The sequence below is a fragment of the Gobio gobio genome (genome assembly GCF_949357685.1).
Source record: "Gobio gobio genome assembly, chromosome: 22".
Taxonomy (NCBI): Eukaryota; Metazoa; Chordata; class Actinopteri; order Cypriniformes; family Gobionidae; genus Gobio; species Gobio gobio.
The window spans coordinates 17854969-17927057 of record NC_137118.1 but is presented as its reverse complement, the minus strand read 5'-3'; the positions used below and the strand labels follow the sequence as shown (position 1 = coordinate 17927057).

General features: G+C 41.5%; 2 protein-coding genes across 2 annotated transcripts in view; both read right to left on the bottom strand.

Moving 5' to 3' along the window:
* Positions 1-49688: 49688 nt before the first annotated feature.
* LOC307118277 (uncharacterized protein) lies at positions 49689-58961 on the bottom strand. Its single transcript, XM_079803853.1, has 11 exons — positions 58566-58961; positions 58043-58138; positions 56116-56226; positions 55751-55957; positions 55485-55580; positions 55074-55340; positions 54790-54884; positions 54579-54629; positions 53963-54347; positions 53681-53860; positions 49689-53038 (listed from the first exon to the last, which is right to left on the bottom strand). Exons 1-11 carry the CDS (start codon positions 58597-58599, stop codon positions 53004-53006), a joined length of 1557 nt encoding a protein of 518 aa, XP_079659979.1. The 5' UTR covers positions 58600-58961; the 3' UTR covers positions 49689-53003.
* Positions 58962-68436: 9475 nt separating this feature from the next.
* Positions 68437-72089, bottom strand: part of LOC307118573 (uncharacterized protein) — a 9273-nt gene continuing 5620 nt past the window's right edge. Inside the window, exon 11 of the mRNA XM_079804228.1 lies at positions 68437-71786. Coding sequence (XP_079660354.1) covers positions 71752-71786 — 35 coding nt within the window. The 3' untranslated portion in view covers positions 68437-71751. The remainder of the gene's footprint in view (positions 71787-72089) is intronic.

Below are 72089 nucleotides of genomic sequence, written 5' to 3'. Positions count from 1 at the left end.
TGTGCACGGCAGGCAATATGCATTTAAACAGGAGAATATTTTAGAATCGCTCGAATATGCCACATTTACCGCAGCAACTGGTGCCACTATCACCACAAGCCACACCCATGATGTAATTTAAATCTAGATTCATTTTAATGTCATAGGATAAAATAAATAAAAGTTATATTTTCCTGCTCAAAATTTTGTAAGTCCAGAAGGCCAGTATTTAATTCAAGGTGTTTGTAGTTCTTTTTTACTTATTCACACTAAAGTGATAGTTTTTTGTAATAGTCTATGATACGAAAGGGGTAAATTATCATTCCGAGAGAGAAAGGCACACACACAAACTCACAGGGTGAGAGAGACACACCCCCCCCCACACACACACACACACACACACACACACACCACACGTGCGCGCACACACTCAAACACACACACACACACACCCAGGGTGAGCCTGAGAGTGAGGGGGGAGGGGAAGGACTGAGAGAGAGGCAATCTGCACATTGAACAAGGTTCACAAGATTTTAACAACAAAAAGAAATAAAATCTAAATGGTGGGAGAAAGTTTTTTTTATTTCACTCTCTGAAAAAAATATGTTGAATATATTTGAAATCAATATGTGTGGTCCAATATAAAAAATAAATAGAAAGTCACACACACACACACACACACACACACACACACACACACACACACACACACACACACACACACACACACACACACACACACACACACACACACACACACACACACACACACACACACACACACACACACACACACAATGATAGAGGGAGAGTGAGGGGGGAGGGGAAGGACTGAGAGAAAGGCACACACACATACTCACAGGGTGAGAGAGAGACCCCCCCCCTCCACACACTCACACACACACACACACACACACACACACACACACACACACACACACACACACACACACACACACACACACACACACACACACACACACACACACACACACACACACACACACACACACACACACACACACACACACACACACACACAGAGAGAGAGTGATAGAGAGGGGGAAGGGGAAAGACAGGCAGAGGGCATTCCATAGACTTAATGGTTTATATACTGTACAAACTGTAAATTCTATCCCCCTACACTACCCCTAAGCCTACATATCGCACACACACACACACACACACACACACAGAGAGAGTGATAGAGAGGGGGAAGGGGAAAGACAGGCAGAGGGCATTCCATAGACTTAATGGTTTATATACTCTACAAACTGTAAATTCTATCCCCCTACACTACCCCTAAGCCTACATATCGCACACACACACACACACACACACACACACACACACACACACACACACACACACACACACACACACAACCCCTAAACCTACCATCACAGAAAATATTCTGCATTTTTACATTTTTATTAAAACATTGTTTAGTATGCTTTTAAAGCTATTTTGATTTACGGGGACACATGAAATGTCTTCATAAACCATGATTATGTTGTAATAAACACCCCTCCAACACACCCATTTCTGAGGCTTTGCCCATTTCCACTGACTGACATCTCTGATGTGTGTGTTGAGTTTCAAGCAATTTCAAGCATGCTAAGAGCCTCAAAAACAGCCAAAAGATGATTAAACTTTGACACACTGCCATGGCAACAGTATGTAAAATATCAGGAACCCTTTCGTATGTCTACATCTGCCATGTTTTGTCATTATACTGATGAAGTTTGAAGTAAATCGGGTGAAAACAAGACAGTGATTTAGCATTTTTGAAAATGACACACTTCCTGCTGCCAGTTGGTGGACACACAAACACACACACACACACACACACACACACACACGTTTGTTTTTGTGAAATGTGAGGACATTCCATAGGCGTAATGGTTTTTATACCGTACAAACCGTATTTTCTATCCCCTTACACTGCCCCTGCCCCTAAACCTACCCATCACACACACACACACACACACACACACACACACACACACACACACACACACACACACACACACACACACACACACACACACACACACACACACACACACACACACACACTGCCCCTGCCCCTGCCCCTAAACCTAGCCCTCACAGGAGACTGTGCAGTTCACTTTCAGTGAAAAAAAACCTTGTTCTGTGATTTATAAGCATTTTGAAAAGTGAGGACACGGGGAACGTCCTCATATTTCACCCTCTTTTTGTAATACCTATGTCATACCCATGTCATTATACACATTTGTGTCCTGATATTTAACAAAAACATGCCCACACACACACACACACACACACACACACACACACACACACACACACACACACACACACACACACACACACACACACACACACACACACACACACACACACACACACACACACACACACGGAGAGAGAGAGTTTCAAAAATAACAACACTGCTACCTTTTAGTGAGGGGAGGGCAGACAGAGAATAAATATTCAGAAGAAATATATTAAATAAAATAAATATATTGATCTGAAAAATAGTATGATTATTTTAAAGCTATTTGATTACATTTGAATAAAACATTGTTTTAGTATGTTTTTAAACACACACACATACACGTTGTAATACCAGTTTAATACCCATGTCATTATACAAATTTGTGTCCTCATAAATCACAAACGAGAGAGAGAGAGAGAGAGAGAGAAACAAGTTTTTTTTTTATCCTGCTTCAAAACTAATACAATGCTGCCATCTTGTGTTCATTGAGGGGAGAGCAGCAGACACAGAGAATTTCTGTTCCCCTTTTTTGTCCTTATTTAATTCCTTGCCATGGAAACACCGTTTGAGATATCCAATATCCGTTCACATTTTAGCATCTTCAGTATCTTTGTTTCATGTTGACCGAGTTTGGTGGAGATTGAATAAATCGCCTACGAGGAGAACGTAAAAACTCAGACCCCGATTTAATCAAAAATTCACCTTCAAACAAAAATATCTGACTTCCTGTTGGTCGGAGCTAATGACTGTAAATTAGAAAGTTGTCCGGCTCGATGAGGTCAATATATATACTGAGTTTGGTGATTGTAGATGAAACGAAGCCCTTCACTTTTGTCAAAAGGTGGCGCTAGAGAGCCCCTCATCCCCACCCGTTTCTGAGGCTTTGCCATTGTGTACTGACTGATATCTCTGATGTGTGTGTTGAGTTTCAAGCAGTTTCAAGCAATTTCAAGCATGCTAAGAGCCTCAGAACAGCCAAAAGATTATTAAACTTTGACACGTTGCCATGGCAACAGTATTTGAAATTTCAGGAATCCATTTCATAAGTCTCTATCTGTCATGTTTTCACATTATACTGATGAAGTTTGAAATAAATCGGGTCAAAATAAGATGGTGATTTAAAGCATTTTTGAAAGTGACACACTTCCTGCTGCCAGTTGGTGGCGCTATAACTTTGACTCACAAAAGTCATATCCATGTGATCGGCTTCTTACAACGAACACACAGCTGAAGTTTCATCCAAATCAGTCAATGTTTGCACAAGTTATAACACACTTCCTGTTTCCCTTTTCTCGCCATAAATTCGTTGCTTCGCCACGGCCAAACCATTTGAGATATCAAAAATCCGCTCGCAATTTAGCATCCTGAATATGTTCACTTGATGCTGACCGAGTTTGGCAATGATCGAAACAATGGCCTCGGAGGAGTATATTAAATTCCAGAGCATGCGTTTTCCGAACAACCCATTATAGCTCACTTCCTGTAGGGCTGACGCATAACTTAGAGCACGAAAGTTGTTTGGCCCAATGAGGTCTATATGTGTACCGAGTTTCATACATGTACGTGCAAGTGTGTTTGATATATGGACCAAGTTTTCAGACCCCACTTTAGGGGGCGCTGTCGAGCCCCCCTGCCACGCCCGGGTACCAGCTTCAGCCCGGCTCTGATGGCCGCGCATTCCGACGCCCGTGCGAAGTTTCAAGAGTTTTCGAGCATGTTAAGTGCCCCAAAAGTACCCGAGAAGTCGAAAAAAAAAATAAAAAAAAAAACAAAGAATAATCTGAGGAAGAACAATAGGGCTCTGCGCCCTTTGGGCTTGGGCCCTAATTAAAGCTGCGAGCAGCGATGACGGGCCCAAGCCGGTGGCACCGCCACGCCGGTGGCATCAGCTTAACTGTGCACAGCAGGCAATAGGCATTTAAAATTGGAAAAACTAAAAGGACTATGTCAAAGTCATCTGAATTCACCACATTAACTGCAGCAGTTGGTGCTGCTATGACCACAAACCACAACAGCCACATCTATGAGATCAATTAAATTTAAATTAATTTCATGTCAGATGATGTCAAAGGTCAAATTGGAATGAGTTCACAATACCATTCAAATGCTGATGTTGTATTATCCTAACATTTCTCTTCATGTGTTTTTGACCTACCTTAGCTACCGTTTGTGCACCAATCTTATGCACCATAAAGCGTGCTTTCATTTCAATATGGGTGGTCCAATAAATTTTTTTTTATAAAAAAATTTATAAATTGAGCCAAATCACAGTAAACTGCAAAGATGATTTTAATATCAGTGTCAGGTAAGAGTAAGATACGTGTCTACATTTTATGGAAGTTTATTATAAACAGCCACTTTTAGAAAACCATGTGAAATTTACTTTTAATACATTTAAATTATATCAGTAAATTATTCATTAAAAGACATCTGCATCATATGTGATCTTGGCAAACACAGCACATGACGTTTTTATTTCAAGTGATAGTTATTTGTGAAAGCCTAAGAGAGAGTGGCAGAAAGAAAGACATGGAATGTTTTTTTTATCCTGTTTCAAAACTAACACAATGCTGCCATCTTTTGTTCATTGAGAGAAGGGCAGCACACACAGGCACAATAGATTATTCAAAGAAATATTTATAATATATATATTAGTGCTGGGCATCGTTAACAAAAAAATTAACTAATTAATCACATTTTTTTCTGTAATTAATCGCGATTAATCGCAAGTTTTTAATATTTTAAGTTTTTAATATTTTGATATTGTAATAATTTCAGTTACTCTCCAAATTAATTTAGAAACAATTTAAAGACAGCATATTGTAAATATGTGTTGTGTTGTCATTTTTTATGAATGAAGGCCAGTATCACTGATACTAAAGTCTCTATGAAACATTAATGACGTTACATTACAGTATAACTGAAAGCTCCCAATTTCAACATTTATTAGGCTTTAAAAAACAACTTTTAATTTAAGTGAACTTAAAACAATCTTTACATAAACCCAAAATAATAAATGTTATATTTACCCATGGCCTTACCTGTTATACAGAAATGTAATAGTTATCAAACCTTCCTTAACTGCATAAATAATAAATCAAATATAGATGAATCATCATTAAAGCTACAATTTTCTCTGTTCCCGTTGTTCTTTGATGAACATTAATGACAGGCATCATCAGTGCTACTGTCACTTTAAGAACAGCCGCGGGTCTCACGCGCTGTCCCGCGCATCTCATTTCCTCACAACTCTTTAAGTTCATTTAAGACGTTATTTAACTAATTTAAGACTCTAATATGAGAATACTCAAAATCCTCTGTGTTATTGGTTGTTCAAGAGCAAAAGAGAACTCGATGTGAGCAGGAAACTAACGCGTGTCTATGCGTCGAGTGTGTGTGTGTGTGTGTGTGTGTGTCAGTGTCCCTTGATTAGCTGACATGAGACGCATCCACACAGACAGGACACTGACACACACACACACACACACACACACACACACACACACAGGACACTGACACACACACAGACAGGACACTGGCACACACACGCACACACACGCACACACACGCACACACACACACACACACACACACACACACACACACACACACACACACACACACACACACACACACACACACACACACACACACACACACACACACACACACACACACACACACACACACACACACACACACACACACACACACACACACACAGGACACTGACACACACACACACACACACACACACATACACAGACAGGACACTGACACACACACACACACACACACACACACACACACACACACACACACACACACACACACACACAGACAGGACACTGGCATACAGCGCGCTCTCTTGTGTCTTGTCGCGCTTGGAAGCATTTACATGAATAGGAGCGTGATCATGTAACGCTAAGCAAAAATGGATATAAAAACGGACGCTGCGTTATTTGCGTTAAATATTTTTAATGCGTTAAGCTTCCGTTTCACGTTGACCGAGTTTGGTGGAGATTGAATAAATCACCTACGAGGAGAACGTAAAAACTCAGACCCTGAATTATACAAATATTCACGTTCAAACAAAAACTTTCTGTGAAAAAAAGACACTTATAAACAGACACTTGTAGAAAATAATGTGAATTTTGTTTTAAAATAAATTTGAACTATGCCAGTAAATAATGAATTTAAAGACAAATGTGTCAAAAGTGATCTTTGCAAACACAGCACATGACCTTAAAGCACATGTATAGAAAACACACTCACACTCCTCTGTTTTAAAAAAGAGTTCTGTCTGAATGAGTACATGGAATCACGGCTGTCAGGTGATAAGATAATTAGTCCAGAGATGTTTTTTCATGAATTACTTTTTGTAATTGCAATTTTTTTTAACTATCCACTCACCTAATTTAATATATATTTTTGTTATAGCTTATGATTATATATTTTTATTTTATTGCTCAACAGTAGTTCTCATCGCCGATGAGGTCTTTAAATATTTTGAGAAGGTCTTAAAAAAGTCTTAAAAATGTATTAAAATTTACTTCAGGATTCCTGCATATACCCTGCATATGCATCATACGTGATCTTGGCAAACACAGCACATGACGTTTTTATTTAAAATTAGAAAGTTTTAAATTAGTTAAATTAGATTAGTTAAATTAGAAAGTTGTCCGGCTCGAAGAGAACAATATATGTACGGGGACACATGAAATGTCTACAAATGTATGTCCTCAGAAATCACAGAAGCACACACACACACACACACACACACACACACCTTATTTTTGTCCTTATTTAATCCCTCGGCATGGCAACACCGTTTGAGATATCCAAAATCCGTTCGCATTTTAGCATCTTCCGTATCTTTGTTTCATGTTGACCGAGTTTGGTGGAGATTGAATAAATCGCCTACGAGGAGAACGTAAAAACTCAGAGCCTGAATTATACCAATATTCACGTTCAAACCAAAATATCTGACTTCCTGTTGGTCGGAGCTAATGACTGTAAATTAGAAAGTTGACTGACTGACATCTCTGATGTGTGTGTTGAGTTTCAAGCAGTTTCAAGCAATTTCAAGCATGCTAAGAGCCTCAGAACAACACTGCTACCTTTTAGTGAGGGGAGGGCAGACAGAGAATAAATATTCAGAAGAAATATATTAAATAAAATAAATATATTGATCTGAAAAATAGTATGATTATTTTAAAGCTATTTGGTTACATTTTAATAAAACATTGTTTTAGTATGTTTTTAAACACACACACATACACGTTGTAATACCAGTGTAATACCCATGTCATTATACAAATTTGTGTCCTCATAAATCACAAACAAGAGAGAGAGAGAGAGAGAGAGAAACAAGTTTTTTTTTATCCTGCTTCAAAACTAATACAATGCTGCCATCTTGTGTTCATTGAGGGGAGAGCAGCAGACACAGAGAATTTCTGTTCCCCTTTTTTGTCCTTATTTAATCCCTTGCCATGGAAACACCGTTTGAGATATCCAATATCCGTTCACATTTTAGCATCTTCAGTATCTTTGTTTCATGTTGACCGAGTTTGGTGGAGATTGAATAAATCGCCTACAAGGAGAACGTAAAAACTCAGACCCCGATTTAACCAAAAATTTACCTTCAAACCAAAATATCTGACTTCCTGTTGGTCGGAGCTAATGACTGTAAATTAGAAAGTTGTCCGGCTCGATGAGGTCAATATATATACTGAGTTTGGTGATTGTAGATGAAACGAAGCCCTTCACTTTTGTCAAAAGGTGGCGCTAGAGAGGCTTCACTTTTGTCAAAAGGTGGCGCTATTTTCCGTGCACTCATCCGAGAGCGCGCACACGTCTCTCAGCGCGCAAATATTGAGTTCTCTTTCAAGTCTTGCTCTTGAATGGACAAACTCACGCAAAAAGTATGTCAACATATTGATGAGTATTCTAGCAGACATAGTCTGTATATGGCTTAAGTAAGCTTTATACAGTCCAGAAAAGACAACGCATATCCGAGGTCTTAAAGGGGCAGTAGCCTTTACTGCTGTCTGTTTAATGTCAAACAAAAGACAAGGGCATCACTCACTGCTCTTGATTGAATAACTTTTGTAAGTTTAATAGGATTAATCTTTAATTTATACAGTCATATATGCAATGTTATTTTACATTTGATCAATTTCTGTAGGCCTACCTGAAAACTAATGTTAGACGTACCTGAAAAACCTGAAAAGCATAGTTTATTTTATTAGTATCTTTGCTCAATAGTATTTATTTGTGCTGCTGCTTGTATTTAAATGATTTGTTCTTATTATTTTCTTTTGTTTTATTTGACAGTAGTCCTTTTTTCCCTGAACATAGCAAATACTGAACCGTACCGAAACGGTGAACCTTAAACCGTGATACAAACCGAACCGTGAGCAATCTGTACCGTTACACCCCTAGCGTAACGTATGATAAAATGACTGAAAAAAGGTTGGGAAACACTGGCTTAGGCTACTATCGAAGAAGAAGAAGACAGTTGCAGCCGCGCGGTTGGGAGGAAGAGGGAAAAAGTAGCGGGAAGTAAACTTCAAGGAGAGTATAGTAATAATAAATGATAATAAATGGAATAAATAAATAATAAATGAAAATAATAAATGTTATATTTACCCATGGCCTTCCCTGTTATACAGAAATGTAATAGTTATCAAACCTTCCTTAACTGTATAAATAATAAATGAAATATAGATGAATCATCATTAAAGCTACAATTTTCTCTGTTCCCGTTGTTCTTTGATGAACATTAATGACAGGCTGACTCCACAAAATGACTCTAATTTGCCTCTTTGAAAAATAATTCTCTAATTTAACCTTATTACTATACTAATTGTAATATAAATAATACAAATATTAGAAGAAAAATATTTTAAGTGGTCATTATTGACAATAAATATTGCACAAATAGTATTTAGTACCAAAAGATCTCCTCAAAATATTCAATAAATATTATTGAACTAAAATATAGAACATTTATTTAATTGAAAAATAGTTAAGGTGTATGGTCACATTTGACCATCAATTAGTATGAGTATGACCAATTAGTATGGAATACCTGAAGGCTAAGTACAATAAAAAACATTAACATTAATGTTAACATTGTTGCATTACTCTCCATTATAAAACGATCCTGTATGGTTGATGTAATAATCAATGCACACTATGCTGTACTGTTTACCAAAACTTGCTGCAAACCCCTGTAAAGTGGAGCTGTTGTGTATCAAGCCATTCAAATGTATTGACACAGCGCTAGAAGTATTGAGATTTCTGTGAAGCACGACTGCGCGCGCCGCCGGGAGATGATAGAGCATGTCGCAACTCCGAATGGTTTTTCAACACTCTGGCTTTAACTGTTATGCCATATTAGCGCCAAAACGCTATTTATTGTTTGAATTTCGCATTAAAACTTTAAAAAATGTAAAAGCTTAGACATTGTTTAATATCAAAAGCAGGTTTGGCAATTTGGCGTGAGATTAAGTTGGGCAGCGTGAGAGCGTGAGACAGAGCCTGAAAGCGTGAGTGTCACGCCAAATGCGTGAGAGTTGGCAACCCTAGGCAAAAGAGAACTCGATGTGAGCATGAAACTGACGCGAGTCTATCTATGCATCGAGTGTGTGTGTGTGTGTGTGTGTGTGTGTGTGTGTGTGTGTGTGTGTGTGTGTGTGTGTGTGTGTCAGTGTCCCTTGAATAGCTGACATGAGACGCATCCACACAGACAGGACACTGACACACACACATACACATACACACACACACAGACAGGACACACACACACACACACACACACACACACACACACACACACACACACACACACACACACAGACAGGACACTAACACACACACAGACAGGACACTGGCATACAGCGCGCTCTCTTGTGTCTTGTCGCGCTTGGAAGCATGTACATGAATAGGAGCGTGATCATGTAACGCTAAGCAAAAATGGATATAAAAACGGACGCTGTGTTATTTGCGTTAAATATTTTTAATGCGTTAAGCTTCCGTTTCACGTTGACCGAGTTTGGTGGAGATTGAATAAATCACCTACGAGGAGAACGTAAAAACTCAGACCCTGAATTATACAAATATTCACGTTCAAACAAAAACTTTCTGTGAAAAAAAGACACTTATAAACAGACACTTGTAGAAAATAATGTGAATTTTTTTTAAAAATAAATTTGAACTATGTCAGTAAATAATGAATTTAAAGACAAATGTGTCAAAAGTGATCTTTGCAAACACAGCACATGACCTTCTGTAAAGCACATGTATAGAAAACACACTCACACTCCTCTGTTTTAAAAAAAGAGTTCTGTCTGAATGAGTACATGAAATCACGGCTGTCAGATGATAAGAATTGTAACTCAAATGTGATTTAGAAAATGAGTCCTGTAGTGATATAGTGTCATAGTTCATGTCCACATTAACCACTACGTTGTAATACCAATACCCATGTCATCATACACATTTGTGTCCTCATAAATCACATAAGCAAGCACAGAGAGAGAGAGAGAGAGAAAGGGAGTTTCAAAAATAATACAACACTGCCCCCTTTTGGTGATAGAGGGGAGGGCACACAAACAGCCAAAAACATTATTAAACTTTGACATGTGGCCACGGCAACATTATTTGAAATATCAGGAATTCATTCATATGTCTCTATCTGTCATGTTTTCACATTATACTGATGAAGTTTGAAGTCAATCGTGTGAAAATAAGATGGTGATTCAAAGCATTTTTGAAAGTGACACACTTCCTGCTGCCAGTTGGTGGCGCTATAACTTTGACTCACAAAAGTCATATCCATGTGATCGGCCTCTTACAACGAACACACAGCTGAAGTTTCATCCAAACCAGTCAATGTTTGCACAAGTTATTACACACTTCCTGTTTACCTTTTCTCGCCATAAATTCGTTGCTTCGCCACGGCCAAACCGTTTAAGATATCAAAAATCCGTTCGCAATTTAGCATCCTCTGTGTCTTGACTTCATGCTGACCGAGTTTGGCACTGATTGAAACAATGGCCTCGGAGGAGTATATTAAATTCCAGAGCATGCGTTTTCCGAACAACCCATAATAGCTCACTTCCTGTAGGGCTGACGCATAACTTAGAGCACGAAAGTTGTTTGGCCCGATGAGGTCTATATGTGTACCGAGTTTCATACATGTACGTGCAAGTGTGTTTGATATATGGACCAAGTTTTCAGACCCCACTTTAGGGGGCGCTGTCGAGCCCCCCTGCCACGCCCGGGTACCAGCTTCAGCCCGGCTCTGATGGCCGCGCATTCCGACGCCTGTGCGAAGTTTCAAGAGTTTTCGAGCATGTTAAGTGCCCCAAAAGTACCCGAGAAGTCGAAAAAAAAAATAAAAAAAAAAACAAAGAATAATCCTTAGGGGAACAATAGGGCTCTGCGCCCTTTGGGCTTGGGCCCTAATAATAAGAAACAGAGGAAGAACAATAGGGCTCTGCGCCCTTTCAGGGCTTGGGCCCTAAATAATCTGAGGAAGAACAATAGGGCTCTGCGCCCTTTGGGCTTGGGCCCTAATAAAGATAACCTCTTATTCTATCTCTTGATAAAATTCAGAATTCAGCAGTCAGTATGGATTCTCCTCTTCTGAGATACAGGTACTAGAAACTTGCATCCAATGTTTCCGAATGATGTTGAGGGATCCTTTATATAGCCAAAATATGTTTGTTTTTTTGGGGGGGGGGGGGGGGGGGGATGTGTGTTGTAGATACAGGTAAATACGGGCTAGCTCTCTCTATCTCCATCAAACACACTTGTTTGATGTATTATTTTAGTGAGGAGGAAAGTCAGTAGAGACATTTTAACCAGTCTGACATCTCTCCCAAGACAAATAAGAAACCGCATGTTAAAAAAACCAAAACAAGCCCAGTATTATTGTACTTTTTTAAAACATTATTAATATTATTTATTATCAATAAATGAGCCTGCATAATATTAAACTGAAACCACTGAAAAGCAAAAAGTTATTTTACAAAAATCATCAAATTGCAACAAAGCGGAATGGCACGCACTATCACCTGTGAGCAGAATAGGTTTGGGGATGGAAAGGGAGAAAAAGTGTGACGCGAAGGCAAAGTATGTTAACATACTCTGGATTTCCAGTTCTCCCAACTCTCCTACGACAAATAAGCAACCGCATGTTAAAATAAAAGACCAAAACAAGCCCAATAATATTTTATTGTTTATTGCCATTAATATAATTTATTAACAATAAATGAGCCTGCAACATATTCAACTGAATCCACTAAAAAGCTAATAAAAATCATCAAATCACCTGTGAGCAGAATAGGTTTGGGGATGGAGTTTGATCTCTAAAAACAGATTAGCTTTTAACGCTAGTATATGAGGCATAGAATAAGTACAATTAAATCGCTAGTTAATACCACTAGTTAATATCGTCTGGATTACTAATGTAACCCCTGTTCCCTGAAGAAGGGAACAGAGACGTTACGCCGATACTGACGTAATGGGGTCTCACCTGGGAGCTCAATCACCTCCAAGTTGTAGCTAAATGAGCCAATGGACTTTGGCCAGTGAGATTTGCATGCCGAGTCACACCCACCCGGACATACTGGTACACATATGACCGGCATTAATCACTTCATTCATGTTTTGCTGATGAGCCGAAACAGGAGATGTGTCTAATTTCGAAAGGCTGCGTCCTCCAGAGGTCGCATTCGAAGGCTGCATGCGTCATCTAGGCTGTCTCATTTCAGAAAAGTAAGTAGGACATCATGTGCATGAGGTGTATCCTTCGCTGCTGCAGATAACCCACAATTCTTTGCGTCGCCATTAACAACCATCATGTTTTTTAAATATGATTTGGAAAAATGCAGACGCCGGCAGATATACATGTAAGCGAAGATGTGGTGTTTAAACTTAAGTAGTTTCAAGCTTGTTTTTGTTTTTAAGCTGTATTACCTCAAATAGATAGTTGTGGTAACCAGGATTACTAGTGTTTAGTGATTTTTAAACTTTTAGAACAGTACTTTGCTGTCAAGGCAAGAAATATTTCATTGTTATTTTCAAGTTATAAATAATCATTCATATAACTGGTGTGAGAGCGCAACAGCGCTGTGAACATGTTGGCATAGCAACGGGATACTTCCTGCCTGTGTGTCGTACGAAGGACGTCTCGTTTAATCCTGATTAAGGACACTCCGTATACCACAACCTTCACAGGATGTGTCCTCCGGAGGACGCAGCCTTCAAAATTAAATTAAATGAGACACAGCTAGGATCCCGGCCATTCAGCTGTAGTTCAGGGCTGTGGCAAGCTCCGTTCCCTCCTTCAGGGAACAGGGGTTTCATTGGTGGTAACCTAGACATTCCCATTCAGTCAGTCACTTTCAAGGGGCAGAGCAGAACTGCCCAGGCAAAGACACAGGTTTACCGACAGGGAAACCCTATCGTGGACAGTTACACATATGGAATTACAGAGGGGGAATCACAGCATATGGGCAGCTAACCCCGTACAAGGGCTGACTGACGGGCATGCACATGAGTACTGGGTTTGGCATCAGGCGCCTCTGCCGTGTCTGACTGCCAAAGGATGCTGGAGGAACTCGATTCAGGGTTCATCTGAAGAACAAATAGTTGCTCGTATCCAGAGCCGGATTAAATAAATGGACTACACTAGGCAGGCTGCATTTTTTGGGCCCCCCTCCATCGATGTTATTTATGAATTGAAATCTGAAACTTACCAAAGTTACTAATAAAAGTGAATTCACATTTTACATAGCCTAGTCTTTGGTTACAAATTGGTTGTGTTGTATATTAAACAGTCTATCAGACTATTTTTTGATATTCATTATTTATACGTCATTACATGGCTCTATTAAAAGCTATTAAATTATCCTCATCCATTGGGAGTGTCATTGTTAAGGCAGTAGTACCAGTAAATAACCAATAGGTATCAGTAAACTATGTAAACAGAGCAAATAAGTTTATCTTATTTGCTCTGTTTACATTTAATCAACACATTTAATTAAGATTTTCTGCAAAATGCAATAGCTTACAACATTTATAAATGTTGTAATTAAGATTTTCTGCAAAATACAATAGCTAACAACATTTATAAATGTTGTAATTAAGATTTTCTGCAAAATGCAATAGCTTACAACATTTATAAATGTTGTAATTAAGAACAAGAAGGCAAACATGACCCCTTCACATTCATCAAGAACATTTAGAAACTGTCTAACAATAAATAATAATAAATATAAGGATGGAGGATTTAAACTATGGAAAACTAAAGGTATTCAGACTATTAAAGACTTGTATATGGATGGTATACCTCTTACATTTCAAGAATTGTGTGATAAACACCAGATTCCCTCAAAACATTTTTTTTAAAAAATATTCACAGCTTAAAAGTTTTGTCTTCCAGGTCTACAGATATTATGTACATTCCCAAACTGTCATTAATTGAGGAAATAATTGAAAAAAGAGGTGAAAAGGGCCAATTGTCAAAATATTATAATTTAATAATGTCTAACTCTAAAGAGTCTGCTGTAGACAAATTAAACGTATGGAGGAAAGCCATTCAAGAATAAATAGAGGAATTTGAATGGACTGAAGCATGTTTAAAGGTGCAAAAACAAATCATAAACAGGCGGCTTAAATTATTACAGTATAAATGGTTGACAAGGGTTTATATAACACCTGAAAAACTCAATCATATGTCTAGCAATATTCCTGATATATGTACAAAATGCCAAAATTATAAAGGAACTCTAATTCACTGTCTATGGGAATGTTCTGATATACAGAAGTTCTGGAAGGATGTCATAAAATGTTTGTCAGAACGGTTTAATCTTAAAATACCACATTGTCCCAAACTTTGTGTAATGGGAATATATCCTACAGGTTTCTCACAAACAAAGAAACACACTAGACTATTGGACTTTGGATTGTTACATGCCAGAAGAGCCATTGCTATGAACTGGAAGAGCATGGAAGCACCTTCTATAAAACAATGGATAAAAGAACTTTCAGAGTGCATTGGACTGGAAAGGCTGACTTATATCCTCCAAGAGTAAAATAAAGGACTTTGTACAATTATGGGAGCCATACATGATTATTATATCATATATAAAGTAGGGCCATGCCATTATTCTTTTATTGATTTATTTCTTTTTTTACATTTGTTTTTATCTTTTATTATCATTTTGAATTTGTCACATGCCTGTCCTGTCTTGTGTGCACATGTGGGTTTTGTTAGTGTGGCCATGTGCCTCTGTCATTGTTTGATCCCTCCCCCTTGTTATCTGATTAGTGTTTGATTTCCTCCACCTGTCCCCTCCTGATTTCTTCCCCTTTATATAAGCTGTGTCCCAATTCGGGGGCTGCATCCTTCAAAGGCCGCATTTGAAGGCCGATTGCGTCACCGCAGTGCGACGAAGGCTGTCTCAATTCGAAGGGGCCTTCAAATGCAGCCTGCCGTCCGTGTTGCCAAGTCCCCGTTTTTTCAGCCGAATTAGGCTACTTTTAAGTTGTTGCCGCGGGTGAAAAATTATTTCCGCGGGTTTGTTTCTACCCCTTAAGTACGATTTCGCCGCTCCAACACCCCCAAACGTACAACTGCAGTGGAGAATTCGGCCGCTCGATGGAGAAAATCGCATTGGGAGTTTTGGACTACTTTTGTTGCAGAGACCTGGCAACCCAACCCATCCGTCTCCCCGGCCGCGAAGGATAGAACCAACCAGAACAAGTGGATCCTGTGCAGTGTATTCCTCTGCCCATCCCGCGGCCGAGGAACACTTATACATGTAAGTAGCCTAGTCTATTGTGTTTTAATTTACTAAAATAACCAACGAAACGTTTTAAAAGCCGGTGGTCTTTATTTCTGTGTTACCACGGGACAGCTTTATTCGTTAGGTGATCTGATGTAATATTTCGTTTTGTTTTATGGATCAATTTACTTTTAGCAGCTTTATTAAAATGAGGCAGCAAATGAGTATTTATTTACCAGGCTGGAAAAATCGAGAATATAGAATTTGAGTATCTATAAATATGATTTCTGGAGTATTTTGTATGTTTGTAGGCTACTGATGCATCATATTTTTAAATTTTCTTAAGATTGCACCCCTGCCTTGCAGGTAAAAAAATAAACTTATTACAACTTAAAAAATAAATAAAAAGTATGCAAGTTAATAGACACATCTTTACTGAAATGTATTGTGCTGTTGTGTTTGTTGTTGACAGACATGTTTATTTCTCTGCCTTAGGATTGAAAGTGTCCTGGGACAGGTGAGGGAGTGGGGAACTTGGCCATGGTTTGTCTTCATGATTGAGGTGTTGGGACAATCCCCCTGTCCTCATTGGCTCCATCATCCCTGAGGACACACCAGGGCCAAGTTCAGCAGTGGATGACCAAGATGAGGAGCAACTCCAGCCAAGAGGAGACGAGACCGAGAGGATGAGCTGATGGAGATACTGATGGAGGACAGGAAGAGAGAGAGACAGAGGAGACGAGACCGAGAGGATGAGCTGATGGAGAGACTGAGGGAGGACAGGAAGAGAGAGAGACAGAGGAGACGAGACCGAGAGGATGAGCTGATGGAGAGACTGAGGGAGGACAGGAAGTTTCAGCGAGAGACAGAGGAGAGCAGGGAGAGAATGGACTGATTGTTTTCTCTACTTGAGAGATTGTTGAGAACTAAAATTTTGGTTTTGTAAATTAAAATGTGTAAATTAAATATTACCGTTCTACACATTATTTTTGTTATGCAAGTTATAATTTGTAAATAAAATAAATAATTCTGTACATTTATTTTTGTCATGTCAATTAATTTGTAAATGAAAAAATAAATTGTTCTATACATTTTTATTGACAGTACTTTTTACAACTATTTACATAAGTTACGTTTAAGATTACAAAAACTAAATAAATTTTAAAATTAACAGTACATAAAACAGATGGAAGAAAATGTTTTTATGTAGTCTTTTATTGAGCTGGGCTTTATTGACCCTGGTGAAGCCTCTGTCAGCGGGACATCATCTGGGATCAGTGCATTTTCCACTGTCTGCCAACAGGTTTGCAGTGCGGACTTATTCGACGGCTGCCATGTCGCTAAGATGTTTTCAGAAAGAGGGAAGAATAAATTAAATTAACTCACATCCTCAAAGCAAACAACAAAATATTTTAACATGCATAACTGTTCTATGAGCTGAACTCTGCAGGACAGTGGTCCTCCAAGATCAACGGTGCCTATCCCTGATCTAGACGACATATTTCTAGTGTATTTTATTTTTAGATTCTTTTTTAAACGATAACTAATATCAAAATGTAATATCCATGTGTTAAAAGTCAGTTTTTCATAAAACCACAATATTTGCCTCTGAGATGAAGTTGAATAAAAATCTGAGGTACTTCACAATTATACTCAAATACAGAGTACATGTATTTCGTTACATTATTTGTAATATTTAGCAACTGTTGACAGCTGCCGTTGAAGAGAACTGAAATTAACATTTATACTGGACTTTAAAGTTATATTCAACTGCCTAAAAACAAAACAACTAAAGATGTTTACCTCGGCCCATTTATGTGCATAATAAAGAATATAAACTATATAAAATCGTATGTTGGTAACATATTAGTCAACATTTTATTTTTATCAGTAGATAAATTAGATTACTGGAGTAAATTGAAACCCAATACTTGCATTTAAAAGTGTAATCTGGCAATTTCTCTTCAAAAATCTGACGTCGCGGCGCGCAATGAATTCTGGGGTAGGCAAGGCTGCGAAGCATCCATCCAACTATCCTTCATTTCATGGGAAAAGAAGGACGCATTTGCAGGCCGTATTTTGAAGGAGCCTTCGAAGGACCTACGAATTGGGACAGCCTTCGTCGCGCCGCGGTGACGCAATCCGCTATACCTTCCACTGTAAACGAGTCTCAGAGCGTCCTTTGAAGGCTGCGTCGGCCGCGCACTTCAAAGGACACGGCCTTCAAAGGATGCAGCCCTTGAATTGGGACACAGCTATAGTTCCCATGTGCTCATAGTCTTTGTGGTTACGTTGTATATGTTATGTTATGTCTACGTCGCCCTTCCCGGTATTCCGCTCCCTGACTTTTTGGTTTGTTGTTTGTTTCATTTATATTATGTTTTGTATCATATTATGTTTCCCCCCTCGTGGGTGTTTGTTTTGTGTTTCTGTTTATTTCGTTAATTAAAACCTTTTCCCTGCAATTGAGTCCTCACCTCAATTTCCCTCAGCGTAACGTGACAGAACGTAACCACCATGCCGAGGACTCAGCAGAGGAAGATTTCGCCTCACCCCCCAGCCTCCACTATCTCTTGCCCTCACTATGAGAGAATTGTTCATTTTCAGGCCTTGGTGTCTCTCCGTCAACGGGGGGCTGATCTGAGGAGGTTTGCGGGTGATTTCATTGGAGCGGCGGAGGGTTTAAGACTTAATAATGAGGCTCTTATGGACCTTTTTAATCATGCCCTCGATGAGCCTATGGACTGGCTGCTCAGGAGTGCCTATGATGGGGTTACTTTTGAGGCGATGGTGGAGGGTCTCGCTCGCCAGCAGGAGCAAGCTGCCAGGGAGGTGGTACCAGTTCCAGTGGTCCCAGTTCCGGGTGATCCTGTTCCGGGGAATCCAGTTCCGGCGGACCGTGTTCCAGCGGACCGTGTGCCGGCGGATCGTGTGCCAGCGGACCGTGGGCCGGCGGACCCGATGACGGCGGACTCTGTGACGGCGGACTCGGTGACGGCGGACCCTGTTCCGGTGGTTCCGAAACGGAGGAGGAGGAGAAAGGTTCCCTCTATGCCTGCTCCTGTGGTCCGTGTCCCGGTGGATCCTGTTCCGGTGGTCCATGTTCCGGTGGATCGTGTCCCGGTGGTCCCTGTGCCGGTGGTCCCTGTGCCGGTGGTCCCTGTGCCGGTGGTCCCTGCTCCGGTGGCCTCCACTCCAGTGGTCTCAGCTCCGGTGGTCCCCATTCCGGTGGATCCTGTCCCTGGGGTCCGTAAGCGGAGGAGGAGAGGGAAAGCACGCTCCGTGACTGTTCCGGTGGTCCCTGTTCCGGTGGTCCCTGTTCCGGTGGATCGTGTGCCGGTGGTCCCTGTGCCGGTGGTCCCTGTGCCGGTGGTCCCTGTGCCGGTGGTCCCTGTGCCGGTGGATCGGGTTCCGGTGGATCGGGTTCTGGTGGTCCCTGTGCCGGTGATCCCTGTGCCGGTGGTATCAGGGACGGCGGACTCGGCTGTGCCGGAGGTGCTGATCGGGCACCCCGCGCCGCTCCGGCGCCCTGCTCTTCCCGCGCCGCCCCGGCGCCCTGCTCTCCCCGCGCCGCCCCGGCGCCCTGCTCTCCCCGCGCCGCCCCGGCGCCCTGCTCTTCCCGCGCCGCCCCGGCGCCCTGCTCTTCCTGCGCCGCCTGAACTCTGCTGGCCGCCTGAACTCTGCTGGCCGTCCCGGTCGCCTGAACTCTGCTGGCCACCCTGGCCGTCCCGGCCGCCTGAACTCTGCAGGCCGCCTGAACTTTTTGTGATCCCCGTCTCTCCCTTGTTTTCCCCTTCCTTTTCTGTTTCTCCCTTGTCTGTCCCTCCCGTGCCGCCCTGGTCCGTTCCTCCCGTGCCGCCCTGGTCCGTTCCTCCCGTGCCACCCTGGTCAGTCCCGCCCTGGTCAGTCCCTCCCGTCCCGCCCTGGTCAGTCCCTCCCGTCCCGCCCTGGTCCGTCCCTCCCGTCCCGCCCTGGTCAGTCCCGCCCTGGTCCGTCCCGCCCTGGTCCGTCCCTCCCGTCCGTCCCACCCTGGTCAGTCCCTTCCGTCACGCCCTGGTTCCTCCCGTGCCGCCCTGGTCTGTCCCTCTTCGTCTGTCCCTCCCGTCCCTCCCTGGTCTGTCTTTCTTGCCCCGCCCTCGGCTGATGGAGCGTCTGGTAGCCGCTCCGTAGAGAGGGGGTTATGTCACATGCCTGTCCTGTCTTGTGTGCACATGTGGGTTTTGTTAGTGTGGCCATGTGCCTCTGTCATTGTTTGATCCCTCCCCCTTGTTATCTGATTAGTGTTTGATTTCCTCCACCTGTCCCCTCCTGATTTCTTCCCCTTTATATAGTTCCCATGTGCTCATAGTCTTTGTGGTTACGTTGTATATGTTATGTTATGTCTACGTCTCCCTTCCCGGTATTCCGCTCCCTGACTTTTTGGTTTGTTGTTTGTTTCATTTATATTATGTTTTGTATTATATTATGTTTCCCCCCTCGTGGGTGTTTGTTTTGTGTTTCTGTTTATTTCGTTAATTAAAACCTTTTCCCTGCAATTGAGTCCTCACCTCAATTTCCCTCAGCGTAACGTGACAGAATTAGATTTTCTTGTAACTTAAAACTTGACACGGAAATGTTGTTTTACTTATTTTCCGCCGCATTTCCCGCCGCATCTTCCACTGCGTCTTCGGGCCGTGTCTCCGGGCATGGAGAAAGAGAAAAAATAGACACTGACCAGGAGAGCTCTCGCAGCATCCGATGGGAGATCAAGACTTACGGCATCGGATGGGTAAGCCTCGCCGGACGGAGAAAGAGAAAATGGAACCGGTTCTTGATACCCATTCCTAGCTGCAACACAAAATGAAAAAGTACACATGCTAAGCGTGTTACCGATTTTTTTTCACTGCCAATACTTTGCACTGCAGAGGTGGCAAAGAAACAATCTGTTCATGTAGCCTACCATATGAAATAAATAAAGCCAAACTGGTTTGTAATAAGTGAATATGGTAATTCTGTTTTTGGAGTTGTTTAATCATCCTCTGGTGAGATTGATTTGATTTGCTGTTGATTTCTTCGAAGGCTGTGTGGCTGAATGTTAGTTGTTGTGTTTCTGCTCATCTCTTCTTTTTTTTCTTGTTCTTGCTGTTCCTCTTCAGTGATTCTGCTTGTTAACTTCAGGTGTCTAATACTCAATCATCACTTGTAGTGTTAATCTACTTTATTTCACTAACACTGAGTGTTACTTTTACTCGATTGGGACCATATGAAAACTGAGCAGTGTTTGTTTAACACTGGGGATTTTACTTTGTAAACATGTAACCAGCAACATGCGTTTTATTATTAAATAATTTATAAAAATGAATTGGGAAAATTGTCTTGGTCTTTAACTATGAACACACACTAAGAAACGTGATATGTAACACATACACAAGTTTTGTTGTGGTCTTTCTGGGATCATACCAGCAAAGGTCCACCAGCATACCAGTATCCTAAGCTGGTCCCAACATGCAAAACATACTTTATACTGGTGACCAGCAAAGCTGGATTTTTCAGCAGGGGATCCACTGATTTGTTCAAAGAATCAGATTCATTCGGACTATTCACTGATTAAAATACAATATGGAGCTTTAGAAAATTAATGCTCTACGGGTTTAGGCAAATTAAATGCCACAGATTTTTTACAAGACTAAAATGTTCCCTGATATACTGGAAATATATGAAGAGTTATGTTGGAAATCACATGGCTACTGATGTATTAAATAACTGCTAGGAAAATGTAAACAAAAAGAAAGGGGATCAGAATTTAGCATAAAAGATTTAGCATTAAAATGTCATATTGCAGAGATTAAATGTAACATGTCACCTGTATGGGGAGAGGTACCGGTGCATGGTGTTGAATTACAAATTTATACATTGTTATATCTAGGTTCAAATGTAATAGAATATAACTGAAAACATTATCTATATTTGTGTTTTACATTTTGAAGTAAACTTGAGGAAATTCTAAGGAGATTATTTCAGGCTGTGTAAGTGGTTGAGACATTAAGTCTTTTGTCTCTATGCAATTTCCTGACTATTTAGCATGACAAGTTTAGAGCAATACTGCCTGAGTGATTGGATTAGCATCTATGCAGTTGAATGGCACTGTTATGCTGATTGAATCTGGACGAGGGACACAGTTATGTAGGGTGTGTCCTTTACCTATACACAACATATGCATTCCTTTGTTTGAATGTCTCCTCATCTGCTGTATAACCACTCCCCCTAACATAAATTGCCTTATTTTGTACTGTTAAATCAGACTATTTTCGGATGAGCTGCAGCACAGAGAGTTCTCATTAAAAGAATAACTTCTGTTTGATCCGACTTCTCCTGGTCTCCATACTTCAAGAAACAACTGAAGTTCACAACAGATGGTGCCGTGACCCGGATAGAGTTCCAGCTTTCTCACCTGAAATCCAGATTGAAACTTCAAGCTCAAAGAAAAAGATCTGCCTACGTTCCAGACTGGAATCCAGAGCAAAACTTCCAGCTGAACAAAGATTTTCCAGACTGAATCTTTCAACCAAGGGTTGTGGTGAGTGCTGCTCTATCCAAAAGAACCTTAAAAGACCAGTACAAATTTGTTTATCCTCTGGCTGCCAGGGAAGAGTTAACTGACGGCTGTAGGGTTTGGTTAACTAAGTTATCCTCTGTTGTCAAACAGAACAAACTAATAATTGTTCTGTTTGAAATAGGGAAGATTAGCATTTAGCTAATATTTGTATTACCCTCTAATTCTGTTTGAAATAGGGAAGATTAGCATTTAGCTAATATTTGTGTTACCCTCTAAAAAAGTTTTTTAGGGATGAGTTATCCTCTGTTTGTCAAATAGGGAAGTTATTAGCCTCACAAACTAATAATTGTTCTCTTTTAAATAGGGAAGATTAGCATTTAGCTAATATTTTGTGTTACCCTCTAAAGAAGTTTGTTTTTTAGGGATGAGTTATCCTCTGTTTTTCAAATAGGGAAGTTATTAGCCTCACAAACTAATAATTGTTCTGTTTTAAATAGGGAAGATTAGCATAGCTAATATTTGTGTTACCCTCTAAAAAAAAAGTTTGTTTTTTAGAGATGAGTCATCCTCTGTTTCAAGCAGGGAAGATTAACATTTAGTTAATATTTGTGTTTGTCCTCTGTTTTTGTCAAAGAAAGTTAACAATAGTTGAGCTGTGTTAACAAAGAAATGATCAGAGAAGTGAGTGAGTGTTTGTGTGTGTGGTAACAAAGAAATTCAAAAATGTTTAGGAAGAATCCTAGACTGACCCCCACAACTGAAAAAGGTGGTCTCGCAGCTCCTCTGTGGACAGACAGTGATTTCATATCACAGTTAGGAGTGCAGATGAATTTAATTGTCACCGAGAAAGTTAGACAAAAACTAACTCAGAAATATGAGATCCATCCGGACAAGAATTGGTCGATTGATGAATGTAAAAAAGTTTTAGGAGCATGTATTCGCAAGAACAATGTGAAAGGCATTATTTGTTGTCACAGAGAATTTGGTTTAGCGCTAGCTAGACAACAGTCTCAGCAGATCTCAGAGCTAGAGAAACAGAACGAAGAACTCTGTGCTAGAGTAGCTTCTTTGACTAAGAAATTGAACCTCAACAAAGCTGAAGAGAAAACTGATGTGAATGAAGTTAGTCAGACTGATAACGCTAATCCTGACTTGCAAGCTTTCTTTGAAACAGATGTAGCCATTCAATCAGTATCTGATGTGCCTGTTGATTCAGTGTAATTGAGCGTCACAGCCCCGAACATTGTTTTACAGCGTGAACCAGTCACAAACCCATCCTCATGTATGATGTCAGCAATGACTGAAGTTTTGTTAGAGGATGAAATGACTCATGAGTGTGTTACGGTTACATACGCAACTACGAATGAAATAGCAGAAACTCCCATTGAGAATGCAGAAATGGAGTTGTTTGTTGATGGTTCAGCTCAAGTGATTGAAGGTAACATTACAGCAGCTGCAGTTTTGTGTCAGGGAAGGAAAACCTGGAGTCATGTGTCACACTGTAAAGTTGTTCTCCAACCAACAGGGATAGGGTAGGACACGAATCAGTGAGGAGCCCAGGAAAGAACTGAATGCAACAGGCATTCGGGGGCCAAACCTGCGGTGAAGATTCCCTTGTAGGCATCCCCATCCACTAGTCCATCCTTACCTCACCTATAGGTGTCACAGGAATTAAGAAATAGGGAAAGAAGGAACAACAATAGCAGACTCCGATTGAACAGATGAGACAACCCTGATGTTTGCTGTCTTTTAGAACAAGTACTGCTCTGTTGTCTTTTGTTTTTCTTTGTGCAGATACCTATTGATGGCTGTCCCCAGACACAGTACCGATTCTCACCTGCGTATGAAGCCACAACCTCTGAAGGACAACTAGATCCATACGCACCGATCCTCACCTGCGTATGAAGCCACAACCTCTGAAGGACAACTAGACCCACTAATGAGTCAACTGTCAAGAAGAAGAAAAAAAAAAAAAACAACGCAGAGAATGATTTACGGGAACTTCAGTCTTCCATCAACATGATCAAGACTGCCTTGCTAAGATAATTCTTCATGGTTCGGAAACCTGTAAGGTCAACAAAGAACTCACAAGGACTGTTCCAACCACAAAAGAATATTGCCCGTAATGAACTTCACGGACCCTAGTTGCATGTTTGTTTCTATGGCAGCATGTCATTCTTCACTACAGACAATCAACACAGAGCAAGTGAAATGTGCCTGTAACTTTTTCCAAGTTACATGACTAGATGATGGGGCTTATGCTAAAAAACATAAGCTATAGAATGGACTGATGAAGGTTTAAATTTGTATTATGTGGGAGTTTATTATGAGAACTCCCAAAGGGGGGAATGTTGAATTACAAATTTATACATTGTTATATCTAGGTTCAAATGTAATAGAATATAACTGAAAACATTATCTATATTTGTGTTTTACATTTTGAAGTAAACTTGAGGAAATTCTAAGGAGATTATTTCAGGCTGTGTAAGTGGTTGAGACATTAAGGGCCCTATCTTGCACCCAGCGCAATTGACTTTGTACACCGACGCATGTGTCATTCCTATTTTGCACCCGCGCAAAGCGCGCTTTTCCCTCCACAGAAGCACGTCGCTAAACTAGTGAATGAACTTGCGCTACCTGGGCGGTTCAGCGCAAAAAAGAGGCGTGTTCCGGCGCAAACAATCCCTGGTGCTATTTTGCTGTTCCATTAAACAATTGCGCCACTGACCAGAAAAAACCTAGTCTAAAGTCAGTGGCGCGTTGCGCGTTGTTCATTATGCTATTTTAAGGGCGCATGCTTGACCATAATGTATAGCGTGCACAACGCGCATACACTTTGCTCATGTAATCTACACAGATGCAACAGTTATTTTTGCAAATCATAAATTGTTACACTAAAAAAATATTAACACATGAGATGACGGAAATCATTGTGGTGTGCCACGAAGATGTGAAAAAAATAGGCATAAATCTAGCTTACAAATGATTCAGGCTAATTGTAATAATTAAGGATAAGACCTGTTTGCCCAATAGTGGCAAGACATATATGTATATAAGGACATCTGACAAATTGGTTTGTCCGTCAAGAACCAGGAAAAAAAATCGACTGAAAAACTGAAAAAACTGAAAGACTGAAAAAAAAAAGACTGTGAAATCACCTTTACCATAATGTACAACATTACAACTTCACTTCTCTGTCTTTCACTGCTCTTACAAGAACATCAGTCTCCTCGGCTGTGAACCGCTCCTGGCGTGCGCCTGGTAAATACGCCATAATAATAGCAATCCATAATGGAACTTGCGCACCTGCTTTTAAAGGGAATGTTGGATGACGCTCGGATTGGTTTATTCACGTTACGCCCAAACCACACCTATGAATAATGAAGCTACTTCAGACCAACCCATTTTAGATTTGCGCCGGGCGCAAGAGCCATTTATCCCGCCGGGAAAATAGCAACAGCGCCGAGACCCGCCCACAAAGTTACTTGCGCTTCACGCTTTGACACTTGCGTTTCAGATCGTTAAAATAGGGCCCTAAGTCTTTTGTCTCTATGCAATTTCCTGACTATTTAGCATGACAAGTTTAGAGCAATACTGCCTGAGTGATTGGATTAGCATCTATGCAGTTGAATGGCACTGTTATGCTGATTGAATCTGGACGAGGGACACAGTTATGTAGGGTGTGTCCTTTACCTACACAACATATGCATTCCTTTGTTTGAATGTCTCCTCATCTGCTGTATAACCACTCCCCCTAACATCTAGATAAATTGCCTTATTTTGTACTGTTAAATCAGACTGTTTTCGGATGAGCTGCAGCACAGAGAGTTCTCATTAAAAGAATAACTTCTGTTTGATCCGACGTCTCCTGGTCTCCATACTTCAAGAAACAACTGAAGTTCACAACAATGGACTTTCCCAGAGGTTGAAATTGATCTGGAGATATTAGAAAAGATAAGGGATTGAGAGGAAATGGGCATGATAAAAGAAACCATATAAACAGTATTAAGTGTAGAAATGTCAAAAAAGTTTATCAGCTAATTTATTGGAATGTTGTTCCAGGATCAATAAAGATGTTGATCCAGGAACATCAGGATCTGCCAGAAGCATCCTGTACAAGACCGAAAGAAACACAGAAACCAAATTCTGTCAAACTGTTTGTTGTCTCCACCCCGGTTTCTTTATTTAGTTTTATCAGAAAAATCAACCTCTTGTGATGTTTCATTTGTCATTTAACACAATACTTTAATTATAAAATTTGCCACACTGCATCCATATTTAAACAGAATATGTCATCATTCACACTGCCCTTATGAAAAAGAAGTTTACTTCAAGTTAATTTTATTAAGTATACATAAGTTACATTTAAGTATATTTTTAAGTATACGTTATTTAGTAAGTATACTAATATCAATGTACTAGTAGTAAACTTTTAAGTATTCAATACTGCTTGGGACTAAATTTGCCTACTTTTAGTAAAAGTATACATTTAAGTGTACTATAAGTGTAACAGTATAAACTTTAAGTACACAACTACGTTTCTCATTTGTTCTGCATCTGTACAAGTGAACTTATAAGTATACTAGTAGTTTACTAGTTCAATACTTGTAGTAATTTTTTTTGTTTGTGATAGTACACTTTGAAAGTAGTAAACTACTAGTTTAGTTTTCATAAATAAAAAAAACATTTTAAACAAAATTGCATTTTAGTCAAAGAATTCATCCGGATCAGATTCAGAACGAAGATCAAAACACAGATGGACTAGATCGAGTTCATCAACACCTCCAATGCTTGTCAATCGTTTCTTCTTCATGGGTTCAACATTTCATTCAGTAACATTAGGCCGTTTTGAACGTATGCTGTTTAATTTTTTATGATTGCGTTATTTTACATTAGCGTGAGCAATCTTCTATGGCTTGTTTCTGCTTCTTCTTAAAGTGTTTTGATCCGGAGATTCTGTAAAAGTGAAAACATGGGTAGCCGGAAAAATCAGTTGCGGCAAAGAGTAAAGTTGATTTGAAATAAATTCCCATGTACACTACCAGTGGACTAGCAGTTAAAAATTCAGATACTCAGAATTAGGAACATATCTATTTTCATTATAAATCTATATTTTTCAACAATGTAAGTTTATAAGACAATATGCAAAACTATGTGAAAAAGCTACTCAATCAAAAGAGTAAACACAACTAAAAGCCAAGTATACTTAGAATACTTAATAATACTTTTAAGTATATCTTGATCAAAAGTTTGAGTAAAGGCCAAATATACTCACACTTTTCTGTCAGTATCCTACAAGTCAAGTATACTAAAGTGCAAATGTAAGTATATTTCTGAAAAAGGACATAAAGAGCATTTCTGAGAAGTACATACAAAGTAGACTGAAAGTATGCTTTCTTATTTTTTTTAGCCTAAATATAAAGTGATTAAACTTAACTTTCCATTTAACTCAAATCGGTTTGCTCTGGAACAAGTAATAGATTAATATATCTGTCAACGAAGAACGGGGGCACGTGGTTTGGAGCGGGAGGGCTCAGGCCGCATCCAACGTCGGATGGCGTTGGATGTGGCCTGGCCTCGCCGGACGGAGAAAGAGAAAAAATAGACACTGACCAGGAGAGCTCTCGCAGCATCCAATGGGAGAGCAAGACTTACAGCATCGGATGGGTAAGCCTCGCCGGACGGAGAAAGAGAAAATGGAACCGGTTCTTGATACCCATTCCTAGCTGCAACACAAAATGAAAAAGTACACATGCTAAGCATGTTACCGATTTTTTGCACTGCCAATACTTTGCACTGCAGAGGTGGCAAAGAAACAATCTGTTCATGTAGCCTACCATATGAAATAAATAAAGCCAAACTGGTTTGTAATAAGTGAATATGGTAATTCTGTTTTTGGAGTTGTTTAATCATCCTCTGGTGAGATTGATTTGATTTGCTGTTGATTTCTTCGAAGGCTGTGTGGCTGAATGTTAGTTGTTGTGTTTCTGCTCATCTCTTCTTTTTTTCTTGTTCTTGCTGTTCCTCTTCAGTGATTCTGCTTGTTAACATCAGGTGTCTAATGCTCAATCATCACTTGTAGTGTTAATCTACTTTATTTCACTAACACTGAGTGTTACTTTTACTCGATTGGGACCATATGAAAACTGAGCAGTGTTTGTTTAACACTGGGGATTTTACTTTGTAAACATGTAACCAGCAACATGCGTTTTATTATTAAATAATTTATAAAAATGAATTGGGAAAATTGTCTTGGTCTTTAATTATGAACACACACTAAGAAACGTGATATGTAACACATACACAAGTTTTGTTGTGGTCTTTCTGGGTTAATACCAGCAAAGGTCCACCAGCATACCAGTATCCTAAGCTGGTCCCAACATGCAAAACATACTTTATACTGGTGACCAGCAAAGCTGGATTTTTCAGCAGGGGATCCACTGATTTGTTCAAAGAATCAGATTAATTCGGACTATTCACTGATTAAAATACAGTATGGAGCTTTAGAAAATTAATGCTCTACTGGTTTAGGCAAATTAAATGCCACAGATTTTTTACAAGACTAAAATGTTCCCTGATATACTGGAAATATATGAAGAGTTATGTTGGAAATCACATGGCTACTGATGTATTAAATAACTGCTAGGAAAATGTAAACAAAAAGAAAGGGGATCAGAATTTAGCATAAAAGATTTAGCATTAAAATGTCATATTGCAGAGATTAAATGTAACATGTCACCTGTATGGGGAGAGGTACCGGTGCATGGGCTTTCCCAGAGGTTGAAATTGATCTGGAGATATTAGAAAAGATAAGGGATTGAGAGGAAATGGGCATGATAAAAGAAACCATATAAACAGTATTAAGTGTAGAAATGTCAAAAAAGTTTATCAGCTAATTTATTGGAATGTTGTTCCAGGATCAATAAAGATGTTGATCCAGGAACATCAGGATCTGCCAGAAGCATCCTGTACAAGACCGAAAGAAACACAGAAACCAAATACTGTCAAACTGTTTGCGGTCTCCACCCCAGTTTCTTTATTTAGTTTTATCAGAAAAATCAACCTCTTGTGATGTTTCATTTGTCATTTAACACAATACTTTAATTATAAAATTTGCCACACTGCATCCATATTTAAACAGAATATGTCATCATTCACACTGCCCTTATGAAAAAGAAGTTTACTTCAAGTTAATTTTATTAAGTATACATAAGTTACATTTAAGTATATTTTTAAGTATACGTTATTTAGTAAGTATACTAATATCAATGTACTAGTAGTAAACTTTTAAGTATTCAATACTGCTTGGGACTAAATTTGCCTACTTTTAGTAAAAGTATACATTTAAGTGTACTATAAGTGTAACAGTATAAACTTTAAGTACACAACTACGTTTCTCATTTGTTCTGCATCTGTACAAGTGAACTTATAAGTATACTAGTAGTTTACTAGTTTAATACTTGTAGTAATTTTTTTTGTTTGTGATAGTACACTTTGAAAGTAGTAAACTACTAGTTTAGTTTTCATAAATAAAAAAACATTTTAAACAAAATTGCATTTTAGTCAAAGAATTCATCAGGATCAGATTCAGAAGATCAAAACACAGATGGACTAGATCGAGTTCATCAACACCTCCAATGCTTGTCAATCGTTCCTTCTTCATGGGTTCAACATTTCATTCAGTAACATTAGGCCGTTTTGAATGTATGCTGTTTAATTTTTTATGATTGCGTTATTTTACATTAGCGTGAGCAATCTTCTATGGCTTGTTTCTGCTTCTTCTTAAAGTGTTTTGATCCGGAGATTCTGTAAAAGTGAAAACATGGGTAGCTGGAAAAATCAGTTGCGGCAAAGAGTAAAGTTGATTTGAAGTAAATTCCCATGTACACTACCAGTGGACTAGCAGTTAAAAATTCAGATACTCAGAATTAGGAACATATCTATTTTCATTATAAATCTATATTTTTCAACAATGTAAGTTTATAAGACAATATGCAAAACTATGTGAAAAAGCTACTCAATCAAAAGAGTAAACACAACTACAAGCCAAGTATACTTAGAATACTCAATAATACTTTTAAGTATATCTTGATCAAAAGTTTGAGTAAAGGCCGAATATACTCACACTTTTCTGTCAGTATCCTACAAGTCAAGTATACTAAAGTGCAAATGTAAGTATATTTCTGAAAAAGGACATAAAGAGCATTTCTGAGAAGTACATACAAAGTAGACTGAAAGTATACTTTCTTATTTTTTTTAGCCTAAATATAAAGTGACTAAACTTAACTTTCCATTTAACTCAAATCGGTTTGCTCTGGAACAAGTAATAGATTAATATATCTGTCAACGAAGAACGGGGGCACGTGGTTTGGAGCGGGAGGGCTCAGGCCGCATCCAACGTCGGATGGCGTTGGATGTGGCCTGGCCTCGCCGGACGGAGAAAGAGAAAAAATAGACACTGACCAGGAGAGCTCTCGCAGCATCCAATGGGAGAGCAAGACTTACAGCATCGGATGGGTAAGCCTCGCCGGACGGAGAAAGAGAAAATGGAACCGGTTCTTGATACCCATTCCTAGCTGCAACACAAAATGAAAAAGTACACATGCTAAGCATGTTACCGATTTTTTGCACTGCCAATACTTTGCACTGCAGAGGTGGCAAAGAAACAATCTGTTCATGTAGCCTACCATATGAAATAAATAAAGCCAAACTGGTTTGTAATAAGTGAATATGGTAATTCTGTTTTTGGAGTTGTTTAATCATCCTCTGGTGAGATTGATTTGATTTGCTGTTGATTTCTTCGAAGGCTGTGTGGCTGAATGTCAGTTGTAGTTGTTGTATTTCTGCTCATCTCTCCTCTTTTTCTTGTTCTTGTTGTTCCTCTTCAGTGATTCTGCTTGTTAAAATCAGGTGTCTAATGCTCAATCATCACTTGTAGTGTACTTTATTTCACTAACTGCAACACTGAGTGTTACTTTTACTCGATTGGGACCATATGAAAACTGAGCAGTGTTTGTTTAACACTGGGGATTTTACTTTGTAAACATGTAACCAGCAACATGTGTTTTCTTTATTAAATAATTTATAAAAAATGAATTGGTAAAATTGTCCTGGTCTTTAACTATGAACACATACTAAGAAACGTGATATGTAACACATTCACATGTTTTGTTGTGGTCTTTCTGGGATCATACCAGCAAAAGACAACATATGCTGGTCCACTAGCATACCAGCATCCTAAGCTGGTCCCAACATGCAAAACATACTTTATACTGGTGACCAGCAAAGCTGGATTTTTCAGCACTGGATCCACTGATTTGTTCAAAGAATCAGATTCATTCGGACTATTCACTGATTAAAATACAGTATGGAGCTTTAGAAAATGAATGCTAATTAATGCTCTACTGGTTTAGGCAAATTAAATGCCACAGATTTTTTACAATACTAAAATGTTCCCTGATATACTGGAAATATAAGTATGAAAAGTTAAGTTGGAAATCACATGGCTACTGATGTATTAAATAACTGCTGGGAAAATGTAAACAAAAAGAAAGGGGATCAGAATTTAGCATAAAAGAAAGATGTCATATTGCAGAGATTAAATGTAACATGTCACCTGTATGGGGAGAGGTACCGGTGCATGGGCTTTCCCAGAGGTTGAAATTGATCTGGAGATATTAGAAAATATAAGGGATTGAGAGGAAATGGGCATGATAAAAGAAACCGTATAAACAGTATTAAGTGTAGAAATGTCAAAAAAGTTTATCAGCTAATTTATTGGAATGTTGTTCCAGGATCAATAAAGATGTTGATCCAGGAACATCAGGATCTACCAGAAGTATCCTGTACAAGACCGAAAGAAACACAGAAACCAAATACTGTCACACTGTTTGCGGTCTCCACCCCAGTTTCTTTATTTAGTTTTATCAGAAAAATCAACCTCTTGTGATGTTTCATTTGTCATTTAACACATTATAAAATTTGCCACACTGCATCCATATTTAAACAGAATGTCATCATTCACACTGCCCTTATGAAAAAGAAGTTTACTTCAAGTTAATTTGTATATACTTAAGTTACGCTTAAGTATATTTTTAAGTATACGTTATTTAGTAAGTATACTAATATCAATGTACTAGTAGTAAACTTTTAAGTATTCAATACTGCTTGGGACTAAATTTGCCTACTTTTAGTATATAAAAGTATGCATTTAAGTGTACTATATGTGTAACAGTATAAACTTTAAGTACACAAATACGTTTCTCATTTGTACTGCATCTGTACAAGTGAACATATAAGTATACTAGTAGTTTACTATTGTAATACTTGTAGTAATTGTTTTTGTTTATGATAGTACACTTTGAAAGTAGTAAACTACCAGTTTAGCAGTTTTACTGCAAGTATACTTCTTCAAGTAAGATTTCTTTAAGTGAACATAACATCATACTTATAGTTTACAATGTATATATTATTTTTGCCCTTTAAGTGGGCTATACTATGTTCCTATTTAGGTATTCATTTTTTTATACTTAACTCTTTACATTTTAAAAACATTTTATTGTAGCTTCATGCATCATTTTATCAACACTTGAATGTGCAAGTTTCATAAATTAAAAAAAAGCACCATTTTAAACAAAATTGCATTTTAATCAAAGACTTCATCCAGATCAGATGAATCGTCCTCTTCACTTCCTCCGGATCACCAGAGGGAGCCCTCACCAGAATATTGACTGTTATCATTCGGACTACATTTCCCATGGGCCTTCATTCCTGGACTGATTGTTCATGCACCTGCTATTCATCACACACACACACACACACACACACACACACACACACACACACACACACACACACACACACACACACACACACACACACACACACACACACACACACACACACACACACACACACACACACACACACACACACACACACACACACACACACACACACACACACACACACACACACACACACGTTTGTTTTTGTGAAATGTGAGGACATTCCATAGGCGTAATGGTTTGTAACAGTATTAGCTGTTACTTTGGTATTTTTTTTCTTCTTACTCACCACTAGGGGGCGCGTGAGCGTTAGAACCTCTTGTATTTAAAAGGGTAGTGGTGTAGAAGAAGTCAGTTTGTTTGGAAGAGGGAAGCATGGTTCCCTTTCGAACGGTCAGTTCGTACTGCGTCTTTAAGACGCTATGGGATAGGTTCTCCTATTCTCGAATACTGAAGCATTTATAAAATCACGCAGTGCTACTGCACAGTCAAAACGGAGTCGAGACTACTCGCGCGCTATTGGCTGGCCAGTGGCAACTGCATGAACCAATGGCAGAACAGCGTATCTGAGCGAGCCTATGGGCGCTAAGCCCGAGACGCTGAACACAGAAGCCCGCGAACTGAGCGTAAAAGCCCGCGAAGGGCGCCCTTAAAATACGCTGTAATGCCCCAAAAACGTCAGATTTTTCTCCTTCAGCGAAGTTTTCTAATCCTCGCTGATACCTTTTTCTGAAGCTTACCGTGAAAGACGAGCCGTCAGCGGAATCGAGCCAGCCAGCCCGGACCTTGAGAGTCGGTCTGTCTTCAGCGCTCTCATCCAGCATCCGCGAGCTGTCGCTCCTTCTCCCCTGCGCTCGCCGGTGAAAAACACTTCGGTGTATCCTTGAGTACAATTAAGAATACACATGTCACAATTTTGTATTAGGTGCAGCACAACTCTGCATCAGGAGGATGCCCATGATCAGTGCATTACCTGTCTGGGCAAGGCCCACGCTGACACTGCTCTCTCTGGGTCCGGCTGCTCCCACTGCGAGAGCATGCCCATCTCCTCCCTCCGTTCGCGGATCGCGTTCTTCTCAGAGCGCGACCCCGCCCCTCGCGCTCTCCCGCTCCCTTTCCCGTCCGAACCCCGGCGGAAAAAGCGGCGGAGCCAGAGGGCTGACTATACTGAGGCGGGCGAGCTCACGTCGGCCCAGTGCCCGCGTGCCTCGTCCCCGCCTCAGAGAGACGTTTCCCCAGTAACGTTCTCTCGTTTAGACCTGCTTCCTCCGCTCGACGCCGAGGACCTGGTCTCATTCGGCGGCAATGATGAGGACGATCCACACGACGGCTCCGTGTCCCTCGTCGCCTCCGATGCCGAGGAATGGTCGGGCTCCGTTGGCGACCCCACCCCCTCGACATCTCAGCAGCGGAATGACGCGGCTAAGGCTGGTGCGGACACCGAGCTCATCCGTGTCCTCCATAAGGCCGTTGGCGAGCTGGGCCTGGATTGGGCAGCCCCTGAAGAGCCCACACCTAGCCGTCTCGATGAATGGTACCTCCCGGGGCGCCAGCAGGCCCCTCGGCAGAGAGTGGCCCCATTTTTCCCTGAGGTGCACCAGGAGCTGGCGAAGTCATGGCGCGCTCCCTACTCCGCTCGCCTCCGCCCATCCACCTCGCACGCGCTCTCCACCATTGACGCCGCAGTCGAGAAGGGCTATGAGAAACTCCCACCGCTCGAGGAGTCGGTGGCTGCACACCTCTGCCCGCCCTCCGCGATAGGCTGGAAGCCCAAAATCGCGCACCCTTCGAAGCCCTGCCGTACCACGGCGGCCTTGGCGAATAGGGCCTATGCTTCCGCCGGCCACGCAGGCTCCGCTCTCCACACGATGGTGGTCCTGCAGGTATTCCAGGCGAAGCTCCTTCGGGCTATGGACGAGTCCGGTCCAGACCAGGAGGTGTTTCGTGACCTCCGAAGCGCCACAGATCTGGCCCTTCGAGCTACGAAGGCCACCGCCCAGGCCATCGGCAGGTCGATGGCTAGTCTCGTGGTGTTAGAGCGGCACTTGTGGTTAAACCTCACGGAGATCAAGGAGGCCGATAAAACTGCCTTCCTCGACGCTCCCATTTCTCCGAATGGTCTGTTCGGTCCCGCGGTGGACGGTTTCGCGGAACGTTTCACCACGGCGCAGAAAGCGTCCCAGGCGATGAGCCATTTTCTGCCTAAAAGAGCCAGCGCCGCCTCTTCAACTCGGCCGAGAGCTCCGTACCAGCAGCAGCAACCGCAGCGCAGATCTGCGACCGCGACCACACCCGCGCTCGCTCCCGTGCAGCCCCGCCCACCTTATGACCAACGTCAACGTCAGCGTCATCACCAGGCAAAGCGCTTCCCACCGAAGCGTCAGGGCCCCAGACCTAAGATCACGCTGGACCCTGATCACAGGAAGCAGTCCTGACCGGCTGCTCAGGAAGAGAGGAGGGGTGAGCTCCGCCCAAGTTGGTCCGCCCCCCAAAAGACTCCGAATTCTCTCCCCGCGGCCCGTTTTTGTTCCGGCCCGGGAGAAACATATTGTGTTTATAAAAAATGTGAGCAGCGAGCCCGCGCTTGCGCGCGCTCCACTGCACTCTGCCGCTGTTATTGCGTGTTCAATAAAGAACTTGAATGTTCAACAAATGAGTCTTCTTTCTCTTCCGCACCACACGACGGTCGGCGCGCGGCAAAACGCGCCGCCGTTCGACACTATAAAACCCCTGTGCAACTGGGCAGAGGCTTGGAAAGCAATCCCTGGTGTGTCACAGTGGGTTATAGAAACAATTCAACTAGGCTATTCGCTCCAATTTGCTCGCAAACCACCGCGATTCGCGGGCATAACTTACACTTCAGTGAAGAGCAACGTAACCCACGTCCTCAAAACCGAAGTGGAAAGCCTATTGATGAAAGGAGCTATAGAGGCGGTGCCTGCAGCTCAAAGCGAGTCAGGGTTTTACAGCCGTTACTTCCTGGTTCCCAAGAAAGATGGCGGCCTCAGGCCCATCTTAGACCTCAGACATCTGAACAAGGCTCTTATCAAACGGCCGTTCAGAATGCTGACATTAAAACAAATCATTGCGCAAATCCGCCCGATGGATTGGTTTTTCTCAGTAGATCTGAAAGATGCCTACTTTCATATCCAAATTATCCCACGTCACAGACCATTTCTGAGATTCGCGTTCGACGGGAAGGCCTACCAGTACACAGTCCTGCCATTTGGCCTGTCTCTAGCACCCCGCACTTTCACAAAGTGTATGGATGCAGCTCTCTCCCCTTTAAGACAAATGGGAATGCGCATTCTGAACTACCTCGACGACTGGCTCATACTGGCCCAGTCGGAGGAAGAGCTACAATCTCACAAATCTGTGCTACTCAGCCATCTAGAATGCCTGGGTCTCAGAATAAATACAGCCAAGAGCTCGTTGCTTCCCAGACAGAGGATCTCTTTTCTGGGAACGATTTTAGACTCAGCCCAAATGAGGGCGTGGCTGTCAAACGAACGTGCGCTGACTACACAGCAGCTTGCACACTCGTTCAAAACAGGAACCAACAGACCCCCTGAGAATTTTTCAGAGAATGCTAGGCCTTATGGCATCAGCTTCTCCAGTACTTCCGCTGGGTATGATGCAAATGCGCCCCCTGCAGTACTGGCTGAAATCACGGGTTCCTCCCCAAGCGTGGCATTCAGGCCAGCTTTGGATCAAAGTGGGCCGCGGCTGTGTCAAAGCCTTGGCCCCGTGGTCGAATCCCCGCCTCTACGAGTCAGGGGTGAGCTTGGGAACAGTTTCCAGACGGATGGTGGTCACCACAGATGCCTCCAACACGGGTTGGGGTGCTCTGTGCGAGGGCGAACCTGCCTTCGGCTCATGGTCGAACGCGGAGTCACGGTTGCACATAAACTGCCTAGAAATGCTGGCAGTGGTGCTAGCCCTCGAGACTTTCTCACCACGTCTTTTGGGTCATCACGTCCTAGTCCGTACGGACAACACGACAGTGGTCTCCTACGTAAATCGCCAAGGCGGGCTCAGGTCGAGATGGCTCAACCAACAGGTCAGACATCTCCTCCTATGGGCAAAAGACAGAATGCATTCGCTAAGAGCAGTGCACGTGCCGGGCAGACTGAACCAGGGAGCAGACATGCTCTCCAGGGGCCTCGTGTCCCCGGGGGAATGGTCCCTTCATCCCCAAACGGTTCAAATGATATGGAATGTTTTCGAGAGGGCAGAGGTCGACCTCTTCGCCTCCGAAGACAACTGTCATTGCCCAATTTATTTTTCAAAGAGCAAGGATGCGCTGGCCCACGAATGGCCCAGCTGCCTGCTTTATGCTTTTCCACCAGTACCGCTTATTCCCCAGGTCTTAAAAAGAATCAGGGAATGCGGGCACACAGTCCTGCTAGTGGCTCCACTCTGGCGAACCCACCACTGGTTTCCCGAGCTGATTCAGCTGCTATCAGCATCCCCTTGGCCAGTCCCGCTGAGAAAAGATCTCCTATCTCAGGCGAACGGGACAATATGGCACCCCCGTCCCAAACTATGGGCGCTACATGTTTGGCCCCTCAAGGGGAGCTCGAGAACCTCCCAGTGAGTGTCCTGAACACTATCGGTGAAGCTAGAGCCCCGTCTACTAGACGTCTCTATGCCCTTAAATGGTCAGTGTTTTCTGACTGGTGTTCAGCCAGGAACCATAACCCAGTGTCATGTGAGATATCACAGATACTTGTTTTTCTACAAGAGATGTTGGATGCAGGACGCACTCCATCCACACTCAAAGTCTACACGGCAGCCATTGCCGCATCTCATATGCCTATAGCTGGCCAATCAGTAGGCAGACACGACATGGTCATAAAATTCTTAAAGGGAGCTAGGAGGCTTAACCCTCCTCGCCCTCCTACGGTGCCATCCTGGGATCTTTCTTTGGTCCTACGAGCACTAAAAGGACCTCCCTTCGAGCCAATGCAGACGGCTGAACTAAAACCGCTTTCACTGAAAACCGCCCTGCTATTAGCATTGGCATCAGTTAAGCGTGTTGGTGACATTCAAGCGCTCTCCGTGAACGCATCATGTCTAGAATTTGGCCCAGGTGATTCTAAAGTCATACTCAAACCAAGACATGGCTATGTGCCTAAAGTGCTTTCAACACCGTTCAAAGCACAGGTAATCACTCTTTCTGCTCTTCCACCCTCCGAGGATGAGAGACAGTTACACCTGCTCTGCCCTGTTAGGGCGCTCAGAGCATATATTGAGCGGTCCTCCCACTTTAGGCAGTCGGAGCAGCTCTTTGTAAGCTTTGGTGGCCGCACTAAGGGACTGCCGGTCACCAAGCAAAGTCTAGCCAGATGGCTAGTTGACGCAATAGCGCTAGCATACGATACTATGGGCCTTCAATGTCCCATAGGTGTCAAAGCTCACTCCACTAGAGGCATGGCCTCCTCCTGGGCGTGGTCTAGTGGAGTGTCTATTGGTGACATCTGTAGATCGGCAGGCTGGTCCTCACCATCTACTTTTACCAGATTCTACAGCCTAGAAGTCCCTGCACTGCAGGCACAGATCCTTGCTGTATAATAATAAGTATTAACGGGTAACCCGTCCTTATTAGTTAAGCATCTGGGTCTTCATATGCTCAATGCATAACTTAAATTTTTCCCCTTAAATTGCTGGCCTCTATGAGCCCAGTATGAAAAGGGAGATATATATATATAAATATATATCATGACATGTCAATAACTCTAGTCTTGGGCCCCCTTATAGTGCTCAAACTGAGGGAGTACATACCATTGCGCTTCATAGCACGGCGGGATTAAATAGGCCCCCATAGCGTCTTAAAGACGCAGTACGAACTGACCGTTCGAAAGGGAACGTACTCGGTTACTTAACGTAACCTCGGTTCCCTGAGATAAGGGAAGGAGTACTGCGTAGACTGCCGTGCAATGGCGCTAAAACAACGGGTGACCTTCGCTTCAGTCGAATTAACCTGACGTTTTTGGGGCATTACAGCGTATTTTAAGGGCGCCCTTCGCGGGCTTTTACGCTCAGTTCGCGGGCTTCTGTGTTCAGCGTCTCGGGCTTAGCGCCCATAGGCTCGCTCAGATACGCTGTTCTGCCATTGGTTCATGCAGTTGCCACTGGCCAGCCAATAGCGCGCGAGTAGTCTCGACTCCGTTTTGACTGTGCAGTAGCACTGCGTGATTTTATAAATGCTTCAGTATTCGAGAATAGGAGAACCTATCCCATAGCGTCTTAAAGACGCAGTACTCCTTCCCTTATCTCAGGGAACCGAGGTTACGTTAAGTAACCGAGTACGTTTTATCCAAGCACCTCCTGCGACATTTATTGGAGTCCTGATTGAGAAACTTTGTTTCCAGTTCAATCATGTAAGTTTTGTTCTTCCTAATGTTGTGCAATTGTTTCAATTTGATGTATATAATATATGAGAGATCTTTTCTTTTTGTAGATGGACTCTTTATATGATGATATACTGAGACCGTTTGAGACATGAGTTGCTAAATCTCTACTGAAAAGGACATCAAATGGTTTCTAATGGATTGATCTCACTGCATTACTTTGTGGATTACCAAATATCCTAAGTATCAGAATGAGACTCTGTTTATTGTGGATCTCTTTTTTTGATTGCTGGAAGAGCATTTGAAGGTTTTTGTTTTTGGATTTGGACATCATCCTCAATATTGACTATTTCAACTTTCTTTGTAGTGATTCCATAATTGCTCAGAGAATCACTCAACTACAAGAGTGAACTGATTAGATAGTTTTATTTATTTTCATTTGTTATTCTTTTTCTATTGTTTGAGACTTTCTTTACAGATCATCTGTGTAGATACTGCTTTCATTTGTTGAACTGCTTTTATTTCAATTCATTTTCATATAAATGTATTTTTCTGTTTGTTTCTTCGGTTTCCGAAATTTATATAAAGGTATAAAAAGTTAATTCTTGTCTTTATTGTTTGTGGCTATATACTGGGGAACATATTAAGATTTTGCAGCTATATGTTTTAGTTGGTTGGCCCCTCCTTATTCAGATATATATATCTACATGCCAAGAAAGTGGACAGTGGTTATAGGTTTTTATACCGTACAAACCGTATTTTCTATCCCCTTACACTGCCCCTGCCCCTAAACCTAACCCTCACAGGAGACTGTGCAGTTCACTTTCTGTGAAAAACTTGTTCTGTGTGATTTATAAGCATTTTGAAAAGTGAGGACATGGGGAACATCCTCATATGTCACCCTCTTTTTGTAATACCTGTGTCATACCCATGTCATTATACACATTTGTGTCCTGATATTTCACAAAAACATGCCCACACACACACACACACACACACTATTGCGAAGTCTTGATTTGCCTTGGTGATAATTTCTGAGCGTTTATACTGTGAACAGTTGACGCTGTTTTGAACTCAGACTGTTTCCTGTTATCTGAACCTTAGCTGCCTACCCTGACCGTTGCCTGTTTACTGGATTGTGATTCTCAGCCTCCTGCCCTGACCATTTGCCTGTGTTCTGGATTGTGTATGTATGATGCCTGCCTCAACCTAAGCCTGTTCCCATTTATGATATTGCTCTGCCTTCTACATTGTCTCTGCTGTGTCTCGACACTGTACTGTTTAACTCTGACTAAAATAAAGCTGCAGATGGATTCTCACACCAATGATTCTCCGTTAAACATACAAAGTAGTCTGAAAGTATACTTACTTATTTTTATTTTTATATCCCCTAAACTCAAATCGGTTTGCTCTGGAACAAGTAATAGATTAATAAGACCAAAGATTGCCCATTTGATATACCCCAAATTAATTATATCTCATGTTTAACCACTATCTAGATACAGTAAGCGCCAGCGGCAAATTCCCGAAAGGCCTGACCGAGATGAAGCTGTTCTCGGCGGGTGTCATGAGATAAATCGAGGAAGCAAGTGCAGGTAAAAAACTCTTTAATTTGACGCTGCTGTAACAAGACAAACAACAACACTAGCAGGTAACGCAGGGACCAGATGATCAACACCGTGAGTCTGAGCTGGTGCAGAGTGAAGTGAAGGTGATGATGACGGTGATATCCAGCGTGAACGATAAACGGCAAACACGAACGGGAATCCCAGGACAAACACCACACGATCACAGCACGGGAACAGGAACACAGGATCAGACACCAGACAGCACTAAACCTCGACAACGATCTGACGAAGGAGAGGAGAAAACGTTGAGTATTTAAACAAGATGATGATGAGTTGCAGCTGGCGCCGATGATGAAGTGAATGAGCATGATTGCTCCGGCCACGCCCACAGATCCACGCAGCACATACACAAACACAAATAACAGAGACACGAGACAAAAAGAAAGCAATGCATTCATGAATCGTGACAGCGGGTGCATGAGCTCTGAACGGCCATTGCCGGCCTGGAGCTCACATCTGTCAAAGCTTTTAAAGAAACAAAAAGAAAGGGGATCAGGATTGAGCATAAAATAAAAATGTCAGATTTCAGAGATTAAATGTAACATGTCACAAAGCAAGACAATATATATATATATATATATATATATATATATATATATATATATATATATATATATATATATATATATATATATATATATATATATATATATATATATATATATATATATATATATATATATATATATATATATATATATACCATATTTATTAAAGGGTAACTAAACCCCAGCTCAGAGCTTCCACCCACTGGCAATTTTTGAAAAATGCTGGGAAAAAGGGCAGAGACCAAGCCCTTCCTCTGAAACTGCATTGATTTGGACCTTCAACCGTTGGTTGCCATTGAAGTCCATTATGTGGAGAAAAATCCTGGAATGTTTTCCGCAAACTTAATTTCTTTACGACTGAAGAAAGCAAGAGATGAACATCTTGGATGAGATGGGGTGAGTAAATTATCAGGAAATTTCCAATTTGAAGTGAACTAATCCTTTAAGCACCATCTACGTGGGTAGATCCAGAAGACCTTGAAGGAAGTATAAATCTCATCTGGTCTGGGAATGCCTGGGTATCCTGTTTAAACCAGCTAATAAAAATAGTAAATACAATTAAAGGAATAGCAGCTATGCACATAGCAAATTCAAACGTCAGCACACTGCTTTGGGATTGGGGAAGACTGTAAGTCTTATAGAGTGCTTCAGCTGTGATCTTTGAGGGTTTACAAAGTAAATTTCCATCATCTGTCATATTTGTGATATGTTTGTTCTCTTTCTAACTGTCAAAGATCCTGGACCACCAAGCCCAAAGATGACCTTACAAAGTAAGTGCAACAAATATATTACTCCCAGATATCTGAAATCTATCAAGGTCCATATATACCAAAGTATATAGGCCCTTATGCAAGTGGGTAAATATGTATATTGAGGATATTTATATTATTTTGTATATAGTTGCAGAGTCTGGCTGTTTGAATGAAGTGGAACCATCTGTATTTCCTAAAGGAGATGAGGTACAGCATTGGTCTCATCCTCTGTGTTCAAGGATTAATATAAGAACCCCCAACTACACTTAAAGTTTAAAAAAAATTTGTATGCATATGTACAATTTAGTACCGTGACTATTTGTATTTTATTTTGTCAGATTCACTTGGAGGGAGACGTTCGAGTGCGCAGAGAGGCCTGGTCAAGGATACAAAACAGCATGCGAGATTCCTTATTTGTGAAGGAGTTGGCAGTGGCAATCTGGGGCACTAAGACTGGGGGAAAGAAGTCTTACAGGGAAGGAATGCCCCACAATCAAAACCACCTTTAACCCCACCAGAAACTTCAGACATTAAAAGGTAGCAGTAGCCACAATATCTTTGTGGGATGCCAAGTTCTGGGTTATGGAGTAATTTTTTTTCTTTGTTCTGGTGCGACAGAAGCATCACTGTTTATCTGTACATTTCTTTTCAGTCTGCTTCAAGAAGTGGCTTGTCAGAAAGAATGTGGAGGAGACAGAGTTGCAGGCCAGATGGGGAAAGGCTGGACGGTTCATCACAGAAAAAAAAAAGGACATGTAGACCAAAAAAAAAAAAAAAAACTTAAGATAAATTGTTGTTCATTTATTTTATTAGGGGTTCATGATTTTCATCATACCAAAATTCAATGTAGTTGTGAACAGGCAACCATCCTCAACATCTATTACTGTTGACCAGCACAGTTTCCAATGTTAGTAACTGCTTGTGATATCCCATGTGGTCTCCAGCTTACCAGCATCCCAGCATCACAGCATCACATGCTGGTCTCCAGCATACCAGCATCCCAGCATCACAGCATCACAGCATCACATGCTGGTCTCCAGCATACCAGCATCCCAGCATCACAGCATCACATGCTGGTCTCCAGCATACCAGCACCCAAGGCCGGACTTACCATTGGGCTTGACTGGGCTGAAGCCCATGGGCCCCGCCCAATAGGGGGCCCCGCCCTTTTACGTTGATTTTTTTCAATAATATGTCAGTCATTTAATTTTTAATTTAAAGTTTGTTGATTGGAAAACGTGCGTGCTTATTGGGCGCGAAAAGGTCCGAAATCCGTTCAAAATAAGGATGCTAATGTCAAGGCTTCTGAACGCCACTACAAACATCAGAAGAGACTCGATTGATGTCAGAAGTTCGCTTCGTTTGGATGATGTGAACACGGTCTTCCGAACTCGGGTGCGCACCCGCGAACCGTACCAGAGTCCTCTTAAAAAGGGTGGTCTGGGGTACGGTTCATGTGAACTCCGGTACGGTTCGCTGCTGATGTGAACGCAATCGTACTAAATCGCGGAAGTGAACCGATATTAATTACATATGATTTGATAAAAATGTGTGTTTGTGTGTGTTTCACTCATTTCCGCAATCGCAATCGAACTCGGGTTCGTTCCAGGCAATCGAACCAAGTGTGAAAGCACCCTAAAACTCATTTGAATGGTGAGTACTTGCCCAGAGAATGGTTGCTCTACCCACCATCCATCGGTTGTGTATTTTGTTTTGCTTGCCGCCTTTTTGGCAAAGTTTGCCGGTCAATCCCTTTTTGAGTCTGGCTATATGTGATGTAGTAGACATACTGTAGGTCAAAGTCAGCCTAACACTTCCTATATGTGTATGGAGATGTATATAATCTATACAATATGTCAGCACTTACCAAGAACAGTTTTTTTTTTTTTAAGATTTATACACTCATAGATTTAGCTATTTATATGTAATACAAATGATTTGTTTTTCAATATGGTTTCCAGGTAAATAAGTGTTTTATTCTCATTCTGACCAAGACATTTGTGCATTGCAATAAACACATGATCACTTTGAACTTTTTTAATCATTATTTATTTATTTATTGGAAAACTTTTTCAAGCTTCAATCAGTGGTCATATAAATACATTTTCACGTTTTGTATTTTTTCTTTTTTTTTACATGTAACACTGTATACTGTACCAGTCACCTTTTGAAATTAGCTTTGCACTTCAAATAACGATTGGATCGATTATATTGTTACGCCACCAGATGGCGACAAATTACTTTTAAAAAACATTTGTCATTGAATCGTTCATTCAGGAGATTGGTTCAAAGATGCTGATTCATCTATGAAACGATTGTATTTGATTGAGGAATTTAATCATTCATTCAAACCCAAGTTTTTTTAAAATAAATAATTCAGATTAATTAAAAAATTTTATAGACTTCAGCAATTAACATAAATTATGTTATTTTGTTTAGTTGTTTGTTCAGAATCGTGATCTCTATTTTTATTCTCAGTTTATCCAGAATTGTGTTGCTCTAATACATAGCTTATGTATCATTTTGTTCTATTTAAAGTAATGTATAGAAGGTAGGGCCCGAAAGTGACTCAAGCCCAGGGGCCCCCACCACCCTAAGTCCTGCCCTGACGACCAATCATTGTTTACATACTGGGACACAAACCGGAGAGACCAGGCCTGGAAGGAGGTGGCAGAGACGGTTGGAGAATCTGGTATGTATCATGCTTGTATTCTGTCCGTGTACTCTGTTTATCATTGAATGACAGGCAGCATATCATATCATGTGTGGATCAAATAGGCGCTATCGCCCAGCCAAATGAGGAATAAAATATTAAAGTGATCAGTTTTCATACACAAAATAATGAATTACATTTGAGTGGAAGGTGGATTTGACCGTTTATCTGTCAGTTGGCTGGTAGATGGTAAACGCTTAAAAAAATGTATTTATTATGAACCTTGCATAATTGAAATCTATACCAGAACCTGTTTTATTTGGCATGTTTAATTCAGTTCTTATTTTAATAACTAAACAAGTTTAAACACTTGAGCAACACTTGTTGTATTTGAATTAATTGTTTAATTTATTTACATTTTTGCATGTCAGAGGATACATGTAGGACCCGATGGAAGTCACTGGGGGACAGATTTAGGAAGGAGAAGAAAAAAGAAAGGGAAATGACAAGGAGTGGGGCAGGGTCGCCTGGGACCCAACCCTGGCGTTTCATGGCGGTGTTGGGATTTCTCACACCATTCCTTCATGACCGTGAGACGTCCAGCAACATCCCCAGACGACCTCTGCCCCCTTCACATCAGTCCATCAGTCCAGAGCCAGAGGAGGACAGCCAGGTCAGAGAAGACAGCCAGGCCATCACCCAGCAAGCCCCTTCAAGCAGAGGAGATGAGGCAGGCAGTGACACAGGCAGGCAGAACCTAACAAAGCTCTCAAATACATTATTATTTCAGTACTATCAAGGAGGGTTAAGTCATTTAGAAAATCAATGTCAATCTGTGTAGAGCTGAACCATATGCTGCAAAGTTTAGGCCACACAACCGTTGACACCTAATGCGTAATAACGTTATATAATAAATTATTTCAAAGAATGATTTGACATTAAAATCATGCCATGTTCATTGATTATCAATTGTTGCTGTAACTATGCAGGCAGACAGACAGAGCAGGAGGAAACTGTCGAGATCAATGACAAGGGTAGGAAGATAAAAAAAAGGGAAATGTCTTCTTTTGAGAGAGGACTGTTGGCAGCAATTGAGCCCCTGACGCAGATGACCACGCTGCCACATCCACCACCACCGCCGCCGCCTCCAACACCAGCAGCAGATGAAGACGAGGTTTTCTTTCAGAGCCTCTTGCCGTCCCTTCGTAGGCTTTCTGTGCTGAGGAGGGCCAGGCTTCTGCACACACACACACATACATATTACATACATACAGCACTAAAATAAACATATTAAAATAATCGTATGGCTGTATTGTTTTCTCATGTTCATATAGAATAATACAGTAAGTATTTTAAATTTGTCGTATCATACAGCGCTGTCGACGCAATACAATCACTTAAAGGGATAGTTCTCCCAAAAATGTAAATTCTGTCATCATTTACTCACCCTCAAGTTGTTCCAAACCTGTATGAGTTTCTTTGTTCTGTGAAGGCCTTTGTATTTTCTCTCCAGTGAAAATCTGCTCAAATCATGAATGTATTAGTTGAAAACAGGGCTGAAAGGGCAAAGGCTATGTACATTATGACATGGTGATGAAAATATAAAACCAACATGTTAATTTAATGTAAAAAATAATTGTTATGACACTTGGAATCTGCACTTTTAAGAAAAATATAGGTAGCTCTTAAAAGAGCTTTTGGGTTTTGTGGCTCTGAAAAGAGCCTTTGGCGTATTCTATGAATTCGGCTGCCATGGCACTGCACCCTCCTGGTTGAAGTAGTAGGCACAGTACATCTCTCGGAGTTGGATAGCTCTACGGGTGGCATTGTTGGAGCCCATCCTTGGTGCATCTCGCAGGGCCTCAGGAGCTGAAGATGGCTCAATGGTGGGTTCAGCTCTGTGTGCGCATCTTCTCCCCCTTTCCAGCAGGGGCGGACTGGCCATCTGGCGTACCGGGCGTTTTCCCGGTGGGCCGCTGGACAATGTGGGCCTGCCCGTTGCTACGTAAATATATGAAGAATAAATTATAGTAAAACTACGTAGCCTATATCCTTCCGTCAGCCCAGACGAATGGCCCGCGCAGCCCTCTTGAGGCAAAACTCCATGCAAAACTCTAATCTATAGCCTGCTCAGTCCCAGTGTCTCAGTGGTGTAAAAGCGCTCGTCAATGTCAAAATGTTTGCGATATCCAATCAAATTCGACGAGGCGGGATTTACTGTGCACAGCAGCCGAGCAGCGCGGGCGACACTTGAATGCGAGCCGAGGTAAGAGCTGAATACGAGTCAATGGGCAGCAATATTTCCCGACTGTTAACGATTTTAAAAATGTTAAACGACGGACATTAATTTCCAGGGATGTAAACTACTGTTGAGCTTTCAGAATGAATCAGATTATAATGCCTTTTACGTTATTCGTCGTCAAAGAATTGTAGCAACAATGACCCGATTCAATCAGATTTTGGGCCGAATACATCACCGGATGAGGCTTCTACACACCAACTCGTGACTCTCCTAATCAAATCAGACATAGACAATGGGGTGTGTGTGTAAGAGATATCGAAGTTAATGAACAACCACGATGTCCGCCAGATTGTCTGAGTCTACAGAATGGAGCATCGAATTGTACCGCCTGAAGGCATCCACATGACTTTACACACACACACATATCAGCGCTGAAAGAAGACAATTCTTGCACGACACGTTTTACTTAAAACATGGGACTTAAAGAACTGTCTTAATAATGTTCAAATATATATAATCCGTTGATTTCATGTCTTTATACAATGTATTAGAATAACTAGGATGTTTACTGTTGCCAATCAAAACCTGTATGCCAGTAACTGTGATAATCTTGTATATCTGGACGCGCAAATCGCAGAATGACCGTTCTTAGTATCTCTGTTATCGCAAAATTATGACTAGGCCAAATTTGGTTCAAAAATCAGATTTTGATGCATAATTTCAGAAATACCAGCTTTCTAAAGAAAAAGAGGCTTAGAATTTCCACCCTATTGATTAACTCAGAGGAGGGGGGTTCAGAGAACAATGGAACACTCGCGCCTTCTCGAGAAGATCTCTCCACGGACGTGATTGGATCTTTCCATAAGTCGGGCTCGGCCACTCCATCTATAAATGCAGAAGTTATCATGAACTCCTTGCGCTCCGCCATTCCGCCACTACAAGGACCCTGGCCTTTGACCTTCCTTTGAGAGAGGGATTCCTTTGGCACCAAGCCAAGAGAGAGAGACCTGCAACTTCTGGAGCGACTTTCCTGAACTTCACAGAAATTCTCCGGACTCACCTCCTTAGCGAACTTCCACGACGATTCGAACTCAGACACGTACACGAGAGAGCCTAATGCAAGTATTATATTTCACCTTTAACTGCTTGTACGAGGTTGTCTGAATTAATCCTGATTCACGAAATCATAAATGTCTGAAGGGTTTTGGTGAAGTGATTGAACTGTCTGTCTCTCTCTCTCTCTCTCTCTCTCTCTCTCTCTCTCTCTCTCTCTCTCTCTCTCTCTCTCTCTCTCTCTCTCTCTCTCTCTCTCTCTCTCTCTCTCATCTCTCTCATCTCTCTCTCCCTCGTGGATTCTCTCTTTCCATCATTCTTTTCCCTTTGATTTTATTCGTTAAGTTTGATTTTTCCTTGTTTGTACCATATCGTTTGTTTCTCCTATATATATGCATATTTACCCCCGTGTGATTCGTAGCTTTGTATTCTATAGTGTTTTATTAAAACTCAATAATTGCATTAAACTGAATCCTTATTGTTTTGCTCACAAATCTCGAAGTCACTGAAGCGTAAGATCTAAGCTACCCATTTAAGCTTGATTTTCATGTATTACTACTTTAGTAATACAAATTGTGCAAACATAAGAGATATTATTTGTCCTGATCAAACAGATCAATGTTTCTTAAGGTTTGTAAGATTGATAATTGATGAAGAAATCAATTTGGATAAAGGTTACTTTTAAATGATTAAAGGTTCCGTTATACGTTAATTTTTCTGTACAACAAGCTAATAATATTCATAAACTCATGAATATTCATACCATTTGAATTAATTATTCCCCAGAACTTATTGTTGTTACAGAATGCACAAAGAAACATTAGCGTAGGTGTCGCAGTTTTCAGCATATCAGAGGGAATGTTTGTCTTTCTGTTTCCAGGCTTTCTTCAGTAATTTCACAATCATTTTCAAATGATTCATAATACTCAAAATATCTTTCTCATATATCATGCTAAAACTGGCAACTTTCATATTCAAGTGGCCAATGGAAAGTGACATATGAAAATAAATATATAATTTGCTAGTTACATGCATTATTTTACACACTGGTAATCAAAAGTTTGAAATAATTAAGACTTCTTAAATTGTTTTTGAAAGAAGAAGGCTGAATTTATTTGATCAAAAATACAGTAAAACCACAAATATTAAGAAATATTGATACAATTTCCAATAGGCCTAGTTGTTTTCTATGAGAATGTATTGTAAAATGTAATTTATTTCTGTAAAAGCTGACTTTTCAGCATCATTACTTCAGTAAGTGTCACATGATCCTTCAGAAATCATTTTAATATGCTGTATTTTTCATATCATTTTTAAACTCTTTTCCACTATTTGAGCTCAATTCCATAAAATTACAGATGTCTAGATACTATAGCCACTAGAAAGGCACCCTAAAACAGTCCACATTCTGCACTACATCCTAAGTCTTCTAGACCAGAGTCCTGCACGGGTGACGGGTGACCCGCGAATATTGCTGAAACGGGTGAAAAACATCCTACTGTGTCGGATACGGGTGCGGGTCGGACAAGGGAGAACACGGGTCTAAACACGGGTTTTAAAAAGTCACGTGCAAACGAATATAGGCCTATATATAAAAATATATGCATGTATATTGTAGATGTGTTCCTGAAAATATGCATATACAAAAATATGCCTTGCCTGTATTTCAAGTTGATTTTCAAATCCATATCAGTTTATTTGTTCTCCTCCCAGGAGAATCACAACCGCGCGCGCGCTCTGCCTGCACTCGTCGAGATGGATCATGAGGAGTTGAAGAAAAGATAGCCGCAAATGTGGAAGTTCATCGCTGAGGAAGCACGCAGCTAACTGTGGTAACAAAACCAAGCACACGCAGTTCAATCGAACAGTATTTTTGTTATGGTTCCTGAGTTTAGTCTCTTAATAACACTGTCTTAGTAGCCTACATTAAGCCACTTTTGTACTTTTGTACATAGTATACGTTATTAGTATTATGTTTACTGAGTTTGGTCTCTTAATAACAGTGTCTTACCTACATTAAGCCACGTTAAGCGTTTTAGAATGTCCCGAAGTTGTCCTTAAGTTAATGGTCGTGTAATAACTTATGTATGCTGGCAATAAACATTTTTGTAAGTGTGTCTGTAGTAAACGTTGTTTGTACGGGAAGAAGGAGGCGGGAACCGGCGGACAATCAAAACATTTAATCAAAATAAAATGGCGGCGACAGCCCCTCAAGGTCGACTGCCGCCTACATACAAACAAACACAAAATGAAAATAAAAAGCTGCAGCCCCTCACGGACGACTGCAGCGAACACAAAATAAAACATAACACAAAATCCAGGCCTGGTCCTCTCTCGTCCCTCACTGTCGTCGCTCCTCCTTTATAGTCCCTCACTCCTCCGCGAGGGCCGAGATCGCTGCGGCGCTCAGCTGGCGCTCATCCTCCCTGATGTGCGCCGCCTCGTCCCGCCCTCACGGTCCCTCGGCCTCGCTGCTCGCCACATACCCCCAACGCCCTTCGCAGGCGATCACGGCGGCCGCGGGACCTGGGGGTAAGAACAGCGAGGTGAGAGAACGGAGCGGGGAGCATGAGGAGCGACAGAGACGAGAGAGTGGAGAGAGGAGAAAAAAAAAAAAAAAAAAAAATTCTGGTGCGGTTCCCAGACACACTGCCGCTCGGTCCTCAGCCAGCCGAGAGGCTCTTCCTCGCGGTGCCATGCGGTGGTACTGGACGGCCGGTGGACGGCTCGACACTCCTCCGCCCCCTGGCCGCTGGCGGTGGCTCCTCCTTCTGAGGGCGGCCGGAAGCGAGTCCCCGTCCCGCGCTCCCTGCTCCTCCCCAACCTGGCGGACGGCAGCGCTCCGGCTCCTCCCCAATATGGCGGGCGGCAGCAGGCTTCGGCTCCGGGCAAGCGCTGGGGACTCCTTCGCCCCCTCGCGGACGGCAGCCACCCCACCTCGACCCAGGGGCACGGCAGCGAGCTCTCCGTCCCACCGACCTTCATCCGCTCCAGCACCACCGCTTCGGGCAGCCGCTCGCGGACTTCTCTCCTCCGCGCTGCCCGAACTCCGCGGCACCGCGATCCCCCTCAGCTGCGAGGGCTCTTCGACAGCGTGTCCCTCCTTCCTCCCGGGTTTCGGCACCACTGTAGTAAACGTTGTTTGTACGGGAAGAAGGAGGCGGGAACCGGCGGACAATCAAAACATTTAATCAAAATAAAATGGCGGCGACAGCCCCTCACGGTCGACTGCCGCCTACATACAAACAAACACAAAATGAAAATAAAAAGCTGCAGCCCCTCACGGACGACTGCAGCGAACACAAAATAAAACATAACACAAAATCCAGGCCTGGTCCTCTCTCGTCCCTCACTGTCGTCGCTCCTCCTTTATAGTCCCTCACTCCTCCGCGAGGGCCGAGATCGCTGCGGCGCTCAGCTGGCGCTCATCCTCCCTGATGTGCGCCGCCTCGTCCCGCCCTCACGGTCCCTCGGCCTCGCCACAGTGTCTATAATGTAATATGCTAAACTGACTTTATTGCGGGTGCGGGTCGGGCGTCGGTTCAATTTTAAGCGGGTCGGGTCGGGTGCGGATTTTAATTAGTGCTGTTGTCGGAGAAGGGGTCGGATGCGGTTTTAAGCACTGCGGGTACGGGCGGGTGCGGGTTTACAAAATCGGAGCTGTGCAGGACTCTGTTCTAGACAATAGCATTTTATATGGTCTGATTTTATGGTAGGTATTGAACTTAATGATATTAAACTACAGTGTATGGAAAAGAGAAATCAAAATTTGTATACAAAAAAAAAAAAATACAATTTGCCATGTGCACCAGGAAAGACAAATTATAAACTGAAGAAGTATGCCTGTCATTCAGTATGATAAGCATTTCAATAAAACAATTCATATAATTCATATTTTTGAATAAATAGCTTCTGTGTTTAAAATTGCCCTGTGTATAATGAGCTGGTGGGTTTATGGTGAGGTGTGTTGCACACCGGGTGTGATGGGCCGCTTTGTGCCAGAAAGTCCAGGGCCACTTTTTTGCCCCAGTCCACCCCTGCTTTCCAGTGTCTTCATGCGCAGGAAGTTGTGCAACACACATGTGGCCTTCACACACACCTCTGCAACCTCTGGACTGGTTGCAATGACACGGGCGGTACATCCGCCACCGAGCTGAGAGGATGCCAAAGGCGCACTCAACTACCAACCTAGCCCGGCTGAGGCGGTAATTGAACACCCTTTTCTCTGGTGGGATGTGATGTCCAGGGTATGGCCGCAAGAGGTTGGTCATCAGTGGGAAGCCCTCATCCCCGGCAGATTGACCATTATTTGGCTTGACACCGGAGTGGTTTGGATCAGGTGATGATGGACCAGGATCGGCTTGGGTTCCTGTCAGGTCGGGGTTGGACTTCTGGTCAAGTCTCGAGCTCAAGCCCTCCACCAAGGACAGCAAGTGTTATCTCCTATCCAATACAAAGATTATATGAACATGTGAACTCATGAATGTTTTTTTTTTTTTTAGCTGATTTACAACAGAACTGAATTCTTGCAATTGCATCACTAATTGTGTTATTTTCCTGTTTATTACTGTGAAGCTGCTGTGAAACAATCTGTATTGTATAAAGCGCCGTATAAATGAAGCTGACTTGACTTGACTATAACAAGAACATGAACACAAATTTGAAAACCTCACTACAAATAATCCAGAATTGAAGATAAATGATATTAATCCTACTCTGTCTGTTACACTACCTCACACCTGAAATCACTGATCGAGTGAATCTCCTGAACTTCTCCTGAACTTCTCCAGATCATTTCTAATCCATTCATGTTGTAACACCTGCTCTAACGTCGGCCGTTTCGTTGGATCCCGGGCTAGGCACTGGCTAATCAGATCACTGCATTCTGTACACATTTTATTAAGGAGAGAGCTGGTTAGTCATGATGACCATGTGACACGAATGTTGGCAATTATGAAAACAGCATCTGGTGAACTATAAACTGAATGCATTTCAACTTGAAACATCTTACATACTTCACCTTTACCTGTTTCTAAACAGAGCCTTTGCTTTATGTGTGTGTGTTTATCGATATTCTTCACTCACCTTTGGATAAGTTGGAGTTCTGAAATGTAACTTTGGCCTGTGTGATTTCCGTTCTATTGCCAAAGGGAGAACGTCCGTTAACCATCAGGTACAACAACACCCCTAGAGCCCAGACATTTGCTGGGACGGCGTGGAATCGAGATTCTGTGAAGACTTCAGGTGGGCAGTAAGAAGGTAATCCTGTGAGCAAGACATTTTTGCACATTGTTGAGCAATTTCTTCAAAGCATCAAATAATCAGAAAGTCACTACATCCAGGTTTCCACACTCCAAAAATACTCACCACGGTATATTTTTGTCTCGTAGCCATCACCACTAAGTAGCTGACCGCAGCCAAAGTCGATCAGCTTGAGCTCTAACGTGTTTGTCTTCACCAGGAAATTCTCTGCATGAACGTCATTATGAAAAACGCCATGCTCGATGCAGTGCTGTACCGCCAGCGCAGCCTGTCGCAGGATGACCCGTGCTGTTGTTTCATCCAGTTGACACGAATGACGAATGATGAAGTCCAGCAAGCTCTCGCAGGGGTCAGGGAACTCCATTATGAGAACGAATGTCCGAGGATGTTCAAACCAGTCGTACAGTCGGACGACGTAGGGGCTTATGGGTTCATGCCTCATCATTAGCAGCAGCGCCACTTCTGTAACGAGAGGTTCGGGATGCCCGGGCTAGAGAAAAGTAGTAGACAGAAGGTTAGCTGGGTAAAAATCTGAAGAAAACCTATCATTTTTAAATGTACTTTTCTTTGATCTTTACAGACACGATCATCAGAGCCTTTCCAGGTTTATTGATCTATTACATTTACACCTAATGCTTCCTACAGGTGTATTGACTACAGTAATCAGCACTTAAACAACAAACAGCACTTAAACAACAAATACAACTTTTGACCAACTTACAATATCAAGATAACGATCATTGTCAATCTTGTGCATCTGCTTGATGGCAACCTGCAAAAAAAAAAACAGCGTTCAATAACGGTATTCAAGCGCCTGACTTTGCACATAACATTTACGATTTGAGCATCTAAGTATTAACCCATCTGTATTAAGAATGTTTTGATGCATGCAAGAGCAAAAATGTTTGTACAATTCAGCAAGATTGCTTTACCTTTTTGCCATCAAACTTCCGTGTTCCCTTGAACACTCTCCCAAAAGTTCCGGATCCAATCATCTCTCCCACGTTATAGAGAGTCTCAAAGGAGTCTGAAAAACAAAATATGAGAAATGTATGAGCTTGCAAACAAGACGATAATAATACTGTTTAAAACAATGTTGGAGAAATAATGTCTTTAATAATTTTAATAATAAATAATACTTTTACTTTAAAAAAAGGTTCCCAGTAAAATGAAATCCAATGTGACTGTACACTGCCCAGCCTTATTTCAGTCTCACCTGTTGAGCTCGTGTTCACCGGTGAAGCCTCCATAAGGCCATTTGAAGTCTCCGTTGGCTCGACGGGAACTTGACCTGGCAGCGGATGGCACATCCACTCTTCGTCGCTCCAACTGCCCTGTTCGTTTCGGCTATCCGATCTATCGCCACTCCACCTCCAATCGACGATGTACGAGCCTCTGCTGCTAAGGCTCAACGACTCTCTGCAGAACCGCCTCACTGTATTGTCCTCAGAGAGGGACAAATATGATGTGGACATGATGCCTGCTGAAGACATTTTTAATAATATTAATAATCAATGTCAATGGTGAAATTGTTACTTTATGTTTTATTTTTTTCAACTTTCTATTTTCAATGACACATTATTTTGTTAACTGAGCCATAACTTGTGTAATAAAAGCCTATTCTGACCTCTGCGAAAGCCTTTAGATGGAGTGGACGGACGTCCATGATCATCTGGGCTCTGCCGGCTGCCGCTCTGCCACTCTCTCTTCCTGTCAGTCCGACCTGTTGGCACAGAAACAGAAAACTCAGAAGACAGAAGCGCTAAATGTGTAGGAAGCTCCTGGATCTGTGATTGCTAGATCCTTTGTTTTATATTAAAAAATATCAGTGCAAACAAGACGATAATAATTCTGTTTAAAACAATGTTGGAGAAATAATGTCTGCAGATTGACCATTATTTGGCTTGACGCCGGAGTGATCTGGATCAGGTGATGATGGACCAGGATCGGGCTCTGGCTCCAGATCCGCTGGAGGAACAAAAGACTCCACAACATCCACATCACTGAGACAACAGCAGAGGAGCGAGCGCCTCACAGCCTTACACACGTTCCTGAGGAAAGAACGAACTCGTTTCCTCTTCTTACATTCTGTGGGTTTTTCTGAAATGAAGAAAACAAAACTGAATGATTAGAAACATCTCTGACGTCCAATTAGGCAGTGATAAAATGACATAACTTACGTTTTACTTAAAAAAAAGGTCACCAGTAAAATGAAATTCAATGTGACTGTACACTGCCCAGCCTTATTTCAGTCTCACCTGTTGAGCTCGTGATGTACGAGCCTCGGCTGCTAAGGCTCAACGACTCTCTGCAGAACCGCCTCACTATATTGTCCTCAGAGAGGGACAAATATGATGTGGACATGGTGCCTGGTCAAGACATTTTTAATAATATTAATAATCAATGTCAGTGGTCACATGAAATTGTTATTTTCAATGACACATTATTTGTTAAAGGGTTAGTTCACCCAAACGCCGGCGCTACGTCATATTCTCGCGCATGCGTCGTGGAGGCCTACACGGAAGACAAGAAGAGGTTGAATAAAGGCGTTATTTTGATTTTTTTTTTGGCACAAAAACTATTGACGTCGCCTCGTAAAATTATTGTAGAGCCACTGTGGTGAGATGGACTTTGTAACGACATTTTAAGTGCCTTTTATGGGTCTTGTGAGTGTAAATGTACCAGGGTTTTTCCTACATTGAAAATTTTTTGGCGGCCGCCAAAACAAATTTTTGTCCCGCCAAAGCTTTATTTGATGAGCTATTGTGATTTATGAATGATGTAGAATAGATGCTGCGCTTGTAACTGAGTGACAGAGAGACGATCAGAGCTCCTCCCTCGCTCGCACTCTCTCTGTCTTCAAAATAAGCATTCGTAGCTTTCTAATATTTCACATATTACGTTAATAAAAATCAAAAGGTCGGAAGACCGAATCCATGTTGCACGTGGCGCTATCAGACGATGTTTTCCTTTCATTGCCGCTGGGTGTGAAATGCGCTCAAAAAACATTGACTGATTCTCTGACCAGCTGACATAAAGCATACTTTCAATAAACGGGAAACAAATCGTGTCCAGTTATGAAGTGTTTTCTGTGTGTTGACAAATCTTTCGCGATGTTCTAACAGACGGGATTCGCACACAACGCGTCTGCTAATGTCCGATTCGCAACCTAATGAACCGAATCATTTTAACGACTGGTTAGAACAACTGATCTGTCCAACACTGAACTAACGAATCAGTTTAAATTTACTCAGAACACCTGAAATGAGAACACAAGTGTGCTTACACAATTTAGCAAGAGTGGGTGTAAGAGTTAGTTTTAATTATCCAGTCTTTCAGCTTATTTATGTTCATAATGTGTAGTAAAATAAATAGCCTATAAATCACTTAGTTTAGACTGTGAGGTGAACCCAGAACAAAGTTGTTGTTAGCTAGCTGATAATTTTATGAAATTGTATATGGCAGAAAATTAGGCTATTTGTTCATTTTTTAAAAACTACTTTTTAATATTGATATGATTATATACCAAAACAATTATCAGTAAATAGTGTAAAAATGAGGAACAAAAACAAACATCAAGGTATCCCACATGAAGAAATACTATAGTATATTATAGTAAAATTACTATAGTGTTTTTGAGCCATACTATAGTAAAGATACTACAGTAAATTGTAGTATATTGTATTATATTATAGTATTTACTACACTTTGTTTATTTACTGTAGTATATTTACTATAGTACAGTTCAAAAACACTATAGTATTTACTAGAGTAATTTTACTATAATATACTATAGTATTTTTTCATGTGGGATCAAAATAAGATAAGCAAAAGTTACAAACTTTCTTTGAATTTATTTAAAATGTATTGTCAGTATTGCGCTTGCAGATCATGTGGGTAGGGGACTTTTTTTACTGTGCGTGCGTGTGTCATGTCTGTCAGCCACCACCGAAGACCATTTTTGACCCAGGAAAAACCCTGTGTACTGAATGCCAATGGAGGCCTATCTGAGGCCTTCTCAGCCATCAGCTTTCAACAAAAAATATCTTCATTTGTGTTCCGAAGATGAAGGTCTTAAGGGTGTCGAACGACATGAGGGTGAGTAATTAATGACATCATTTTCATTTTTGGGTGAACTAACCCTTTAACTGAGCCATAACTTGTGTAATAAAAGCCTATTCTGACCTCTGCGAAAGCCTTTAGATGGAGTGGACGGACGTCCATGATCATCTGGGCTCTGCCGGCTGCCGCTCTGCCACGCTCTCTTCCTGTCAGTCTGACCTGTGGGCACAGAAACAGAAAACTCAGAAGACAGAAGCGCTAAATGTGTAGGAAGCTCCTGGATCTGTGATCTGGGTCTGGTCTGGCAGCGTATCCTGGGGGCCAGTTGCATAAACTAAGCCATTACGTTAAGACAGTGTCTTAAGATCTAGTATGAGCCACTAGCAGTTAGGCAAGTCTATGTTTTTATGTAACTGATTTAAAAAAATGTATGAACAGTCTTAAAGAAAAAAAATGTATGTCTAACTTGTAAGACTAGTCTTAACGGTTTATGCAACCGGCCCAGGCCTGATCACGGTCATCAGAACACTGTCTGTCTCCAAACCTCCTGACCAGCCGTCTGAGAGAAAGCAGCTCTCCTGGATATGGAGCGGCCCGAGGCTGAAATATTTCAGTAACATAACATAACTAACGTTAAAGCACTCACCTTCTCTTTCACCCATCATCTTCGCCATCGACATCCTCCTGCAATCTGGAACAAAAACAATACAAAACACAAAACAAAACAAAACAACACACAATACAATACAATAAACTCTCCTCAAAAATACTCCTCCAAAAAAAAAGAAAACAAAAACAAAGAATTAATCAAACTCGACACTCCTAAAATAAGAAAAGAACAATAAGATAAAAGTATCTACAACTCAAAAATGTAACTCTGTAAAGGATATCTCCTGCGATGTTCTTCCAGAATAAAAGTCTCGTCTCCTCCAAACAGCTTCAAAATTTCAAGGTCAGCACAGAAAATATTCTGCAAAAGTTTGTGAAATCGCCTCAGTCGTCTCTCTCAACAACAGATCAACAACACAATCGGTGCGTGTCTGAGTCTGCGTCAGAATTCATAACAGGCGTCGCCATAGCAACTAAAACGTGAATCATTCATATGAGCGGAGCCGTGAGCGCGCATCGATCTGAACACATTTATTGAATAGTTACAAACTTCATTTGGACGTTTTCTTTATTAAAAAGTTTGAACCTGTTTCATTGACTCAGTTCAAAACTTTGATTCAGTGATTCCTCTGCATCATCATCACTCAGAAATGCTAGATGTCTGTGCATGCATCAAAATGTGTTGGTAAATACTTTGATTTATTTATTTTTACTATATTTTTGCATATGAATAAAAAATATTAAATAATGTTTCCTTGTATTAGTTTAACCTCTCAATCCGCAGTGGTGCATTAAAGGATTAATGAAATGATAAATTATTAATTTAATGCTTCATTTAGCATTTAATTAAATGCTAAAGGACCGGCCACTTAAACATCAGCATAATAAATGCAGTTACTCATCTTTCATCTCCTATCGTGCAGATCCGATCGGACGAATCCAATAAACACCAGCATGTAAGTGTAAGGGTCCACTCTGAAAAATAGAGGGGGGCAAACAAAAAAATCCTCCTTCATTTACTTGAGCGTATTTGAGTTATATTAGTAATTAATCACGTCCATTTTCAATGCAATAGCGAGTATTCTGAGGATCTCCCCTGCAGTTTAGAGTCTTCAGCTCCAGTTAAACCCTCCCAGGTCTCTCTCCTTCAATCACAGGCCTTCTGATGACTCATTATATACAGGAAGCGCATTACAGGCTCCGTGAGGTGTCAGTCAAAGCGGCTATGGTTTTGGTTGGATAAAGGCAGGCAATGCCTAGCCAATGCCTTGCCAACAAAGGTTTGATTGATGGACGTTGTAACCAATCAAAAGGCATCATCTTGCGAGAGCACACCGCAGTGGAGACTGGCACTTCTTATCAACTAAATTAGTTTTTTACACTTTGTAAATTCTGTAATAGTTGCTTTAGTTTTTCAGTAACTGTATATATCCATTATAATTAGCAGTTTATTGCAGATTTATTTGAATGAAACGCTACTCTTTACAATTACAAATCTTCTGAAATAAAGGGCCTTTTTGAAAGGACGCCTAGAGGTTTTTTTTTTTTTTTTTGACATAAAAGCTTACAGAAGCTACATTTGTAAGAGTATCATCCTCAAATTTGAATCACAACATGATCAGAAATGCAGTTTTATATTTAGGTTATTTTCAGGCCTTTAACATTAAAGGATCATACATTTTTCCCTGAGTGAATTTCAATACAACTTTTCAGGGTAGAGGAGGCGTGCAAGATGGCGCCCTGATCACATGTACGTTTGTGAGCTCAGCAATCCCAAACTGTTTTATAATAGTTACAACGAAACTTTTTTTTTGTTGAGAATTTCCATTTATTAATGTCTTGAATTTTTGGAACAACGATAATGGGAGGATCTGAAAAGAGGAAAGGTGTGAAGAAGTCAGGGAAAACAGTGTCGGATACTCCTGCTGGATCTGCTGGCACAGGTGACGATAAACAAGCAGTCGAACGACATAACAGTACTCCTGCAACCGGGGTATTGAAGGACAGTTTGCTAGCCTAGAAATCTAGACGCACCCTAGCGTAGGGTTGCCACCCGTCCCGTAAAATACGGAATCGTCCCGTATTTACAAGCAAAATGACGCGTTCCGTATCAAACCAATACGGGACGCGATTTGTCCCGTATTTTACACAGGTCCACACATAGTTCAATAAACACATACGGAGTTTGCAGTGTGGAGAATACTGATAGCAAATATAAAGAATCAATTTCACAATAAGTAGTACAGGAGCTCATTTGTGCGTGATTGCGGGCTTTGTTGCTATAGCGGCGGAGTCTCGAGAACATGCGCTGTGCCAGAGTGTGCCTGTAAACTTGCGCGGTTTTTTAAAAACATGTCGAGCTTGCGTTGCGTCCACCGTTTGAAGAACGCAAGGGGATCTCCAGATATAGAACTGAATTAATATCAAAAAGGTATCAATGGGTCTGTCCAGTAACTCATGATGAACCTCAGGCCAACTGCACACTTTATGAGAAGCATTTCAGTGTCTCAGACTGTCTGACTGTGGTGACAGACCAGTCTATGTGACAGACACATCCGTGCTTCTAAAGGTAGGCCTATAGTTTTTTTTAATGGATAATATATTAATATAATATTCCAATACATTATCAGAGCTTGGCAGACAGAATTATTATTTTTTTAGACAGGTTAATTTATAGATTCTAGCCTAATAAATGTTATTATTAATTTATCATTTATTTAGGCTATATCATACATAATAAATAATCCTGTCATTTAAAGTTTATGACATTTAAAAAATATTTAGATAAAAATGGGACAAATAATTACACGATAATATAGTCATAATTTAAGTAAATTATTCAAAGAAAATAAACATTTTTAAAATTCAAAAAAGTGATTAGGCCTGGTTCAGAATGACTTCTTAAAGGGACAGTTCACCCAAAAATGAAAATTCTGTCATCATTTATTCACCCTCAAGTTGTTCCAAACATGTATACATTTCTTTGTTATGTTGAACACGTAGGAAGATTACTGTGGAAGTCAATGGTGCCCCCAAAGCAGCCTGGTAAAAACTTTCTTCAAAATATCTTCTTTTGTGTAGGCCTACAGGAGAACAAAGAAACTCATACAGGTTTGGAACATCATGAGGCGTCATAAGTGCACCAAATAGGCTAAGAGTTCTTTAGAATTAAATAAAATAATCAAATGTAAAATAATATAGCATGTGTTCTGTTGCAAATTCACGTACTTGATCTTATGTTTTCTTATGGTTTATTATTGAGCTGTCAAGTTGTTAATGTTGAAATAATCATTTCATGACGTATTCTTTATTTCTGCCCTTTATGCAATTGTTTTTTAGGGGATTTTTTTTTTCGGGGGTGGATATTTGCTGTCAAAGTGAGGCCAAAGTGAATGGGAGTCAATGGGATGCTAACAGCAGGTGATGGCTTGGTTAGCAATGGCTGCCCCTATGGAAGGTACACTTTCCGGGGGCTGGATTACCCCGTTGGGAAAAACCAAACTCTGGTCAGGCCAATCACAGCGTGTGTAGAGTCGGTGGGCGGGCTTTACATAATGACGGTACGAGTTGCGGAGGTTCTGCGTGCCACTCGTAAACACAGAAGCTGGCGAACAGCGGTCTTTTGAATCGGCTTTGACTCTGGAAGACTTGGAGTTAAGCTTGGAGTTAAGCCGTAGTCAACGCTTCTCGTTTACTTTGAATGGGTGACGTCATGCGTTGCCGAACTGAATTGTGGGTTCCGTTGCGTCGCTTCACTCGCGTTGCAAGCATAGGTTGCAAGCGGCAAAAGTTGAAGATTTCTCAACTTTTCAAGCGCCAACGCAGGCGTCATCCAATCAGATCACCCTATGCAAATATCCTAGAGCAGACGCTAGCCAATAGCGTTCGTTTAAAACACTGGTGAATGAAGAGTGAAGAACGATCTAAAATGGAGGAAAAGCTAATAATTGCGGTGGGTAATCACCCGGTCCTTTACGACCAACAAGGCCGGACTTACCATTGGGCTTGACTGGGCTGAAGCCCATGGGCCCCGCCCAATAGGGGGCCCCGCCCTTTTACGTTGATTTTTTTCAATAATATGTCAGTCATTTAATTTTTAATTTAAAGTTTGTTGATTGGAAAACGTGCGTGCTTATTGGGCGCGAAAAGGTCCGAAATCCGTTCAAAATAAGGATGCTAATGTCAAGGCTTCTGAACGCCACTACAAACATCAGAAGAGACTCGATTGATGTCAGAAGTTCGCTTCGTTTGGATGATGTGAACACGGTCTTCCGAACTCGGGTGCGCACCCGCGAACCGTACCAGAGTCCCCTTAAAAAGGGTGGTCTGGGGTACGGTTCATGTGAACTCCGGTACGGTTCGCTGCTGATGTGAACGCAATCGTACTAAATCGCGGAAGTGAACCGATATTAATTACATATGATTTGATAAAAATGTGTGTTTGTGTGTGTTTCACTCATTTCCGCAATCGCAATCGAACTCGGGTTCGTTCCAGGCAATCGAACCAAGTGTGAAAGCACCCTAAAACTCATTTGAATGGTGAGTACTTGCCCAGAGAATGGTTGCTCTACCCACCATCCATCGGTTGTGTATTTTGTTTTGCTTGCCGCCTTTTTGGCAAAGTTTGCCGGTCAATCCCTTTTTGAGTCTGGCTATATGTGATGTAGTAGACATACTGTAGGTCAAAGTCAGCCTAACACTTCCTATATGTGTATGGAGATGTATATAATCTATACAATATGTCAGCACTTACCAAGAACAGTTTTTTTTTTTTTAAGATTTATACACTCATAGATTTAGCTATTTATATGTAATACAAATGATTTGTTTTTCAATATGGTTTCCAGGTAAATAAGTGTTTTATTCTCATTCTGACCAAGACATTTGTGCATTGCAATAAACACATGATCACTTTGAACTTTTTTAATCATTATTTATTTATTTATTGGAAAACTTTTTCAAGCTTCAATCAGTGGTCATATAAATACATTTTCACGTTTTGTATTTTTTCTTTTTTTTTTACATGTAACACTGTATACTGTACCAGTCACCTTTTGAAATTAGCTTTGCACTTCAAATAACGATTGGATCGATTATATTGTTACGCCACCAGATGGCGACAAATTACTTTTAAAAAACATTTGTCATTGAATCGTTCATTCAGGAGATTGGTTCAAAGATGCTGATTCATCTATGAAACGATTGTATTTGATTGAGGAATTTAATCATTCATTCAAACCCAAGTTTTTTTTAAATAAATAATTCAGATTAATTAAAAAATTTTATAGACTTCAGCAATTAACATAAATTATGTTATTTTGTTTAGTTGTTTGTTCAGAATCGTGATCTCTATTTTTATTCTCAGTTTATCCAGAATTGTGTTGCTCTAATACATAGCTTATGTATCATTTTGTTCTATTTAAAGTAATGTATAGAAGGTAGGGCCCGAAAGTGACTCAAGCCCAGGGGCCCCCACCACCCTAAGTCCTGCCCTGACGACCAATCATTGTTTACATACTGGGACACAAACCGGAGAGACCAGGCCTGGAAGGAGGTGGCAGAGACGGTTGGAGAATCTGGTATGTATCATGCTTGTATTCTGTCCGTGTACTCTGTTTATCATTGAATGACAGGCAGCATATCATATCATGTGTGGATCAAATAGGCGCTATCGCCCAGCCAAATGAGGAATAAAATATTAAAGTGATCAGTTTTCATACACAAAATAATGAATTACATTTGAGTGGAAGGTGGATTTGACCGTTTATCTGTCAGTTGGCTGGTAGATGGTAAACGCTTAAAAAAATGTATTTATTATGAACCTTGCATAATTGAAATCTATACCAGAACCTGTTTTATTTGGCATGTTTAATTCAGTTCTTATTTTAATAACTAAACAAGTTTAAACACTTGAGCAACACTTGTTGTATTTGAATTAATTGTTTAATTTATTTACATTTTTGCATGTCAGAGGATACATGTAGGACCCGATGGAAGTCACTGGGGGACAGATTTAGGAAGGAGAAGAAAAAAGAAAGGGAAATGACAAGGAGTGGGGCAGGGTCGCCTGGGACCCAACCCTGGCGTTTCATGGCGGTGTTGGGATTTCTCACACCATTCCTTCATGACCGTGAGACGTCCAGCAACATCCCCAGACGACCTCTGCCCCCTTCACATCAGTCCATCAGTCCAGAGCCAGAGGAGGACAGCCAGGTCAGAGAAGACAGCCAGGCCATCACCCAGCAAGCCCCTTCAAGCAGAGGAGATGAGGCAGGCAGTGACACAGGCAGGCAGAACCTAACAAAGCTCTCAAATACATTATTATTTCAGTACTATCAAGGAGGGTTAAGTCATTTAGAAAATCAATGTCAATCTGTGTAGAGCTGAACCATATGCTGCAAAGTTTAGGCCACACAACCGTTGACACCTAATGCGTAATAACGTTATATAATAAATTATTTCAAAGAATGATTTGACATTAAAATCATGCCATGTTCATTGATTATCAATTGTTGCTGTAACTATGCAGGCAGACAGACAGAGCAGGAGGAAACTGTCGAGATCAATGACAAGGGTAGGAAGATAAAAAAAAGGGAAATGTCTTCTTTTGAGAGAGGACTGTTGGCAGCAATTGAGCCCCTGACGCAGATGACCACGCTGCCACATCCACCACCACCGCCGCCGCCTCCAACACCAGCAGCAGATGAAGACGAGGTTTTCTTTCAGAGCCTCTTGCCGTCCCTTCGTAGGCTTTCTGTGCTGAGGAGGGCCAGGCTTCTGCACACACACACACATACATATTACATACATACAGCACTAAAATAAACATATTAAAATAATCGTATGGCTGTATTGTTTTCTCATGTTCATATAGAATAATACAGTAAGTATTTTAAATTTGTCGTATCATACAGCGCTGTCGACGCAATACAATCACTTAAAGGGATAGTTCTCCCAAAAATGTAAATTCTGTCATCATTTACTCACCCTCAAGTTGTTCCAAACCTGTATGAGTTTCTTTGTTCTGTGAAGGCCTTTGTATTTTCTCTCCAGTGAAAATCTGCTCAAATCATGAATGTATTAGTTGAAAACAGGGCTGAAAGGGCAAAGGCTATGTACATTATGACATGGTGATGAAAATATAAAACCAACATGTTAATTTAATGTAAAAAATAATTGTTATGACACTTGGAATCTGCACTTTTAAGAAAAATATAGGTAGCTCTTAAAAGAGCTTTTGGGTTTTGTGGCTCTGAAAAGAGCCTTTGGCGTATTCTATGAATTCGGCTGCCATGGCACTGCACCCTCCTGGTTGAAGTAGTAGGCACAGTACATCTCTCGGAGTTGGATAGCTCTACGGGTGGCATTGTTGGAGCCCATCCTTGGTGCATCTCGCAGGGCCTCAGGAGCTGAAGATGGCTCAATGGTGGGTTCAGCTCTGTGTGCGCATCTTCTCCCCCTTTCCAGCAGGGGCGGACTGGCCATCTGGCGTACCGGGCGTTTTCCCGGTGGGCCGCTGGACAATGTGGGCCTGCCCGTTGCTACGTAAATATATGAAGAATAAATTATAGTAAAACTACGTAGCCTATATCCTTCCGTCAGCCCAGACGAATGGCCCGCGCAGCCCTCTTGAGGCAAAACTCCATGCAAAACTCTAATCTATAGCCTGCTCAGTCCCAGTGTCTCAGTGGTGTAAAAGCGCTCGTCAATGTCAAAATGTTTGCGATATCCAATCAAATTCGACGAGGCGGGATTTACTGTGCACAGCAGCCGAGCAGCGCGGGCGACACTTGAATGCGAGCCGAGGTAAGAGCTGAATACGAGTCAATGGGCAGCAATATTTCCCGACTGTTAACGATTTTAAAAATGTTAAACGACGGACATTAATTTCCAGGGATGTAAACTACTGTTGAGCTTTCAGAATGAATCAGATTATAATGCCTTTTACGTTATTCGTCGTCAAAGAATTGTAGCAACAATGACCCGATTCAATCAGATTTTGGGCCGAATACATCACCGGATGAGGCTTCTACACACCAACTCGTGACTCTCCTAATCAAATCAGACATAGACAATGGGGTGTGTGTGTAAGAGATATCGAAGTTAATGAACAACCACGATGTCCGCCAGATTGTCTGAGTCTACAGAATGGAGCATCGAATTGTACCGCCTGAAGGCATCCACATGACTTTACACACACACACATATCAGCGCTGAAAGAAGACAATTCTTGCACGACACGTTTTACTTAAAACATGGGACTTAAAGAACTGTCTTAATAATGTTCAAATATATATAATCCGTTGATTTCATGTCTTTATACAATGTATTAGAATAACTAGGATGTTTACTGTTGCCAATCAAAACCTGTATGCCAGTAACTGTGATAATCTTGTATATCTGGACGCGCAAATCGCAGAATGACCGTTCTTAGTATCTCTGTTATCGCAAAATTATGACTAGGCCAAATTTGGTTCAAAAATCAGATTTTGATGCATAATTTCAGAAATACCAGCTTTCTAAAGAAAAAGAGGCTTAGAATTTCCACCCTATTGATTAACTCAGAGGAGGGGGGTTCAGAGAACAATGGAACACTCGCGCCTTCTCGAGAAGATCTCTCCACGGACGTGATTGGATCTTTCCATAAGTCGGGCTCGGCCACTCCATCTATAAATGCAGAAGTTATCATGAACTCCTTGCGCTCCGCCATTCCGCCACTACAAGGACCCTGGCCTTTGACCTTCCTTTGAGAGAGGGATTCCTTTGGCACCAAGCCAAGAGAGAGAGACCTGCAACTTCTGGAGCGACTTTCCTGAACTTCACAGAAATTCTCCGGACTCACCTCCTTAGCGAACTTCCACGACGATTCGAACTCAGACACGTACACGAGAGAGCCTAATGCAAGTATTATATTTCACCTTTAACTGCTTGTACGAGGTTGTCTGAATTAATCCTGATTCACGAAATCATAAATGTCTGAAGGGTTTTGGTGAAGTGATTGAACTGTCTGTCTCTCTCTCTCTCTCTCTCTCTCTCTCTCTCTCTCTCTCTCTCTCTCTCTCTCTCTCTCTCTCTCTCTCTCTCTCATCTCTCTCATCTCTCTCTCCCTCGTGGATTCTCTCTTTCCATCATTCTTTTCCCTTTGATTTTATTCGTTAAGTTTGATTTTTCCTTGTTTGTACCATATCGTTTGTTTCTCCTATATATATGCATATTTACCCCCGTGTGATTCGTAGCTTTGTATTCTATAGTGTTTTATTAAAACTCAATAATTGCATTAAACTGAATCCTTATTGTTTTGCTCACAAATCTCGAAGTCACTGAAGCGTAAGATCTAAGCTACCCATTTAAGCTTGATTTTCATGTATTACTACTTTAGTAATACAAATTGTGCAAACATAAGAGATATTATTTGTCCTGATCAAACAGATCAATGTTTCTTAAGGTTTGTAAGATTGATAATTGATGAAGAAATCAATTTGGATAAAGGTTACTTTTAAATGATTAAAGGTTCCGTTATACGTTAATTTTTCTGTACAACAAGCTAATAATATTCATAAACTCATGAATATTCATACCATTTGAATTAATTATTCCCCAGAACTTATTGTTGTTACAGAATGCACAAAGAAACATTAGCGTAGGTGTCGCAGTTTTCAGCATATCAGAGGGAATGTTTGTCTTTCTGTTTCCAGGCTTTCTTCAGTAATTTCACAATCATTTTCAAATGATTCATAATACTCAAAATATCTTTCTCATATATCATGCTAAAACTGGCAACTTTCATATTCAAGTGGCCAATGGAAAGTGACATATGAAAATAAATATATAATTTGCTAGTTACATGCATTATTTTACACACTGGTAATCAAAAGTTTGAAATAATTAAGACTTCTTAAATTGTTTTTGAAAGAAGAAGGCTGAATTTATTTGATCAAAAATACAGTAAAACCACAAATATTAAGAAATATTGATACAATTTCCAATAGGCCTAGTTGTTTTCTATGAGAATGTATTGTAAAATGTAATTTATTTCTGTAAAAGCTGACTTTTCAGCATCATTACTTCAGTAAGTGTCACATGATCCTTCAGAAATCATTTTAATATGCTGTATTTTTCATATCATTTTTAAACTCTTTTCCACTATTTGAGCTCAATTCCATAAAATTACAGATGTCTAGATACTATAGCCACTAGAAAGGCACCCTAAAACAGTCCACATTCTGCACTACATCCTAAGTCTTCTAGACCAGAGTCCTGCACGGGTGACGGGTGACCCGCGAATATTGCTGAAACGGGTGAAAAACATCCTACTGTGTCGGATACGGGTGCGGGTCGGACAAGGGAGAACACGGGTCTAAACACGGGTTTTAAAAAGTCACGTGCAAACGAATATAGGCCTATATATAAAAATATATGCATGTATATTGTAGATGTGTTCCTGAAAATATGCATATACAAAAATATGCCTTGCCTGTATTTCAAGTTGATTTTCAAATCCATATCAGTTTATTTGTTCTCCTCCCAGGAGAATCACAACCGCGCGCGCGCTCTGCCTGCACTCGTCGAGATGGATCATGAGGAGTTGAAGAAAAGATAGCCGCAAATGTGGAAGTTCATCGCTGAGGAAGCACGCAGCTAACTGTGGTAACAAAACCAAGCACACGCAGTTCAATCGAACAGTATTTTTGTTATGGTTCCTGAGTTTAGTCTCTTAATAACACTGTCTTAGTAGCCTACATTAAGCCACTTTTGTACTTTTGTACATAGTATACGTTATTAGTATTATGTTTACTGAGTTTGGTCTCTTAATAACAGTGTCTTACCTACATTAAGCCACGTTAAGCGTTTTAGAATGTCCCGAAGTTGTCCTTAAGTTAATGGTCGTGTAATAACTTATGTATGCTGGCAATAAACATTTTTGTAAGTGTGTCTGTAGTAAACGTTGTTTGTACGGGAAGAAGGAGGCGGGAACCGGCGGACAATCAAAACATTTAATCAAAATAAAATGGCGGCGACAGCCCCTCAAGGTCGACTGCCGCCTACATACAAACAAACACAAAATGAAAATAAAAAGCTGCAGCCCCTCACGGACGACTGCAGCGAACACAAAATAAAACATAACACAAAATCCAGGCCTGGTCCTCTCTCGTCCCTCACTGTCGTCGCTCCTCCTTTATAGTCCCTCACTCCTCCGCGAGGGCCGAGATCGCTGCGGCGCTCAGCTGGCGCTCATCCTCCCTGATGTGCGCCGCCTCGTCCCGCCCTCACGGTCCCTCGGCCTCGCTGCTCGCCACATACCCCCAACGCCCTTCGCAGGCGATCACGGCGGCCGCGGGACCTGGGGGTAAGAACAGCGAGGTGAGAGAACGGAGCGGGGAGCATGAGGAGCGACAGAGACGAGAGAGTGGAGAGAGGAGAAAAAAAAAAAAAAAAAAAAATTCTGGTGCGGTTCCCAGACACACTGCCGCTCGGTCCTCAGCCAGCCGAGAGGCTCTTCCTCGCGGTGCCATGCGGTGGTACTGGACGGCCGGTGGACGGCTCGACACTCCTCCGCCCCCTGGCCGCTGGCGGTGGCTCCTCCTTCTGAGGGCGGCCGGAAGCGAGTCCCCGTCCCGCGCTCCCTGCTCCTCCCCAACCTGGCGGACGGCAGCGCTCCGGCTCCTCCCCAATATGGCGGGCGGCAGCAGGCTTCGGCTCCGGGCAAGCGCTGGGGACTCCTTCGCCCCCTCGCGGACGGCAGCCACCCCACCTCGACCCAGGGGCACGGCAGCGAGCTCTCCGTCCCACCGACCTTCATCCGCTCCAGCACCACCGCTTCGGGCAGCCGCTCGCGGACTTCTCTCCTCCGCGCTGCCCGAACTCCGCGGCACCGCGATCCCCCTCAGCTGCGAGGGCTCTTCGACAGCGTGTCCCTCCTTCCTCCCGGGTTTCGGCACCACTGTAGTAAACGTTGTTTGTACGGGAAGAAGGAGGCGGGAACCGGCGGACAATCAAAACATTTAATCAAAATAAAATGGCGGCGACAGCCCCTCACGGTCGACTGCCGCCTACATACAAACAAACACAAAATGAAAATAAAAAGCTGCAGCCCCTCACGGACGACTGCAGCGAACACAAAATAAAACATAACACAAAATCCAGGCCTGGTCCTCTCTCGTCCCTCACTGTCGTCGCTCCTCCTTTATAGTCCCTCACTCCTCCGCGAGGGCCGAGATCGCTGCGGCGCTCAGCTGGCGCTCATCCTCCCTGATGTGCGCCGCCTCGTCCCGCCCTCACGGTCCCTCGGCCTCGCCACAGTGTCTATAATGTAATATGCTAAACTGACTTTATTGCGGGTGCGGGTCGGGCGTCGGTTCAATTTTAAGCGGGTCGGGTCGGGTGCGGATTTTAATTAGTGCTGTTGTCGGAGAAGGGGTCGGATGCGGTTTTAAGCACTGCGGGTACGGGCGGGTGCGGGTTTACAAAATCGGAGCTGTGCAGGACTCTGTTCTAGACAATAGCATTTTATATGGTCTGATTTTATGGTAGGTATTGAACTTAATGATATTAAACTACAGTGTATGGAAAAGAGAAATCAAAATTTGTATACAAAAAAAAAAAAATACAATTTGCCATGTGCACCAGGAAAGACAAATTATAAACTGAAGAAGTATGCCTGTCATTCAGTATGATAAGCATTTCAATAAAACAATTCATATAATTCATATTTTTGAATAAATAGCTTCTGTGTTTAAAATTGCCCTGTGTATAATGAGCTGGTGGGTTTATGGTGAGGTGTGTTGCACACCGGGTGTGATGGGCCGCTTTGTGCCAGAAAGTCCAGGGCCACTTTTTTGCCCCAGTCCACCCCTGCTTTCCAGTGTCTTCATGCGCAGGAAGTTGTGCAACACACATGTGGCCTTCACACACACCTCTGCAACCTCTGGACTGGTTGCAATGACACGGGCGGTACATCCGCCACCGAGCTGAGAGGATGCCAAAGGCGCACTCAACTACCAACCTAGCCCGGCTGAGGCGGTAATTGAACACCCTTTTCTCTGGTGGGATGTGATGTCCAGGGTATGGCCGCAAGAGGTTGGTCATCAGTGGGAAGCCCTCATCCCCGGCAGATTGACCATTATTTGGCTTGACACCGGAGTGGTTTGGATCAGGTGATGATGGACCAGGATCGGCTTGGGTTCCTGTCAGGTCGGGGTTGGACTTCTGGTCAAGTCTCGAGCTCAAGCCCTCCACCAAGGACAGCAAGTGTTATCTCCTATCCAATACAAAGATTATATGAACATGTGAACTCATGAATGTTTTTTTTTTTTTTAGCTGATTTACAACAGAACTGAATTCTTGCAATTGCATCACTAATTGTGTTATTTTCCTGTTTATTACTGTGAAGCTGCTGTGAAACAATCTGTATTGTATAAAGCGCCGTATAAATGAAGCTGACTTGACTTGACTATAACAAGAACATGAACACAAATTTGAAAACCTCACTACAAATAATCCAGAATTGAAGATAAATGATATTAATCCTACTCTGTCTGTTACACTACCTCACACCTGAAAT

What these genes read in the sequence shown, in the direction of transcription:
- LOC307118277 (XM_079803853.1), bottom strand. Translation starts at nt 58,599, where the DNA reads ATGTCGATGGCGAAGATGATGGGTGAAAGAGAAG. An exon ending in ATCTAAAGGCTTTCGCAGAG is followed by an intron (nt 56,227 to 58,042) that starts GTCAGAATAGGC and finishes TGTCTTGACCAG; the next exon opens with GCACCATGTCCACATCATAT. An exon ending in CGGCGTCAAGCCAAATAATG is followed by an intron (nt 55,581 to 55,750) that starts GTCAATCTGCAG and finishes CTGTGCCAACAG; the next exon opens with GTCGGACTGACAGGAAGAGA.